At 33.2% G+C, this 59,404-nt stretch overlaps 1 protein-coding gene, 1 long non-coding RNA gene and 1 pseudogene across 3 annotated transcripts; 1 reads left to right on the top strand and 2 right to left on the bottom strand.

Annotated features, from left to right (window-relative positions):
- Positions 1–21,451: 21,451 nt before the first annotated feature.
- On the bottom strand, positions 21,452–26,356 carry LOC120147528 (secoisolariciresinol dehydrogenase-like). Its single transcript, XM_039160877.1, has 4 exons — positions 26,024–26,356; positions 25,831–25,916; positions 23,112–23,183; positions 21,452–22,264 (listed from the first exon to the last, which is right to left on the bottom strand). The coding sequence occupies exons 1-4, from the start codon at positions 26,354–26,356 to the stop codon at positions 21,466–21,468; spliced, it is 1,290 nt and encodes a 429-aa protein (XP_039016808.1). The 3' UTR covers positions 21,452–21,465.
- A 2,550-nt stretch (positions 26,357–28,906) lies between these two features.
- LOC120147530 lies at positions 28,907–52,646 on the bottom strand. 2 transcript variants are annotated; one of them, XR_005518287.1, is made up of 4 exons: positions 52,635–52,646; positions 44,710–44,711; positions 29,556–29,917; positions 28,907–29,016 (listed from the first exon to the last, which is right to left on the bottom strand). It is a non-coding gene; the product is annotated as an uncharacterized LOC120147530 (long non-coding RNA). The 2 variants fall into 2 exon arrangements; XR_005518288.1 differs by lacking the exon at positions 28,907–29,016 and having other exon boundaries at positions 29,590–29,601; positions 29,681–29,917.
- LOC120147529 lies at positions 40,738–44,900 on the top strand (annotated as a pseudogene).
- Positions 52,647–59,404: the final 6,758 nt, after the last annotated feature.

Below are 59,404 nucleotides of genomic sequence, written 5' to 3'. Positions count from 1 at the left end.
GGTACTTGAATTAGGCACTTATTCTCATATTGGTGTTTAAAATTTAAATAGCGATCGGTTATCGTAATAGTAGTCATTATATAAAGATTTTGGTGTCGTTTGAAATCATTATTGCACAATCCCGATACTCACAATGATCGCAATAGTACTCATTTTGTCCTAATCGCAATAAACGCAAAAATACAACAGAAAATACGACCACAATCGTAATTTAAATCCACACTTCCAAGTTGGTACCATATAGACATTTTCTCTTAAGTCGATAACTAAAAAATTCTTACTCTCATATTAATACCTGAACTTAATTTCATCTATCATTTTGGTACTTTCATTAATGCTATTTGTCGTAACCGATTTTCGTCCGGGCATGAAATATTTACTTGGCGGGAAAAAGTGATGTGAATAAATGGTTTTTAAAATAATTTGGGAGTCGCCATCGGCCTTTTGGGTTAGGTAGGTCGAATACCTAAAAAATATCTTTTAAAAGAGTTTTAAGAAAACATCAATTAAAAAATAAAATGATCTGCGTTTATAACCAAAAATTCGTTCTTTTTAATAATAAAAAGGGATTTGTGGTCGGTTACGTTTAGGGAAGGATTAGCACCCATACAACGCCCAAAATTGGTACTTTTTTAATTATAAATTGTCTCTATTATTAAAAATTAAAAATTCAAAATATATTTAATTTATAATCCTATTATTTCAAAATTATATAAAAAATATTTATTTATTTAAAAATATCAGAAAAGGACTTCTAGGTGCCTTAAGACAGCTCTTTTCTTTGATATTAATAAATATTAATTTAAATAAAATTAAATAATAATTTTTTATTAATATTTAATTTTAAAATACCAGAATAGGACATCCAGTTGTATTAAGATTGCCCTATTCTTCGATATTGAAAAATAAAAAATAATTTATTGAAAAATATAAATTATTATTTATTATATATATATATTTATGACTACATAAAAATATTTAAATATATAAACAAGTAAAATTAAAACAATAAGAATACAATTAGAACTATATATTTAAAAGCAGTAAAATAAATGAAAATATTTAAAATTAATGACTAAATTATAGTAAAATTGAAATTAAATACCTAATTCATAATTAATCAAAATTATAGGGATTAAACATGCTATTTTCTTATTTATTAATTTAGTGACTAAAATAAAATTATATAAAATTCAGATATTAGATTAAAATAAATTAAAACATATTATTCAGATTAAAATATTAATTATTTAAAATAACGGACTAAATCTGTTATTTACCCTAAATATATTATTTTAATACAAAGGACTAAAATAAATAAAAATAAAATTAAAGATCTGAATTAAAAGGATTATAAACTTGATTTAGTGACTAAAATGTAAGGATTACAAATTCAAGGGATGGCGGACAGGATTTAACAATTAAAAATTATACAAATAGCCCTCCCCGAAACGACGTCGTTCGGGAAGGGCTATTTAAAGCCAAATCCGGCTGGCCCTTCGGGCCATATCTCATTTCTTTTTTTTTTATTTCTCTCTCTAACTGAGAGAGAATAAAAGCTCTCCCTTCTCTCTAGCTTCCCTCATCGGAGGGAAGCCGGTCACCGGACGGCAGCCGTCTGCCGCCGTGACTCTCACCGCCGGCCACCGCATCCGGTGGCCGGAAAAATTTATTTTTACACCATTATGTAGATCGGACCGTCCTAATGACGGTTCCGATGTTCCTTTCTTTTAAAACGCTCCTAATCGGAGCAAATCTAATAAAGTACCTTCGATTTTCGAAGGTTTTGGTGATGTTTGAAGAGGTCCGGTGATCGTAGCTTCCTCAGTAAGCTTCTCTCCTCCCTTTTCTTTTGTTTTTGGTTGCTGGTTGTTGTGAGTTGGTCTCTATTTTTGTATCTTTGCTCTCGGTTTCTGTCTCTCTCCGTCTGTGTTTTTTTTCTTTGCAGATGGGGTGATGGCTTTATAGCCATCACCGGTGTGGCCATCGGACCGAGTAAAAGAGTACCCTTCGGTGAGTCACCGGACTCCCAGTGGTGACTCACCCCATGGCCATAATGTGGACGGCTGGCGTTGGAACTTCTGGAGCCTTCGGTTGGGGCGTGGCAGCGGCTGGAGCGACGTGGAGCGGCGGCAGCTAGTGTAGTCCCTAGGGTATCATAACCCTAGGGTTTCGTCTGGCACCATCTAGACCGTTGGATCTAAGTTAGATCCAACGGCTGAGAAGCAAAGCGGCGGCTGGCTGAGATATAAACCCTAAATGGGTTTTAGGGTTTTTTTTTGTTTTGTTTGGGCCAGTCTATTGGGCCTCGATTTGGGTTTTGTAATATTAATAAATAATATATATTAATAATAATAATTATAATTATAATTATAATTATAATAAATAATAATAATAATGGGTAAAAAAAAATTTAATATCTTCAGCTGCCCCTCTTTGCTCATTCTTGTGTTGACAAGAATAGGGCAAAGACGAAAAGATAATTTTTTTTTATCCATTTAGCTCCACTTGATTATGATGGAGATGTTGAATAAATTCTTCTCTTTCTTTAGATGAGTTCTTCTCATTATGAACTTTCTGCTGGGGATAATGTGGACCTATTTCCTTCTGTGATAGAGTCATTCAAAATGTTAAATAAGCTCTTCTCATTATGAACTTCTTCTTTCTCCTTCAGATGAGTTCTTCTCATTATGAACACTTCTGGAAAGGTTTATGCTAATCTATCTGCTTCTGTGATAGAATTATGCAAAAGGTTGAACAAGCTCTTCTCATTGTGAACTTCTTCTTCCTCTTCAGATAAGTTCTTCTCATTATGAACTTTCTCTGGAAAAGTTGGTGCCGATCTATCTCATTCTGTGATAGCGTCGAGCAAAAGATTAAACAAGTTCTTCTCATTATGAACTTCTTCTTCCTTCTTCAGATGAGTTCTTCTCATTATGAACACTTCTGGAAAATGTTGATCCATCAAGAGATGAATTCGAGCAAAAAGTTGAACAAGTTCTTCTCATTATGAACTTCTTCTTTATTCTTCAGATGAGTTCTTCTCATTATGAACTTTCTCTGGAAAAGCTAATGCTAATCTATCTGCTTCTGTGATAGAATTATGCAAAAGGTTGAACAAGCTCTTCTTATTGTGAACTTCTTCTTCCTCTTCAGATAAGTTCTTCTTATTATGAACTTTCTCTGGAAATGTCAATCCATCAAATGATGAATTTAACCAAAAGGTTGAACAAGTTCTTCTCATTATGAACTTCTTCTTCCTTCTTCAGATGAGTTCTTCTCATTATGAACTTTCTCTGGAAAAGCTAATGCTAATCTATCTGCTTCTGTGATAGAATTATGCAAAAGGTTGAACAAGCTATTCTTATTATGAACTTCTTCTTCCTCTTCAGATAAGTTCTTCTTATTATGAACTTTCTCTGGAAATGTTAATCCATCAAATGATGAATTTAACCAAAAGGTTGAACAAGTTCTTCTCATTATGAACTTCTTCTTCCTTCTTCAGATGACGAGTTCTTCTCATTATGAACTCGACCTGGCAATGTCAATCCATCAAATGATATATTTGAATCTTTGCTAAAATCTTTGAAATTCCTGTTAAAAATTCAACATGGATGAAAATGAATGAAAATGCACCTATTTTTGCAAACACCTAAATATGATGCATGAATGTTAAGTTATTTGATTTCAGATTGGTGAACTGAGTATTTCTTCAGTTGTAAAAACCCAATAGATCTTTCTTCTTCAAATCAGAGAATCTATCATCTTTGACAAATGTAGATGTAGATATAATGTCACAAAACCTCTTGAGAATAAAACTCAATAGTATAGACTCTTGAAAAGCTTGCATTCATGCAACATGTTGATTCTGATAACAACTCATCTGATTATGAAGTGACCTTTCAAGATGATTTCACAGATATCGATAGTTCTTTTAATACCGAGAAATCTTGATTTCCGATTCTGATAACAACTCATCTGATTATGAAGTGACCTTTCAAGATGATTTCACAGATATCGATAGTTCTTTTAATATCGAGAAATCTTGAATTCTGATTCTGATGAGGAGAATAAACTGTTATACTTGACAAAAATGGGATTCTCAGAGGCTGAAGCTTCAATAGCCATGGAGAGATGTGGTCCAGATTCATCAATTGCAAAATTGACAAATTTTATATGTGCTGCTCAAATGGCTAAGGTTACTGACATATTTCTTCCGGTAAAAGATGGGAAGCCATTATGCAATGATCCCAATTACAAGAAAAGGTGAAACTTGGGCTATGATTTTTTGGAAAGGAATAAACAAAAGAAGCTTGAAAAGAAACTTCTTAATGAAGACGATCATGCAATTCATCTTTTAATTCCAATGATTGGTTCTGGGTTTTATATCAAACCAAATCAGAGAACTCAAAGAACACTTCCAGAAGATGCTATTAGCACATTCCTCTTCCAAATTCAATAACTGGTTCTGTGGTTCATACCAAACCAGATCAGATAACTCAAAGAACACTTCCAGAAGATGCTATGAGCACATTCCTCTTCCAAATTCAATGATTGATTTTACCAAACCAGATCAGATAACTCAAAGAACACTTCCAGAAGATGCTATGAGCACATTCCTCTTCAAAATTAATGACTGATTTTACCAAACCAGATCAGATAACTCAAAGAACACTTCCAGAAGATGCTATGAGCACATTCCTCTTCAAAATTAATGACTGGTTCTACCAAACCAGATCAGATAACTCAAAGAACACTTCCAGAAGATGCTATGAGCACATTCCTCTTCCAAATTCAATGATTGATTTTACCAAACCAGATCAGATAACTCAAAGAACACTTCCAGAAGATGCTATGAGCACATGGCATTTGTTCCAGTTAATGTTTGGACTGGGATATCACAGTACTTATTCGATGTAGAGCCAGAATTTGTAGATTCGAAGCATTTTCATGCTACTACACTGAAAAGGGCTATATTCATAATTCTGCCAATTAAGAACAGATTTTCTCTTATTCTGCTTCCTCCATGTGCTGATGCTTTTCCATTGACAAAAAAAATGATGGCCTTCCTGGGATCCAAGAACAAAGTTGAACTGTTTATAAACATGTACAGGAAGTGCCAAATTGACAGAAATGATCTGTAAGGCTCTTGAAGCTTATGACAATGAGTCACATTCGAGCGTCCAGAAGTATGTTCTTGATGAGTGCTGAAAATGGAATCTAGTATGGGTTGGAAGTAATAAAGTTGCTCCACTTGAACCTGATGAGGCGGAAATGCTTCTAGGTTTCCTTAAAAACCATACACGAGGAGGAGGATCTGCTAGAGATATGTTCCCCAGTGATATCAATGTCCTGTTTCTTTTTGCTGGAATCAGTACTGCAGAGGTCGCCTTCTACTGTCTTAGCATATCTTTGAAAACAGATGTGCAAGAACTGAATGATGATCGGTTGGAGCAATTGATGAGTAGATTTGGCGGATTCGACCTTGTTGTCGGTAGCATCCCGTGTAACAATCTTGATGGAAGCAATAAACATCATCATGATGAACTAGAAGATTTTTGTTGGTGCATTTTCTTGCAATGAATGCTACGACAGCTGTCTCTTCCTCTCTTCCAATATATCCCATTCTTTTCAAATCATGGAACGATTTAGTTAATAGTAAAACTGGTCATCTTCAACTTTTGAAATACTGTAACCAATGTTACCCTATATATCCAGAGTGCAAATAATGATTTGTTCATGGATTTATGATGATTTTTTGCTTACTTTGTATTACATGCCTTTAAAAGTATTAACATAAAGTGATATTCAGAAATCTTTAACTTATTTCAAAATTATGTTAATCCATAAAAGAATAAATTGAATTTTCGAAAATAAATTGAATCTCAAATAAATTGAACTTGAAATAGATAGAATTGTATTCAAAGTTATGGCAAGCATAAGAATGATAAAAATTCAAATGACTCAACAAATTATTAGCATAAGTATTTCTAAATTAATCAAATTGACACAATTTAGAGTAATGATGTAAGCTTTTGTCTGGAAGATCTCAAACGTTGTCAAAATGCTTGTAGATGTGAAGTTTCTCCCAAACTGTCAAAATCTGAAGAGGGTTCAATTGCCAGATGCCTAATATCAACATACATTTGAGCCGCCCTTTCAGGTTTTCAACTCAAATCCTTCCTTTGGTTACAAGATGCCCTTTGCGGGTTTTCATCTTGACCCCCTTTTTTTCTTTTTTTCTTTTTTTTTCTCTTTTTTTTAAGCATAATATTTCTTGACAGAATCCGAGTTTATTGGATTTCTCAAAATTTTTCCATCCATTTCTGCCAAGATCAACGCTCCTCCGGAAAAGGCCTTTTTCACAACGTATGGCCCTTCCCAATTAGGCATCCATTTCCCACGGAAATCTTTATGTATAGGCAAAATCTTTTTTAGTACTAGATCACCCTCTTGGAATTCTCTTGGATGTACTTTTTTGTCATGAGACTTCATCATCCGTTTCTGATACATCTGTCCATGGCAAATAGCTTTCAATCTTTTCTCCTCAATAAGGTTCAATTGATCAAATCTAGCTTGGATCCATTCAGATTCATCCAATTTTGTTTCTCTCAAAATTCGAAGCAATGGAATCTCAACTTCAATTGGTAAGACTGCTTCCATCCCATAGACTAAAGAAAAAGGCGTTGCCCCAGTAGATGTTCGAACAGTAGTTCAGTATGCATATAAAGCAAAAGGTAACTTCTCGTGCCAATCTTTGTAAGTTTCAGTGGTCTTTGTAATGATTCTCTTGATGTTCTTATTTGCTGCTTCAACTGCCCCATTCATCTTTGGACGATATGCCACTGAGTTTCCATGTTTGATCTTAAACTGTGCACAAAGTTCGGTCATCATTTTGTTGTTCAGGTTCAGAGCATTATCTGTAATGATACTTTCTGGTAGGCCATACCGGCAAACTATCTCTTTCTTTATGAATTTGCAGACTGTGGACCTCTTAATATTGGCATATGAAGCAGCTTCAACCCATTTGGTAAAATAATCAATTGCCACAAGAATGAAGCAATGTCCATTCGATGCTTTTGGTGTGATTGCACCGATGACATCTATTCCCCACATAGAAAACGGCCAGGGTGCTGTCATTACATGTAAAGGAGATGGGGGTACATGAATCTTGTCTGTATATATCTGGCATTTATGACATTTCCTTGCATAATCAATGCAATTTGTGTGCATGGTAGCCCAATAGTATCCATATCTCATTATTTTTCTGGCCATGGAAAGACCATTTGCATGTGTTCCACATATTCCACTGTGTACTTCTTCAATGATGCTTCTGGCTTCGCTGGTATTTAAACATCTTAATAGCGTTTGATCATTGCTTCTTCTATACATAATTTCGCCATCAAGAAAATATCCAGCAGTCATTCTTCTCAAGGTTCTTTTATCAATTTCAGATGCATTTTGTGGATAACTTTGATTTTTGATATATTGCAAGATATCATAATACCATGGTTTACCATCTACCTCTTCTTCCACACTATAACAGTGTGCAGGAATTTCATATACTTGCATTTTGATTGGCATCATATCAACTTTCTTAGTTGCCTGAAACGTAGCAGCTAATGTAGCCAAAGCATCTGCCATTTGATTTTCTTCTCGAGGAAGATAATTGAAGGTGACTCTCTCAAATTCCTTCACTAATTCGAGGGTAAAATTTCGGTATTCCAACAATTTGGGATCTTTTGTTTCCCATTCTCCTCGCAATTGATACACCACTAACGATGAATCTCCGTATATCTTGAGAAATTTGATTTTTCTTTCTATAGCTGCTTTCAATCCCATGACACAAGCTTCGTATTCCGCCATGTTATTGGTGCAAAAGAACTCCAGTCTACTTGTAAAGGGATAATAAATATTTTCTGGAGAAATTAACACTGCCTCGATTCCTCGTCCCAAAGCATTGGATGCTCCGTCAAAGTAAAGCTTCCAAAATGCAGATGCATCATTTGTTCTGACTTCTTCATTCATGGATATGCACAACAAATCTTCATCGGGAAAATTGAAACTCAAAGGCTGATAATCATTTGATACACGACTGGCCAGAAAATCAGCTATGACACTTCCTTTTATTGCTTTTTGGTTGACATATACAATATCAAACTCAGATAATAACATTTGCCATCTAGCCATTCTGCCTTCAAAGCTGGTGATTCCATTAAGAATTTCAAAGGATCAAGTTTGGATATCAACCAAGTAGTATGATATAACATATATTGTCTGAGTCTTCGAGTAGCCCACACCAAGGCACAACATAATTTTTGTATTGGTGGATATCGAATTTCACAATCAGTAAATTTCTTGCTCAGATAGTAAATAGCTTTTTCTTTTCTTCCAGATTCATCATGCTGTCCTAGTTCACATCCCATCGAATTTTCGAAGACTGTCAAGTAGAGAATTAACGGTCTATCAGGCATTGGTGATACTAAAATAGGGGCATTGGATAAATATTTCTTAATAATATCCAAAGTTTCTTGACATTCATCATTCCAGACTTCAGGATTGTTCTTTCGAAGTAATTTAAACACTGGATCACATTTTTCAGTTAATTGAGAAATGAACCGAGATATATAATTTAATCTTCCCAAAAAGCCTCAAACTTCTTTTTTTGTATTGGGTGGTGGAAGATCTTGAATTGCTTTTACTTTATCTGGATCAATCTCGATTCCTTTTTTACTGACCACAAATCCCAAAAGTTTCCCGGAAGTTATCCCAAAAGTGCATTTAGCGGGGTTGAGCTTTAATTGATACTTCCTCAATCTCTGGAAAAGCTTTCTCAGATTTTGAATATGTTCTTCTTCAGTTCGGGATTTGGCAATCATGTCATCCACGTATACTTCAATCTCTTTGTGCATCATGTCATGAAACAAAGTTACCATAGCTCTTTGATACGTTGCCCCTGCATTTTTTAATCCAAATGGCATCACTTTATAGCAGAATGTGCCCCACATGGTTACAAATGTTGTTTTTTCCATGTCTTCAGGATTCATTTTTATCTGATTATATCCTGAAAAGCCATCCATGAATGAAAACCATGAGTGTCCTGCAGTATTGTCCACCAAGGTGTCTATGTGGGGTAATGGAAAGCTATCTTTTGGACTAGCTTTGTTGAGATCTCTGTAATCCACACACATTCGAACTTTCCCATTTTTCTTTGGTACGGGAACAATGTTGGCTACCCATTCTGGGTATTTGGCTGCCTGTAGGAAACCTGCATTGATCTGTTTCATCACTTCCTCTTTGATCTGCAACAACATTTCTGGCCTCATTCGCCTGAGCTTTTGTTGGACCGGTTTATATTCTGGATTGATTGGAAGCTTGTGCATCACTATATCTGTACTCAAACCAGGCATATCTTGATAAGACCAGGAGAAGATATCTTTGAATTCTTGAAGAAGATTTATCAATTCTTGTTTTATCTGGATTGTCAGAGTAGTACCAATTTTCACCTCTTTCATTTCTTCATCTGTTCCCAGATTCACAGTTTCAATCTCTTCTTTGTGGGGTAGAATTTGTTTGTCTTCTTTTTCTACCAATCTTAATAATTCAGTAGGAACATCACATTCCAGTTCATCCTTACACCCATTGATTTCTTCCAGACATATGGGTTGCTCTAAATTTATCGCTTGATTAAATTTAGGAATAAACATGCTATTAAAGTTGTGACACCTGCAAATTTAAGTCGGACATATTTCCGAAAGAATATAGTAAATTTATGAAATAAATAAATGTAAAAATGTAAGAGAATGTAAAGAATGATTGCCATCTGAAAATTTTAAAGAAAATTTCTTATATTTAACCTAATTTCCTTTACAAGATAACAAAAAGTTTTCATACTTTTGAGCTAAACATAAAGATTAGTTCTGAATATTACTTTGCGTTAATATTAAAAACTATAGGAAGATCTTCAGTGGTCCAATTGTTGAGTGTTTCTCCAGGAAAACATGGGCGAATCCTATCCAAGTATTTGCCAGTCTTGTTGTCATTCATGATCATGTTGATAAATAATCCATTCATAGCTTCTTCAACTATGTTTTGATCTTTCGTCAACTTTTCTTCTTTAAAGGCTTCAACAAGCTGTTGTTCTACATTAATTGTTCCCCCTGATCTGAATGTGGTCTTCAACTGTGGGAAAAACATGTGTTCCCAAAGGATTTCTTTCCCTTTCAACCTTGCCTTTCTGTCTTCACATCTTCTTTTCATCTCTTTGTTCTTTTACTGAAAATTGGGCTTAAATCCAAGCCCAAAACGATCTTTCTTCATCTTTATACTTACAGGAACTGAAATCCCTTGAAGATTCTTTCCTAAACCTTTCCCAGCTTTAGCTCCGATGCCTAAAGTTTGTCGTACCGTCATCTTGGTGCAATCAGATAATCTGGGATATGGAATTTTGCTTCCTTCTGCAATAAAGGTTGCATTTACAAATTCAAGAGCTCAGAAAGAGCATTCAAGAGCATCATCATTGGTTTCAATATATGGAACATCACTTGTTATAGACGCAATGATTTCTTCTTCAGCTCCTACGCATATTACTTGTCCATCAACAACAAATTTCAATTTTTGATGTAATGAAGAATGAACGGCTCCTGCTGAATGAATCCATGGCCTCCCTAATAAACAATTATATGTAGGGTGGATGTCCATCACCACAAAGTCAATATTGTACACGACTGGTCCAATTAACAACGGTATTTCCATTTTCCCAAGCACCTCTTTTTGAGTACCGTCAAAGGCTCGTACTACATTCTGATAGCTCTTTATGTGTGATTTATCCACATGCATTCTTTGAAGTGTGACTAAAGGCATCAAGTTGAGAGCGGATCCATTGTCAATCAATACTCCTGGCAACATATGACCATGACAGTGTGTCGTGATATTCAAAGCTTTTACTGACCCCATTCCGCCTTCAGGTATTTCATCATCCGTGAACGTTATGTAATTATCAGCGGCTATATGTCCCACAATTCTGTCAAGTTTATTGAGGGATATATCCTCAGGGATAAATATTTGGTTGAGCATTCTCATCAAAGCATTTCTATGTGCTTTTGAATTCATCAATAGATCAATAATAGAAATTCTCACTTGTTGTTTGTGTAGTTGTTCAACCACACTATACTCACTATGTTTCAGGAATTTCAAAAATTCTTGAGCTTGTTTTTATGTCACATGCTCATTGAATGCTGGAGGGGATTCATCATCAAATACCTTCTGGGGTATTACCATGGTTTTTCCTTTTGTTTTCACTTGTTTCGAGGCATTGGATGTTTCGGGAGAGTAACATCTCCCACTTCTTGTAAAGAATCCGACTTCACTCACTGCTTCAGACGTCGATCCCAGACTCTGTACTTTTTCTTCTATTTTTTCTAGAGAAACAGATCCTCCTACCATTGAAACATTGGTAGTATAATTCCAAGGTACTCTGCGAGTATCTTTGTATGGAAATGGTAGAGGAGTGGTGATAACTACTTTCGGCTTTATTGGTGTAGGAATCACCGTAGATGATTTCACATTAATGATCACAGGATCATTTGTTCTTTGACTAGGTTTAGAATCCTCTGAGGAGCAAACATCATCTTCTTTTTTCCCTGGTTTTTCTTCAAAGAATTCTATCTCTCTACTATTCATCAATTTTTGTACCAAATCTCTAAACTCAGGACATAGTTGAATTTCATGCCCTTTCTCTTGATAATATTCACAATAATTCTTGCCTTCATTCTGCTTTGGCCTGAATTGTTGTGGAATTATATCGGCTAAAGAGAGTTGTTGGAATACCCAAACAAAAGGAGATTTAATTTCAGAAATATCAGTTTTTGCTTTCTTTCTGTTCTCTTCCTGAATTGCATTCACATTTTTATCTCCATGATTTGGCAATGGATGATTTGATGTAGATGGTGAATTGAATTCCAACTTTCCAGTGTTGATCAAATTTTAAACCACCCTTTTGAATGCCAAACAGTTTTCAATAGAATGACCCGTAATTCCTTCATGGTAAACACAGTGTGCTTTTACATCAAACCATGGAGGGAATGGTGGTTGCATGGGAACCAAAGGATAAGGCCGTATGACATCTGCTTTTAACAGTGAATCATAAATCTCAGCATATGGTACTGGTAAAGGTGTAAAAGACAACCTTTCATTTTCCTTTCGAGATCCTCTGGACTCTGCTCGATTAGTGTTTGTTTCCTCTTTCTTAACCCTTGGCTGAGTTATTGTAACACTTTTCGATGAATCCTTGTTGTAAGAGTTTGCATTGTTGACTTCATTCTCTTTTTTCCGGTACATAGGTCTTTTGGAACTAGACCCCTCATTTGATTTAATTTTGCCACTTTTCAAGACATTTTCAATGAGTTCTCCAGAAATGACCAAATCTGCAAAATTTCTGGTTGCATTCCCCATTAGATGATTTAAATAAGGAGCTTTCAATGTATGGACAAATATTACTGTGGCCTCTTTTTCTGACAAAGGTGGTTGAACTTGGGATGCTGTGTCACGCCATCTCTGGGCATACTGTCTGAACGTTTCGTTATTCTTTTTCTCCAAATTTTGGAGAGTCCATCTATCAGGGACCATGTCTGTTACGTGGCGGTATTGCTCTAAGAATGCTTTAGCCAGATCTTTCCAGGATCTAATGTTGGCTTTGGTCAATTGAGTATACCATTTTAAAGCTGGTCCTGTCAAACTATCTTAAAAGCAGTGAATTAACAATTTCTCGTCTTTCACATATCCTGCCATTCTGTGACAAAACATAGTAATGTGGGATGAAGGGCATGTGGTACCGTCATATTTATCAAATTCGGGAGCTTTGAACTTGATGGGGAGGATTAGGTCTGGAACCAAACTCAACTCACTAGCGTCAAACCCATAGAATGATTCAGTTATTTCCACGGATTTCATTCGTTCCTCTAAGCTCTTGATCTGTCTGGTCAATTCTTCATTTACTTTTTCTTTTTCATTCAGCTCATTCAAATCTGGGATTAAATGCTCAGTATTAAGATCCCCTATTTTCACATATGATATAAGTGGATTTTTGCTTGAAGATGCAGGATCCACTTGTCGATTTTCATGTGGTTTGGCTTCTTGAAATGCTGATGTGCGAGCATTGATTTGTATAGGTGTATTACCAGAGTGATAAATTGGTTCAGGTGGAAAACCTAAAGGATACATAGGCTCTTGGTCGAAAGATACAGGATTTTCATGCATTTTTCCAATGATAGCCTGCCTTTTAAACATGTCTTCTATTTTCTGCATCATGCTGTCTTGTGAATTTGCAATATTGGCTTCAATTTTCTCCAGCTTCATTCTCATTTCTGCTTGTTCTTTATTATGCTGTTCCTCAATACGTTGTATTTTATCCTCCATAATTCTTTTAGTAGCTTGTCTAGTACCGTAGTGATGTTGTATTTCTCTTTTGGCCAGAATAACTGCGATTGAAAAATCTTCTGATATTATTATATTTTTTCAAATTTTAATTAATGAATTTTATCTTAATAATAAAAATTATACATAAAGAAAATGATGCAATGAATGTATGTATGCGGAATGCATGTATGCAAAAGGTATTGATCCAAAAAGTTAACTGTCATAGAACAACTTTCATCGGCATACAAAAGTTTCTTTATAATAGCTCATAACTACAGATAAGGCGTAGCTTTCCTATTAAGCTCTATAATTTCTTTCATTAGCCATGACACCTTCTTTCCGAACTTAGAAACTGGATCAACGTGATGCTTAATTATTTTAGCTTCAACAGCTAGTTCCCCAACATATCTAGCAACTTCGCTCATTTGTACCATGGCCTCGAATACCTTATTACTTCTTTCTTCACTTCTTTCTACATAGAAATCAGTTGACTTTTTCCATTGTTCATTAGTTCCTTCAAGAGTTTGCTCTAATTCAGTGATTCTGACTTGACAATTGTGCAGAGTTTTTTCAAGATCTCTAATGCATCTTCGTAGTGAAGCACTTTCCTCATTACTTTCTTTGAGATCAATAGGTCCTAGACACTTTTTCTTGAAATAATGATTCTTCAAGTTATAAAATGTAAGCGTTAAACTCTGAGTTTTTGTTTCTAGACTGATCCAGATCTTCTTCAAGTTTTGTTCGTGCTTCTTGCGTTCTTTGATTAATCTTCTGGATCTGAACATTCTTGTTTTTGCATCTTTGCATCCAATTGCTAGCCACTTCTTGCTCTACCTCAAGTTTGGTGTTGAAATTATTTCTTTCCAGCTCCCATTTTTCTTTTTCAATATTGAACTCTTCAATCTTTTGGCCTCTGACTTCAAGTTCGGCAATCAACTGGTTCATTTTAGATTCAAAATCCTTTGAACATGATATTTTTCTCACCTTCAAATTTATCAAAGATGTCATTTTTCATCTCTTCTAAATCTTTGGCTCGATCCCTTTCTCTTTGCATTTCATTCATGATTTCGCGGTGTTCAGCTTTGTGTTTTATAATTCGCTCTCTTCTGTCAACCTCAAAATCTTCTATTTTTTTGCTTTCCTTTCTCAAGGCTTTTGAGTAGACGGCTATTCTTTCCTTTCAGATCTTCAACTCGACTTTTCTCGATGTTCAATTCTCTGCTCATCTGTACTGTTGATTGGCTTGGTCCTGATGCTTTCCGGGATTTATATAACTCTTGGTAATTTTTCTTTAATGCTCTAAATTCACCATCAACTTTTTCTTTGATTTCTCTCAACATTGCACATTGTGATGAATGAAAGTCAATATCAACACCCAACATAGCTTTATCTCATCTCATTTGCTCTAATTCTCTTGACCAGCCTTCTCTTTCTACTTCAAACTCAGCTCTCAGGATTTCAATTTCTGATGGAACCACCTTAATGCGATCTTCCATAGAGATATCCTCATTTTGATCTGGTAGAGGAATATTTTCATTTTTCCTGACAGATCTCCATTCCTCATAATCAGGAGTTAGCATTTCTTTTGCTGCTTTAGCTCGGATACAAAAAGTTGTTTTCCAAGCTGTAACAGCTTCCATGATATTTCTTTTATAATTTTTGCTGTGGAATGCGAACTCAGATAAATGTAATCCAACGGTGACATGTACAAATTGACGACCTTCATACTGTCTTATGACCAGAAGTGGTGCATATCCAATTCCTCCCCATAATTCGAGCAGCATTATCCAATTGTAATCACCACATTTGTAAAAGAATTCCCTTTGGATTTGCCACGGGGCTCGCCAAACAATGTCATTGCTTTGCAGATTTCGAAAAGCATTAATCCACATATCTTTCTTAATTTCTTTCGGCCATTCTTGCTCCAGAAATTCTTTTAATGGTGAATAATCCGTCTTAAAGCGCCGGTATGAAACCTTTTCTGTCCTCCAGAAATGGCTACGGATCCAAACATATAACAACTGGGTACACCCTGAGAATCGTCCACCTCCTAGCTTTCTACAAGCATTTAATGATCTGAAAGTCTCTGCAAGAATTGCAGAGGCAGGATTAATCTTTTTTTGTAGCTGTTCAAACAAATCTACTACTGCAGCTTCAATATATCCCAATACTTTTGGGAAGATAACCATACCATACATACTCAGAGCAAATAGATCGAATCGTACTTTAGTGTCTGGATGACTCTGAATAAGTTCTTTAATGTTGGTCCAAGCAATGCCTTCGCTTTCGCCTTTTTGTTTTGTACGGGATGCCACCCATTCTTCTCGTACCCGGCAATCTTTGCTAATTTAACTCGAAAGAGTTGAGTTTTAATTGACTTTGAATAGATTCGATTCTCCAAAGCCCCTTCTATATGTAGCAAAGTTGTGTACTCTTCAATAGTAGGGACCAAGTCCTCCTTATTGAGAGTGAAGCAATTGTACCCTGGATTCCAGAATTGAATTAGGGCTCTGAGTAATTCATCATCAACTTCGACATAGAGCAAATATGGGATGTCTCCGTAAGTATGATAAAACTGCAATTTTTTGTTTGAATCCCAACTTTCCCAAATGCTTCGCAAATCTTGCATATCATTTCTTTTTAGCGAAACTGGAGCATAACTGGCCAAGTCAGATACATAGTCATCTTGCAGACTGTCTCCTCCTTGTCTTTGTATGTCCTCAGCCCACTGTCTTACTTCTGAGTTTAGAATTATTTGATTTGAACACTTTTTATCCATGGATGAAAGCTTTCCAATGAGACAATTAACACGAGGATCAATGCCTTTTATCCTGTATGATGCTATGAAAACAGAAAAAATAAAGAACACACAAAAAGAAATGAATTAGTTTACATAATAAAGAAATTTAATAATAATATCTAATAAATATTTTTATTTAAACATGCTTTTTCATAATTTAAATAATTTAAATATACATGTAATTTAATCAGTAAGAAAATAAATAAATTAAAAGGAAAACTAGAATTCATTTCTCCTGTGTGTACACCTATTTTGGACAAAATTTCAGCATGGCTTGAGATCAGAAGAGTTTCTAGGGTTTATTATATGTAAGGTTTCAGTTCTAAGAATAAAGGTACCCGAATTGTCCTTGTTAGTGCCCCCTTGGGCTATTAACCCTCAATCCTAATCCATCACAGACTAAAGTGGATCGAGTTCAATTCGAGGGGACACATTTCTCTATGACTGACACGGAGAATAAATTCTCATGAAGACATAGAGCATATAAACCCCGAAAGTTACTTGCTAGGTCTGACACGGAGAATAAATTCTCACGAAGACGTCGCTTTCACTCCCACTTAAAAAGGACAAACTCAATTATAGAGCTTTATGTTATGCAATGCAAGTGTTGTGTGTGAGGAGAAATGTTCAAACAACAAACAGAAAAATAAAATAAAAAATATCTAAATAAAATAAAAAAATAATTTGAAAGAAAATAATTAAAAATTAAATATATGAATTTTAATTTCTAACTGATAGAGACAATTTATAATTGGTTTTAAAGTTTGACCAGTCCCCAGCGGAGTCGCCAAGCTGTCGTAACCGGTTTTCGTCCGGGCACGAAATATTTACTTGGCGGGAAAAGTGATGTGAATAAATGGTTTTTAAAATAATTTGGGAGTCGCCATCGGCCTTTTGGGTTAGGTAGGTCGAATACCTAAAAAATATCTTTTAAAAGAGTTTTAAGAAAACATCAATTAAAAGATAAACTGATCTGCGTTTATAACCAAAAATTCGTTCTTTTTAATAATAAAAAGGGATTCGTGGTCGGTTACGTTTAGGGAAGGATTAGCACCCCTACAACGCCCAAAATTGGTACTTTTTTAATTATAAATTGTCTCTATTATTAAAAATTAAAAATTCAAAATATATTTAATTTATAATCCTATTATTTCAAAATTATATAAAAAATATTTATTTATTTAAAAATATCAGAAAAGGTCTTCTAGGTGCCTTAAGACAGCTCTTTTCTTTGATATTAATAAATATTAATTTAAATAAAATTAAATAATAATTTTTTATTAATATTTAATTTTAAAATACCAGAATAAGACATCTAGTTGTATTAAGACTTCCCTATTCTTCGATATTGAAAAATAAAAAATAGTTTATTGAAAAATATAAATTATTATTTATTATATATATATTTATGACTACATTAAAATATTTAAATATATAAACAAGTAAAATTAAAACAATAAGAATACAATTAGAACTATATATTTAAAAGCAGTAAAATAAATGAAAATATTTAAAATTAATGACTAAATTATAGTAAAATTGAAATTAAATACCTAATTCATAATTAATCAAAATTATAGGGATTAAACATGCTATTTTCTTATTTATTAATTTAGTAACTAAAATAAAATTATATAAAATTCGGATATTAGATTAAAATAAATTAAAACATACTATTCAGATTAAAATATTAATTATTTAAAATAACGGACTAAATCTGTTATTTACCCTAAATATATTATTTTAATACAAAGGACTAAAATAAATAAAAATAAAATTAAAGATCTGAATTAAAAGGATTATAAACTCGATTTAGTGACTAAAATGTAAGGATTACAAATTCAAGGGATGGCGGACGGGATTTAACAATTAAAAATTATACAAATAGCCCTCCCCGAAACGACGTCGTTCGGGAAGGGCTATTTAAAGCCAAATCCGGCTGGCCCTTCGGGCCATATCTCATTTCTTTTTTTTTTCTCTCTCTAACTGAGAGAGAATAAAAGCTCTCCCTTCTCTCTAGCTTCCCTCATCGGAGGGAAGCCGATCACCGGACGGCAGCCGTCTGCCGCCGTGACTCTCACCGCCGGCCACCGCATCAGGTGGCCGGAAAAATTTATTTTTACACCATTATGTAGATCGGACCGTCCTAATGACGGTTCCGGTGTTCCTTTCTTTTAAAACGCTCCTAATCGGAGCAAATCTAATAAAGTACCTTCGATTTTCGAAGGTTTTGGTGATGTTTGAAGAGGTCCGGTGATCGTAGCTTCCTCGGTAAGCTTCTCTCCTCCCTTTTCTTTTGTTTTTGGTTGCTGGTTGTTGTGAGTTGGTCTCTATTTTTGTATCTTTGCTCTCGGTTTCTGTCTCTCTCCGTCTGTGTTTTTTCCTTTGCATATGGGGTGATGGCTTTATAGCCATCACCGGTGTGGCCATCGGACCGGGTAAAAGAGTACCCTTCGGTGAGTCACCAGACTCCCAGTGGTGACTCACCCCATGGCCATAACGTGGACGGCTGGCGTTGGAACTTCTGGAGCCTTCGGTTGGGGCGTGGCAGCGGCTGGAGCGACGTGGAGCGACGACAGCTGGTGTAGTCCCTAGGGTATCATAACCCTAGGGTTTCGTCTGGCACCATCTGGACCGTTGGATCTAAGTTAGATCCAACAGCTGAGAAGCAAAGCGGCGGCTGGCTGAGATATAAACCCTAAATGGGTTTTAGGGTTTTTTTGTTTTGTTTAGGCCAGTCTGTTGGGCCTCAATTTGGGTTTTGTAATATTAATAAATAATATATATTAATAATAATAATAATTATTATTATAATTATAATAAATAATAATAAAAATGGGTAAAACAAATTTAATATCTTCACTATTAATTTTTTATGGCATGATAACATAAAATTAGATCACATATCAATGATGATGCTATCATGTATGTTTTTAAAAATAAAAATATTAAAAATATCAAAATAATGATGAAATTAAAATTTGAATATTAGTTTAAGGGTAAAACTTTTTTAGGTATAAATTTGAGAGAATGTACCTACCATAGATAATAATGAGAGTAAAAGTTTATTATTATTATTATTATTATTATTATTATTATTATTATTGAGTTAAAAGGTAGTAATTGTTCAAAGATAATTTTTAATCATTTAATATCGAACGTTTATATCTTTAATATTCATAGTGTTCGAATCCGGGACCTTAAGAAATTTACCATCGAATTCACTTAATTTATGCATAGTAAAAGTTTTTTAAATATTAATTTAAAAATATGATTAAATCAAATATTAATATATATTTAATTATTCTTATCATTATCGAAAAGAATCATAAATTTTATTTAATAGAATCAATAAAACTAGTATATAAACAAATTCTTCTAATCTATATTATCTTTGAACTTTGAAGTCAGCGTAGTCAAAAATCAAATTACGATGGTTTAAATTTAAAATTTTGCATAAACCAAACGATTTTAATTAGAGATGGTAAACGGGTCATTCTAAATGAGTTTAGGTCGGATTTAGATTTTATTCAGTTTAATTTTATTCGGGCGGTCCGGATTTGGTTAAGATTTAGTTCGGTTGTATAGTAAATCGGGTCAGGTCGGGTATCGGGTCAGCTCAGCTCAGATTATTATCAAATCGATTATTTTTCAGTTCGAATCAATATTGGATCGATTGATTTTTGGGTCGGGTTAATATCGGCTCAATTATATTTCCGTTCGGATCAATATCAGTTCAGTCAATATCGAATCGGGTGATTTTCGGTTTGGGTCAAACTTTAGATCATATTAATTTGGGTTGAATTGATTATGAGTTTAATCATATATATATATATAATTAATAATATATTATTATAAACAAATATGTGTTCTTGTTTGTTAATCTTATCATTTACACAATTAGGCTTTATTCTAATTCGCATTTGTTCAATATTTTGAATTAAACTATCATTTAGATATGATAAATTGATAATTTGACATAAATACGATCCTATAATGCATGTTATAGTTTGTTACCAAAATTTTATATTGATATTGTACGAAAAGTTTATACCTTTATTTGTTATTTTTTAATTATAACATAAGTAAACTTTATATTATTTTTATTATAAATCTAATATTATTTCTTTTGGTTTAGTTATTTTTTATTATTTTTATTATAAATATAATTTTTTTATTATAAGTAACGTAGTAAATTGTTTTCGATTTTACTTTTATTCCTCTGATTATGTAACATAAGTAAACTTTAGTTGTTTGGATTGCTTTCGGTTCGGTTACTTTTGGATCGGGTTAAATTCGGTTCGGTTTATTTTTTGATTTGGGTTAATTTCGGTTCGAGTTATTCTCAGTTCGGGTCAATTGGATATGAGTCCATATTGGTTCAACTAAATTTTAGATTGGGTATGGTTCGGGTCGGGTATGGTTCGAGTTTCGAATCAAATTTAATCATCATATTCGGGTTAATATCGGGTATTGGGTCGGGTAATTGGGTTCGAGTCAAGTTTGCCATGTCTAATTTTAATAGTCAAGAAAATTATTATTTTTCTTAAATGTTATGGATTTGAGCACGAAATTTTTAGGGATGATTGATTGTTTATTATTAAATTTTGAATAAATATTAATTTATAAGCACCCTAAATTAATAAAAAAAAATTAAAACTTAATATAGTATTAGATAATGAATACAACTTCTTTCAAATTCTATTACTTTCTCTTTTCAGTTTCCAAACGGTGCTTGTTAATTCAATTTCCCCTTCTTTCACTTTCTAATATTTAAAACAGCCGGCCCATTTGAATAATTCAAATCTTTAAAAACCAGTGATTTGGAGAGGGGGAGAGTTCAATGAATTTAGAATCACCCATTTGACATTCGAGTAAAAATATAAAGGGAAAAAAAAAGTTAATTATTGTTATTGGAGTATGTTATTCGAATCTCATTGAATCTATTTGAAAAGTTCGTAGTACACTCACTTTGTAAAAAAAATAAGATTAGAATAAAATTAAGAATTTGTGATAGATGTGGAGGTTTTAGGGCTGAACTATGAAAATATATTTCTTTCATCAACATTTGATTAGAAGTAGGAATTTTTCTCCTTAACTTTGTTAACTGAGCACAGTGCTCAAGCCTTTAAATTTAAAGAAGAGGGTAGCTACTTTCTCGACAATATACATGCATTGGACAAGCTGATTTTTATTAGTTTTGATAATAAAAAAGGCGAACGATCGAAAGGGGTGAAACGATAACGAGGTCAGGACGATAGAGAAGGGAGACTAAGAGACTTGAAGCTGGTGAAACCTCCATCAACAACCAAGTTATGACCCGTTATATACTTAGCTTCATCCGACGCCAGGTACAATGCTGCCTTTGCCACGTCTATCTCCTCACATTCTGCTCCTTTTAGCTCCCCCACTCCATTTATCATCTCCACCACCTTTTCTTCTGGAATACCTCCATATATCTCCGCTATTTGACGTACTGCCATCGGTGTCGGTATCGGAACCGGCGATATGCAGTTTATCCTCACCCCTGTCTGACATAATTTGCTAGCTACTGACTTCACGATCCCAGGTATCGCAAATTTGGTTATTGAGTACGGGTGTGATCCAAGGCCACCCATAAGTCCACTTATGCTCGATGTGCAAAGAATGGACCCCGATCCCACCGGAACCATTACTCGAGCCGCATGCTTTATTCCGGCCACAATTCCCCCAACGTTGATCTTCATGACCCTATCGAATTCGTCCAAGTCGAGCTCGGTTATGCTGGGGGGGAATATCTTCCCCGCTATGCCCGCGTTGTTGAACATTATGTCGAGCTTTCCATGATTCTCCATGGCGACTTGTACAGCTTCGGCTACTTGGGACTCGATGGTCACATCGCAATGAACAAATTGGGCTGAATTGCCCAGGCCATTGAACGCTTCTTGACCCACTTTAGGATCAATGTCTGCAATGATGACGTGGGCTCCATTTTTTATGAACTCGAAAGCTGTGGCCCTGCCAATCCCATTTGCTCCTCCTGTGATTAAGGCTACTTTGCCTTGTAACCTGCTTTTTTTTTTATAATAACAAGACAAAAATCTAAGCAGAAAGAGGGGAAATGTGGGACGGAACACGAGAGGGTCGCTGCCTTGTTTGAACAAATAAGCAGAACGAATATGTTGAGAAAAAAAATGTCGATAATGATACAATGGCAATCCATTTATCAAAACGTCCAATCGAATAATTCTCGGTTTGACAAAAAATATATTTGATAATTTGAATGGACCACACTTTCTCTGTTGCCGCGAGTCACACACCAAAAGTATTTCGGACATTATTAACATAATTAAATTTCCAAAGGAAAATGTCTCTGATCTGTTTCATTAAGATGTTAAAGACACCAATGAGGCTTGGCCAAATAACAAACAAAAGAAGCTTAAATTATGGCAAAAATTCAGTTTGATTGTCTTACATTAATTTTCCTCGGGAAATATTGCTTGCTAGATCTGGGAGCGATCCAAATATTATAATCTCCATATCATGTGCGCAAAGTGCTAGTATCACAGAAAAATAATAAGAAAAAGGCAACTTTTAACCTCTTCTCATTAAAAGAACACGAATATGAACACCTAGCGAGAGAAGTTTCAAAACTAAGCAACATAGATGGAAAAATCACCCAAAGTTCAAATGGACAACATGTGATCTGCTATGAATTAGAGTTCAAGATATACATGGAAGGGAAAATCAAGTAACCATGTGTACAACTACTAAAGCTACTCCGAGTAACTGTCATTTCAAATGTTCTTTTTTTTGCGTTAGAAATTCAGAGGGTATGTTTAGTGTTGATAATCAAGAGGTAAATAAAGACAAAAGGAGAAGAACTGAAGTCATCATGGCTTTGTTGATCAATTACCTTGGTGTAGCGGAACCATCTGGTATTGCAGAGTAAAACTTTGATAAACCATTGGTAGCAAACTTGAACTGCCTGGGAAAGAACAAAAACACAGAACGAATTCAGGTTGGTTTAAGGTATAAATTGTAATAAATTAAAGTGTATGTATACCTGGCAATGATCTAAGCACGCTTAGAAATTAAAGGGTTTTCTGGGGAAGATGGGGAGGAGGAGCAGAAAATTATTGGTGGAGGAGGAAAGCGTTGCTGCAGTTGAAGTTGAAAGGGCGCACATTTCCATGCAGGGAGGAGGCTGAACATGCTTTATAGCATTTATGACCTGTCCTCTTTAATGAACCTTTGTAATCGAAACAAAACACGAGTGAGAAACCAACAACTAACTGGTTACTTTGCTTGCTATCTGGTTGTGCTTTTTAAAAAAAAAAACTTTTGATGAAGATATCATGTAGGTCGGTTTAGGGAGATAAACAAATCAAATTGAGCTTGAGTACGTTAAGTTAGATTTTATTTAAAAAGTTTAAAGTTAAGTTTCTCGACTTAAAATTCAGGAATTTAAAATCATTAAACTCGACTCGAATTCGAAATAAAAAATTAAAACTTAATTTGAGCTTGAAAATTTTGAAACATTCTCATACGTAAGCTGATAAAAGCTCGAACTTGATTATTAAGTATATGAAATACACATATTACATTAAAAACAACATATAAATGTTAATATTATTAATAGTTTACTTTAAAAAAAAATTAAAAGTCTAATATATTATTTTGTTCGAATTGCTTGTAAACTTTTCGAATTGAGTATTAAATAGTTTTTTTGACTCATTAAGAAATTGAATCGAACTTAAATTCGAATTAAATCCATTCAATTCAAATATTAATTGAATTTTAATCAAATCAAATAACTCAAATAACTCATTTTGTCATAATTTGGATAGGGATACTTTTAAAGTATTTCTGCCTTTTCCCTCTCCTTTTATTTGTCCCTTTTTGAGAAAAAGAAAAAAAGTATTCATGGTGTCTTAAACTAAAATGTAATATTTTATTTTCTTTTTATTATTGAGCTTATGTATTTGAAATATTTTAATTAATTAAGATTTATAAAAGTCGCATTATTTAAAAAATGTAGTGCGGTGTACAAGTTTAATTATTGTAATTTATTAAGGAAGGCAGTAATTAATTATTATGCATTTGCAATAGAAAAAAAAGCCCTCAGAAGTCAAAAGTTTAATATTTTTTTTAAAAGAATGATGCTTTTGTTGTTATTTACAGTAAAGAACATTACGTGAAGAGATGCATAAAGATGATATAGCAATGTCATACATATATCCGTATAGATTCCGCTCCATGGACTCACCAACAACTTAAAGATGATATTGAACTGTATCGTATAATCCACTATTAATATGAGAGGAGAGTGGGTGGCCAGCTGTAGCACAGTACAAGTGTAATCGATGTAAATAATTAATAAGTGCTAAAGTGGCAAATAATATGATGCAACAAGATTTGGCTTTCACTTGGTCAACGAAGCTAATTTATTAGTTTAATTACACCGACCATTTTGTTTCAAATTACATCTCATTATTTGTTTCCACTTTGCCCTTTGGTATTGGAGTTGAGGCAACGCCTAGATGATCAAAGCCATAATACAGAAGGCCGATGGAGCTTTTAAAAAGCCTATGCCTATTTAACGTACCACTTTTGTTTTCCATGAAAATTAGAAAATATAATTAACTAATTATTATGAAACGTGTATCATAGGGTACATTCTTAATACATGTATTTATACGATGGGAGGATTTTTTTATTTTAAAGTATTCAAATAAAATTAAAGGCAAACTATTTATTTAGTACCTCATCTACTTATTTGTTTTTTTTTTGTCATCTACTTATTTTTTCATAAAATTTTACCTAATATCGTGTTTTGGTTCTATTTTATACTTGCGGTTAAGTTTGAGTATTGATTAAATGAAAGTTATGACGTGACATAGAATAATAATAATTTTCATATAAAACTTACACATTCGGTCAAATTACTCATGATTTAAACTAATTAAATAATTCCCTAATATTTAAAAATCTGATCATTTCGATCGGGCTAATCAAGGTAGTTCCATAATATATACATATAGAAATCCACATATATACGTTAATATAACGATTAAAGATGCAAATTAATAAAAAGAAAAATACTTGAGGGTCTCCCAAGTTCCGGAGTGCATATGCTGTAAAAGCTGTCACCTGTAGGTGTCGAGTGTTAACGGTTCTTACCTTACTAAACAATTAATTGCATAACTAAATTATATGTATATTATATATTAGGATTAGTTACAGTGAGAGAGGCAAATTATTGGGTCATTAAAGGAATAACAAGTTGTCATCTTATTAAAAATTTTTGGTGGAGACAACAGCCGACAACTTCCTCAACTTACAACCTGTGCTGTTCCTTGTCTCTTATATCATCTACTTACACAAGTAAATAATCAGTTTCCTTTATTGGTTATAATTAACAATGCAAAACCCTTGCTTGGTGGCTTAAATCGTTAATTAATTAACAAGCATGCAGCATGGAGAATTGATCGGTTTAATGAGGGTGTTTAGTTAGGCAAAAGTGTTAGATTACTATATTTGTTGTGTATGTTTGGTTTGGTTTTCAATGGAAGCATGTGGTATTGGGCAGAACTTACTAGGACATATCCAATCAATGGCTGCTAAAACGGTACTGTTGCACGTTAAAATATTGTAACTCTGGCATGGTGGCCGGAGACTGTCCAACGACGACAATTGAAGGTGAAAGAGGAACCAACAACTATAATTTTTAAAGAGAACATACAAAGGGAAATAAACTTTTTATTGAATTGGAGAAAAAGAATTACAAAAGTTTAGTCTTGGCTCAACACTTTAATAGGCTTATACCATCCTTAATAATATGCTAACAAACAAACTAACAAAAGTTGGAATTAATACTAGTTGGTGCTTAAGGCGTATCCTAAAACTGAGGACTAAGGCTTTTCCTGTATTGTATGCTGGCGCAATGAAGGCAGGAGAAATTTGGAAGAGATTCGGGTAAAGGATGCCAAAGTTTCTTGGCATAATATGATTTGGTTTCCTCTCCATCCCTAAATGATGCTTTGGAGACAAGGGATCACTTGTTCCTTGAATGTCCTTTGGCTTCTGCAATATGGGAGTATGTGTTGAATCTAAGTGGTTTGAGGAGAAATTCCTCATCTTGGGAGGCTGAGATAGCATGGGCTAGTGGAGCTTGGAAAGGGAAGTCTTTACTCACAACAATCATGAAGCTAGCTTGGTGTGCTCAAATTTATACGCTTTGGGAGGATAGAAACGGGCTGCTCTAGAAATGTTGTTGAGATAATTAAGGTTATTAAGGAAATAGTTGTTATACAATTAGGGGCTAGAAACATAAATAAACTTGATAGTGTTAATATTATTCTTTGTAATCAATGGGGTATAGGTTAATCGTTGCATTATTTTGTAATTGGAGTTTTGTACCGCAGCTCTAGAGACACTATTATTTGTTTAAAAAGTAGTAATTAATTATTGTCGTGCATTTCTATTTTGCCTTTGCCTTTTGATTCTTTTGACATGCTTTAAATAAACTGGGCTTTGTGTTATGGCCTCGGAGCTTTCAGAATTTGGCTCCATATTCTTTGGGCTTCCTTATTGCTGTGGCAGCTTCAGGACCACTCAACTCCCAATCAGTCCAACTAGGAGCCAATTTAAGGCCAGGTTGACATTACTGTGGAGAAGCACTTTTAGTTAAAAATTACTTTTTATGGAGAAGCTATACCAAACATCCTAAAGTTAAAAAGGATAAATACGTTTAAAAAGGTGATTTTAAACAAATCGTAAAAGTTATAAAATCTTTTTTTTTTAATTTTTAAATTGCGTTTGAAAGCATATTAATATTTTTACCCTTATATCAAGTGAACTCCATTCATTTAAAATGTCTAAAATAATTATGTACCTGCTTAAAAATAATTTTTAACACTCAAAATTTTAAATTCAACAAATAAAAGTATTTTTAAAAGTCACTTTTAAAAATATTTTTTACCATACTTTTCAAAAGTTATACTAAATTCACCGTTAGTTGAGTTGAATCACTTTTCACCTAAACAAGTTTTATGGGATCTTTTGGCTCCAGTGTAATTGCTATTCTATGAGGACACTAATGGGAAGCAAAGGAAAGGCAATTCAGGGTACTGAAATGTGTTTTGGTTTCAAAAGTATTTTTAAAAGTCACTTTTAAAAAATATTTTTTACCATACTTTTCAAAAGTTATACTAAATTCACCGTTAGTTGAGTTGAATCACTTTTCACCTAAACAAGTTTTATGGGATCTTTTGGCTCCAGTGTAATTGCTATTCTATGAGGACACTAATGGGAAGCAAAGGAAAGGCAATTCAGGGTACTGAAATGTGTTTTGGTTTCAACAGATGTAACATAAATTGGGCAAAGTGGATCATTAGTTATTACCGGCCCCTATACAAGGTAAATGAGACGAGACAGATCGCGAGCTACTCGAGATCGACTCGATCTTGGCTCGATAAATACTCAGATCAAATGGACTCGACTCGAGCTCGAACTCGACTCGAGTTCTTAACGAGCCGAAACGAGCGAGCTACTCGATACTAAACTCGAAAAGCTCATGAGCAGCTCGAAAAAATGTTATATTATAATTTTAAATTTTTTAAAATTACATTATTAAAAATATATTAAAAATACATTATTGATGAATAAATATTCTTGAATTGAAAATGGTTAAAAATTATTTTTGAATAAATTTTCTTATATTTATTTTAAATTTAAAAAAAAATTATTTACCTAATGACAAATATTTAATATATTTCTAATGATAATATTTGTAATAACTAATTTTTTAAATTATTGTTATATTTTGAGGTTTCGAGTTCAAATATCATAAATATAAAGGTTTAGAGATTAGGGTTTATGGTTTAGGGTTTAGGGTTTATGTGATATGATTTAAGGTTAGTTTAGGGTTTAGGGTGTGGGGTTTAGGTTTAGGGTTTAGGGTTTAAGTTATACACATGAAGGTAACATACAATTATGCAAAATGATGTTATGTGACTCCTAAATAAATCATTCGCATACTTATACATAAACATATCAACATGCAAAATAAATATACACAACCAATTAAAGAAAACAATCCTAAACATGGATTAAAATAAATATACAAAATTGGAATTAAACCAATGACTTAAATACAAAATGTGCATAAACTATAGGGTCTTATATGCAATTGATCCTATTCGATTTAAGCTAAAATAATATGGAAAATAATATAAATGACAGCTGAACATTTAAAACAAATAAGAAAATTTAAACAAATGTGATTGAAATACAAAAATTAAAATATAACATACCAAACTATAAATTTATCAACCAACAACATATTAATTAAATAATTTGCCAAAATTTTCATCAACCAAATGCACTTCAAAGAACATTTATAAAGAAATAGGCACTTTAACGATATGAAAAATGCTACAAGGTACTGTCATCATGATTAAGTACTATAAAACATATGTCAAGAAATCAAGTTAAGCTCATCAATCTGTACAGAGGGACGATTGCTGACAACAAGCAATATATTAAATCAAAAATTCAAATTGCTAACCAGTTTGAGAAAAACAAAATACCATAAGATATTGAAACAGCCCATCCAAATTTTGTGGCTTATGATGTACACCAACAGTTATGTAAGAAGCCTAAAAGTCCCAAGCATCAAAGCGTATCAGTATAACTGAGGGAGGATAACCAATGTCTGTTTGCAGCATAAGGCCAGTAAGAGAGCATTACTAAAGGTGCCATACCTGTTGCAGAAAGGCTGAATTCTGTGCACCGATGTAACAAGAATCTATAGGAACCTACAGAAGGTAGCCAGTTAATTAAGACTGGCGACAAGAACACATTTGAAGCAAGAAAAACTACACATACAAAAGAAAAGAATAAACAAGCCAGTTAGTTGTATCATGCATGTATTCATGTGTATAGGGAGTGAGTAAAATAAAAAACAATTGCAAACTAAAAAATGAAAGATGCCAAATTTCACCGACATAATGCAAACCTTCTACTCAAAAACAAGATGGTAGAATGAAACAATAATATTTCCACTACAAGGTTAAGACCTTTGGCCAACTAGAAGCCGTCATTAGGATACCTACCCTATACATAAATCGCCAAAAAAAATCCAAACAACTGTTACAGATGGTAGAAAGAATAGGATATTTAACTTCGCAACTACATCTAAAGTTTTCAAGTCACTATAAGAAAGAACATAGAGGACTAGGTTGAATTGAGTTGGTAATGAACTGTCGAATTAATGAAACATGAAAATTTTGGAGGAAATTTGACAAATATATATTGAAACAATGAGAAAGAAATAATGGATGTAAAATTTGATTACCTCAGAGCGTTGGGCAGAGAATATTGCATTCATGATTGCAACATATCTGAAAAGAAGAAATCATTCTGGAGTCTAAAAGCCAGAGGTGGAATGTATGAATAACCATAAAAAGAAAAGGAACTTACGGTTCAGGTCCATCTGGTGATCCCTGCAAGCATAAGATCTGCATACAAATGTTGGTAAAATACCATGAAACATAGTAATAAAAACTAAAGAAGAAAATACATAAAAATTCACCACCATAAGCCAATTACAAAATCTGCACGTTTAGTGTTTTTCTTTTTCCAATATGTACCCACAGAAACTCTTCATTTACTTCTCGGTTTGAATATAGCTATTCCAAGTTGTTTGAAATTAAACCACTGTCGTGTCGAGTTAATAATTAAGATATTAAGTAGAATAACATTGATATTTGTTCAAAACACCAAACAATTATGGTGAATGGAATTATGAAGCTTCATCTTCATCGTCATCTTCTTCATGCTGACAGAAAAGTTACGCAATGAGGAGACTGTTATAGACTTATAGTACATGAAAAGCACAAAAGAAAGAAGAAAAGATGGTCAACAAATGTGAGTAACGTTCAAAAAGAGAAGGGAAAAGGACGAAATGGATGAAACTGAAATGCACGAGGTTGGTGTTGGTTGCAGAAAAGGCTTCTTAAATGGTTATTGATTTCTCGAGAAGAAAGTTTAATTATGCAGATTGTTCTTCATTTAATGGTATTTATTGTTTATTTTTTACAAGATTCTGTGTAACATCCTCAATATCGGCTAGTGACTTAAAGGTGAATTTTGAAAGTATTGTGTTTAATTTTGAAATAAGTTAAAAAGTTCAGAATTTTAATTTGAGAATTTTGAGGTTGGATTTAATAGTAAAGTTTGAAAGTAATAAGGGTATTATGGTCTTTTCTAAGAGAAGATTTTTATTTCTCTTTTAAGGGATATAAAAAGTGGGAATGAGGGGAAATGAGTTTCTAGAGTTTTCTTCTTCTCCTTTCTTCTTCACGCATGGAACCCAAGAGCTAAGGTGAAAATTTTTATTAGTTGATTATTATTTGAATTCTAAGTTGGTTTTGATTCTTTGGAAAGTAAGAAAGCTTAAGGAAGTCTAAATATAAGTAAAAACTCAAAGATGAAGATGTTAGAAGAGATTAAAGAATATGGGGTTTTAAGTGAAATTTTGAATAAGAAGGTTTAAACGAAATTGGAGGATGAATTTAACTTGTCATCTAGAAGAATAAGAAGTTAGAAGTGTTATAATTAAGTTTGGATAACATGGAAACTTTGGTATGATTATTGATTTCCATAAGAAAGATGGAATTTTGAGGTTAAAGATGAGATAAATGAATATTAATGAGTTTAAGTATGTATATGTAAGTTAGGAATATGAAAGGGGATGAAAGATGAAGCGTTTGAATTGAATCAAGTGGATTTTCGAGCTCAAAAATAATTTCTGGACTAGGGGGAATCGGTACCCATTCGAAGGGGTACCGATACCCTCTCAAACGAGAAGAATTCCAGAATGTCATGAGGGTATCGATACCTCCAGTAGGGTATCGATACCCCCTAAAGGAAAATGGAAATGTTGATTTCTTAAAGTAGTTTAAGCTATTAGTATCAAGTTATAAGATTAGATTTTGATAGATTGCCTTAAATTGTATATTTGTGTAGATACCGAGCATAAATCAGTTCCGGAACATTTGGAAAATAAGACCGATCAAGGGAAATATGAGAGATCGGTATTAACTTAGTAAGGCCCAGGTGAGTGCATCTTATTTTATAGGATTATAAGGAAATTGGACTTGTGATAAGTTTATTTCTGATAGTTGTTTTATTATGCATGAAGTGTTGATTATAAGTAGGCGAATGACATGAAATGTATGTATGATTGATTATATGAGCTGATATGTTCTTGTATGTGTTATAATTTATGTAAGTATAAAGAATAAGTCATATGATAAGATCTACGTAATATATAGAATGTAAAATATATGTTTATGAAGAGTTATAAGAGAACCTACATAAATCATATGATAAAGGGAGTATATGATTATGAAATAAAATATGCAAAAATAAAAGAATATGATTAAAGTGAATCCACGAGAAACGATAGAAACTAGGTAAGTAAGAAAGCTTAAGGAAGTCTAAAGATAAGTAAAAACTCAAAGATGAAGATGTTATAAGAGATTAAAGAATACGGGGTTTTAAGTGAAATTTTGAATAAGAAGGTTTAAACGAATTTGGAGGATGAATTTGACTTGTCATCTATAAGAATAAGAAGTTAGAAGTGTTATAATTAAGTTTGGATAACATGGAAACTTTGGTATGATTATTGATTTCCATAAGAAAGATGAAATTTTGAGGTTAAAGATGAGATAAATGAATATTAATGAGTTTAAGTATGTATATGTAAGTTAGGAATATGAAAGGGGATGAAAGATGAAGCGTTTGAATTGAATCAAGTGGATTTTCGAGCTCAAAAATGATTTCTGGGCTAGGGGGAATCGGTACCCATTCGAAGGGGTACCGATACCCTCTCAAACGAGAAGAATTCTAGAATGTCATGAGGGTATCGATACCTCCAGTAGGGTATCGATACCCCCCTAAAGGAAAATGGAAATGTTAATTTCTTAAAGTCGTTTAAGCTATTAGTATCAAGTTATAAGGTTAGATTTTGATAGATTGCCTTAAATTGTATATTTGTGTAGATACCGAGCATAAATCAGTTCTGAAACATTTGGAAAATAAGATCGATCAAGGGAAATATGAGAGATCGATATTAACTTAGTGAGGTCCAGGTGAGTGCATCTTATTTTATAGGATTATAAGGAAATTGGACTTGTGATAAGTCTATTTCTGATAGTTGTTTTATTATGCATGAAGTGTTGATTATAAGTAGGCGAATGACATGAAATGTATGTATGATTGATTATATGAGCTGATATGTTCTTGTATGTGTTATAATTTATGTAAGTATAAAGAATAAGTCATATGATAAGATCTACGTAATATATAGAATGGAAAATATATGTTTATGAAGAGTTATAAGAGAACCTACATAAATCATATGATAAAGGGAGTATAGGATTATGAAATAAAATATGCAAAATTAAAAGAATATGATTAAAGTGAATCCACGAGAAACGATAGAAACTAGGTAATTATGTGGAAAAGTTATATGAATAATGGGATTATGAGTGTACATAGTGGTATAATTAATTATGAGAATTTAATATAATAGTTATATGATTTAATGTGAATTGAAAGAAACTAAATAAGATTGAGTTATAGAATGAAATGAGAATAATGTATCAATTAGGAAACTTGAATATGGAGTGATATGAGAAAATTATAGGAGTTATATGAAAACGAATTAAGTAAATTGATTAATTTGTATATAAAAGAAATAATAAAAGTAATATATATGTTTATCAGTATAATATAGGTTATGTAATATAAGTGCATACCAAGAAATAAAGAATAAGATAGATGATGCGATGTAAATTATATTATGAATTAGTGATATATGAATGTGATATAAATATGTAATAAAACTTATGTGTTGTATGATAAATATGAACATATGAGAAGAAGAGATAAGATAAGTAACTTGTGATAGGAACTATATGACCATAAATTATGTAAATAGGAATAATTAAGTGATATGTATCTATGAATATTTGGATATGTATATAAGTGATGTGATATATGAGGTCATATGAAATATTATATTATATGACTATGTGAGTATATGAAAAAGAATATAAGTACATGTGAATTATATAGAAATGATTTATGCAAACATGTTTGATATGTATTACATGTATGTGAATATAAGAGAATATAACATAAACCATATGAAAGATATAAGTCCTATGATATTACCTATGTGAATATATGAGAAAGTATAGAGTTATATGTATTACATGATATGTGATTTCACAAGAAATGACATGAGCTATGTGATTACATGATTATAAGAGATCAGACATGCGATAAGAGATAAGTAATATGAATGTGTGAATATGAAATGAAATAAATGATAATGCCCATGTTATGTGTCATGAGAGCTAGGGTATAGTTGGCATGCCAAGAGTCGAGGGTCTACGCGATCCTTCAGGACATATATGTATTCTTTGGAACATGTATGGGGTCTGTTGAGACACCTATGTGATCCTTGGCATATGTATATGGTTCTTAAGGAATGATATGTGGTCATTATGGACATTATTATATGGCACTACGGTGCAATTCTAGGTGGCACTACGGTGCAATTCTACGCGTACTTCGGTGTATATATACGAGCTGTGGTGACAGCATTTGTGCACAACCTCAATTCACTCAAATATCTTTAGTTCTCACTAGTGTATCATGGGCTAATAAAGAAACAATAACAAATACATATATATATATATATATATATATATATGAATATGTTTTTGATTATACGAAATGTGTTATATGAATTGTATGAGGTTATGGGTGTTTCTAGATGAAATGATATATGTTTTATATGATATGCATAAATGATAAATACAAGATCATGTGATAAATAATTTGATAATAATGATATAAATAATGATAATAATATATATATGATAATGCTAAGAAAGTAGATGATGATATATGTACATGAGTGTATTTGTTATATAAAAAGATGTGTGATTTTGTATGAAATTGTTATATGATTTTGTATGATAAGTTAGTATTAAATGTTCATGTGTTTTTGTTATATGGAATGTTTATGATTTCTATTATATGTTTTATTTGCCTCACTAAGTCATCGACTTAGCGTGTGATTGTTTCACACGTAGGTTCGAAAAGAATATAAAGAGCAATGTGGAGCTAGACATGTCAGTATCTCCTTTACAAAGTTCAGATCAGAAAATATATATAATTGGTATATAGAAGTAGTTGGCATGTAAATAAAGTTTTGGAATTTGATATGCTCTAATTGGTTTGTAAAAGCATATGATACTAATTTATGTAAATTAGTCAATTGTATTTAGTAAAAGTTTTAAAATTATTTACTATTTTGTTCAAGTAAAGGTTTTGAAAAGTCAATGTGACATCTCGGACTCGTAGCCGGATCGGGTACAGGTTGGGGGTGTTACATTTAATGGTATCAGAGCTATAGTTTAACTGATTCTAGGCTTAAATCGAAGTCAGCAGTATTTTTTTTTAAAAAATGTACATGCCAACACGAAGTGAAAAAGTTTATGGTCTGAACGGTAATGAGTGTGTTTCTTGTTAATAGAGTTCAATAGTTATATTATATTAGATGTGTGATATTGAGAGCTTCAAAAGTGAAGCACAAGGTGATAGACCTGAAGATAATAGCATTCACCTGCCCTGGCCAGGCAGGGAGAAGAGCGAAAAACTTTCAGGGAATGCCTGTACAAGATTAGAAAATGTCTTCATGATGTTGAATAATATTTTGATGTGTTTTCAATTTTCCACTTCTTTAACTCATAGAATGAATGTATCGAATTAGTTGAAAGAGTTAAGAGCACCCGAGTTCAAGGGTGTATTTGAGGAAGATTCTATTGTTACAGACCTTTGGGTTAAATGATAGGAAGATAATGATTAGAAGGTTTTCATTTCTGCAAATGGAGAAGTTAAATTGAGTAGTTTCGTTACTAAGTGGACAAGTTAGAATATGGTGAACAAGTGTCACCATAAGAACGTTAAAGGATCGAATGATGTGGTTAGAATTGTAAAAGAGTTCAAGAATAAGTGCATCAGTGATATGTTTATAAGATGAATGAAATCAGAGTTATGGATTTGAATCAAATGGGTAGTATTGTGTATAAGTAAGATTGTGGATATGATAAAGGTTTGTATTCCAGATGGAAAGAGTTAGCGTTGACTAACAAGATTGTGTGATGAAATGTATTGGAGTTATAAGATTTTAAGATATTGTCAGGATATGATAACCAAATATGAAGTGAATCTGGATACAATTGTATACTGTGATCATAGTAAAGTGATATAGTGAAGGAAGTGAGGATTTGTATGTTTGAGTAAAGCTAAGGATTGATAAGAAGAATTTAAGAATGTATACATCATTAATCAGTTTATAAGATAAAGAAGTTAGAATGTTAAGTATGAGAATAAAGGTGGATTTATAAGTTAAGTAAATTATTGTTGAGATAATTTCGAATAGAAATAACGTATATTATTGATTGATTGATTAGGGCTTGTGCCCTAGATTGAACAGTTTCTATTGATGAGTTGTAATAGTAAAAGTGATAAAGTTGTAAGATTTGGAAAAGATGTAAGGTTAAGTCAATCAAGTCTGATGTGGATTTAGATATGATAGTATATTCTGATAATGTAAATGTGGTATAGTTAAGAAGATACGGATTTGTGTATCTAAAGGAAGCTAGAAGAGTATGAGAGTCTGAAGAAAAGATATGACATATGCTATAAGAAGATTTTAAATTAGGGAAAACTAATTGAATAAGGAAATAAAATGATTGAGTTTAAAGGATCAGATATGATAAAGGTTATGTTGAAGTATAAATTATAAGTTGATTAGAAGTAAGAAAGGTTTGTCAGAGGATGTGAAAGATTGTTTGATTCTGCAAGATGTATGTTTTAATTATCTATGATGAAGATTTAAAGTTATGTTTCTTGGTCAAGTAGAAGTAGTCAGAGAAACAAAGAATGATTTATATGATTAAAGAAGTTAAGAGACAGTAAAGTGATGATAGAATGAAGTTGGAGTATGATTGCAAGGCAATTCGAGATTGATGAGTAAATTGATTGATTTATGATTTGAAGTGATAAGAACTGAAGTTGGTGTATACTTGATAAGTGATATGATATGGATGTATAAGGGAAGAAGGTAGATGAAGAACTAAAGGAATGAAAAGTAAGTTTTCTGATGGCGACATGAAAGATTAAGTAAATGAAGCAACATGAAAACATTAGAACATATGTTCTTATCAAGATGTACAGTGAAAATTCGAGGACAAATTTTCTTTAAAGGAGGGGAGATTTGTAACATCCTCAATATCGGGCTAGTGACTTAAAGGTGAATTTTGAAAGTATTGTGTTCAATTTTGAAATAAGTTAAAAAGTTCAGAAATTTAATTGGAGAATTTTGAGGTTGGATTTAATAGTAAAGTTTGAAAGTAATAAGGGTATTATGGTCTTTTCTAAGAGAAGATTTTTATTTCTCTTTTAAGGGATATAAAAAGTGGGAATGAGGGGAAATGAGTTTCCAGAGTTTTCTTCTTCTCCTTTCTTCTTCACGCATGGAAGCCAAGAGCTAAGGTGAGAATTTTTATTAGTTGATTATTATTTGAATTCTAAGTTGGTTTTGATTCTTTGGAAAGTAAGAAAGCTTAAGGAAGTCTAAATATAAGTAAAAACTCAAAGATGAAGATGTTAGAAGAGATTAAAGAATATGTGGTTTTAAGTGAAATTTTGAATAAGAAGGTTTAAACAAATTTGGAGGATGAATTTGACTTGTCATCTATAAGAATAAGAAGTTAGAAGTGTTATAATTAAGTTTGGATAACATGAAAAACTTTGGTATGATTATTGATTTCCATAAGAAAGATGGAATTTTGAGGTTAAAGATGAGATAAATGAATATTAATGAGTTTAAGTATGTATATGTAAGTTAGGAATATGAAAGGGGATGAAAGATGAAGCGTTTGAATTGAATCAAGTGGATTTTCGAGCTCAAAAATGATTTCTGGGCTAGGGGGAATCGGTACCCATTCGAAGGGGTACCGATACCCTCTCAAACGAGCAGAATTCCAGAATGTCATGAGGGTATCGATACCCCCAGGGTATCGATAGTAGGTATCGATACCCCCCTAAAGGAAAATGGAAATGTTGATTTCTTAAAGTCGTTTAAGCTATTAGTATCAAGTTATAAGGTTAGATTTTGATAGATTGCCTTAAATTGTATATTTGTGTAGATACCGAGCATAAATCAGTTCCGGAACATTTGGAAAATAAGATCGATCAAGGGAAATATGAGAGATCGGTATTAACTTAGTGAGGCCCAGGTGAGTGCATCTTATTTAGGATTATAAGGAAATTGGACTTGTGATAAGTCTATTTCTGATAGTTGTTTTATTATGCATGAAGTGTTGATTATAAGTAGGCGAATGACATAAAATGTATGTATGATTGATTATATGAGCTGATATGTTCTTGTATGTGTTATAATTTATGTAAGTATAAGAATAAGTCTTATGATAAGATCTACGTAATATATAGAATGTAAAATATATGTTTATGAAGAGTTATAAGAGAACCTACATAAATCATATGATAAAGGGAGTATAGGATTATGAAATAAAATATGCAAAAATAAAAGAATATGATGAAAGTGAATCCACGAGAAACGATAGAAACTAGGTAATTATGTGGAAAATTTATATGAATAATGGGATTATGAGTGTACATAGTGGTATAATTAATTATGAGAATTTAATATAATAGCGTTATATGATTTAATGTGAATTGAAAGAAACTAAATGAGATTGAGTTATAGAATGAAATGAGAATAATGTATCAATTAGGAAACTTGAATATGGAGTGATATGAGAAAATTATAGGAGTTATATGAAATTGAATTAAGTAAATTGATTAATTTGTATATAAAAGAAATAATAGAAGTAATATATATATGTTTATCAGTATAATATAGGTTATGTATTATAAGTGCATACCAAGAAATAAAGAATAAGATAGATGATGCGATGTAAATTATATTATGAATTAGTGATATATGAATGTGATATAAATATGTAATAAAACTTATGTGTTGTATGATAAATATGAACATATGAGAAGAAGATATAAGATAAGTGACTTGTGATATGAACTATATGACCATAAATTATGTAAATAGGAATAATTAAATGATATGTATCTATGAATATTTGGATATGTATATAAGTGATGTGATATATGAGGTCATATGAAATATTATATTATATGACTATGTGAGTATATGAAAAAGAATATAAGTACATGTGAATTATATAGAAATGATTTATGTAAACATGTTTGATATGTATTACATGTATGTGAATATAAGAGAATAGAACATAAACCATATGAAAAGATATAAGCCCTATGATATTACCTATGTGAATATATGAGAAAGTATAAGAGTTATATGTATGACATGATATGTGTGATTTCACAAGAAATGACATGAGCTATGTGATTACATGATTATATGAGATCAGACATGCGATAAGAGATAAGTAATATGAATGTGTGAATATGAAATGAAATAAATGATAATGCCCATGTTATGTGTCATGAGAGCTAGGGGTATAGTTGGTATGCCAAGAGTCGAGGGTCTACGCGGTTCTTCGGGACATATATGTATTCTTTGGAACATGTATGGGGTCTGTTGAGACATCTATGTGATCATTGGCATATGTATATGGTTCTTAAGGAATGATATGTGGTCCTTATGGACATTATTATATGGCACTATGGTGCAATTCTACGTGGCACTACGGTGCAATTCTACGTGGCACTTCGGTGTATATATACGAGCTATGGTGACAGCATTTGTGCACAACCTCAATGCACTCAAATATCTTTAGTTCTCACTAGTGTATCATGGGCTAATAAAGAAACAATAACATACAAATATATATATATATATATGATGGATATGTTTTTGATTATACGAAATGCGTTATATGAATTGTATGAGGTTATGGGTGTTTCTAGGTGAAATGATATGTTTTATATGATATGCAGAAATGATAAATACAAGATCATGTGATAAATAATTTGATGATAATGATATAAATAATGATAATAATATATATGATAATGCTAAGAAAGTAGAAGATGATATATGTACATGAGTGTATTTGTTATATAAAAAGATGTGTGATTTTGTATGAAATTGTTATATGATTTTGTATGATAAGTTAGTATTAAATGTTCATGTGTTTTGTTATATGAATGTTTTATGATTTCTATTATATGTTTTATTTGCCTCACTAAGTCATCGACTTAGCGTGTGATTGTTTCACACGTAGGTTCGAAAAGAATATAAAGAGCAATGTGGAGCTAGACATGTCGGTATCTCCTTTACAAAGTTCAGATCATAAAATATATGTAATTGGTATATAGAAGTAGTTGGCATGTAAATAAAGTTTTGGAATTTGATATGCTCTAATTGGTTTGTAAAATCATATGATACTAATTTATGTAAATTAGTTAATTGTATTTAATAAAAGTTTTAAAATTATTTACTATTTTGTTCAAGTAAAGGTTTTGAAAAGTCAATGTGACATATCGGACTCGTAGCCAGATCGGGTACGGGTTGGGGGTGTTACATTCTGCTTGCCATTTTGATAAAAACCGATCACTTGATTCCTTTCTATCTACATTGATGCAAAGGGGGTTTTCTGTGCCGTCAATCCACTTTGGAAATACACTGTCCTATGTGAGTTGATATCCCACATCGTTTGTTTTTGGGGAATAAGGGGTAAGTCGAATGTATAAAAGGGGATGGGTTACAGCAAAAGAATATTAACTCATCCACGGGCTTAAGTCGAGCTTGAATCGAGCTCACAATCAAGATTGAATCGAGCTCAAAATCGAGCTTCAATTGAGTCTCGAGCTTCAGTCGAACTTTTGAATTTTTTTCGAGTTCGAGCTTTTTCGAGTTCGAGTCGAGTTTCAATATTATCTTTTGAGTTCGAGTCGAGCTTGAAAATTTTAGGTTCGCGAGTTTTCGAATCGAGCTTACATTAAAAGTTTTCGAGTTCGAGTCGAGCTCGGCAATACTCTAACTCGACTCGGCTCGTTTACACCCCTACCTTAGACTGCCAACCAAAGGAAAACACAAAACCATTAGGCGCCAAAGACAATCCCAAATTACCTTCCTTCCGTGCCCAAGTTTTGTCTATAGCCATTCTTAACTTACTAATGTCGCATCTTCATCACTACCATTACCAGGAACATGCAGCTTCACATAGAGATTAATGAAATTAACATTATATAATAATATATTTTTATAATAATAACGATTAAATGACTTAATTTAATTATATTAAAGTTTTATGATCTAAATAAAATTTAAATTTAAACGACAACAGGCAATAAGTAACATTACCCATCAGCAAAAGACCAAACTCCCAGTCTCATATATCTTGAGTTTCCAGATTTGCTCACGTGATGTTCCAAAATGCAGTGCCTTGACTCCATTAGATCTTCCCTTTTCCTCCCTTAGATCATCTCCAAGCTCCTCCAAAACCAAAAATATGGGTTCCACCTAATCCATACAAGCGGCGGAAGAAGAACACGATGAAAGCCCCGACGATGAGGAACGGGTGGACGACGATGACGACGAAGAGGAAGAAGAAGAAGACAACAATGAATCCAACATAAGGCAACTGGAAAACAATCACCTGGTCAAGAAAGTACTGGAACAGGAGCCCGAAATGTTGTCCTGTTACGCTTCCGCAACCCCTCTCTCTCCGCAGCTATCTTCCTTGGGTACCCCTCGAATGGGTCCTTCAATCAAGGTGTGGGACCCCTATAATGTATTGGCTCCGCCTCCTGTTTTCTCTCGTTCGTTTTCTTTCGACGATGATCGAACGGTGCTTGAGGTTTATTTCATTAGCCACGGTGAGTGTGATTTGAATTTGAGGCCTGATATTGTCGGTGGAAGATGCGACGGAGCCGCCCTGACCTCTAATGGGAAGCGCCAAGCCAGGGATTTGGCTGTCTTCCTAAATTTTCAAGGGATCAGGTTTTGTTAGTAAATGTTCAATCCTACGTAATATTAAAAATACTATTGAGAATAGTATTTAAGGTTTGACTTTCTTATTTTCTTATTGAGTGATAGAGAACAAGTAAGACTCTCGCGCACCGCTGTAACCGTTTTGGCTCGGCTCGAATCGTGGTCGTGGTCTCGACACGTCCACGCGGATACTATCTTTTTAGAGAAAATTATTGAAGAATTTATCTTTGAAAAAAACAAATAGAAAAATGTGAAATATTTCAACTGATATTTATATACTGCTGATGACTGTTTAATTTCATATGATAACAGCTGTTTTATGAGAAATTAAACAGTTTTTCCTAAATTAAATCAAAAACGTTAAGATGTATCTGGACTGATTTCCAGCTTTGTACAAAAGAGACAAGCTATTAATATCATAAGTTATTTGATTTAATTTCATGTGTTACATGATATAATTTCGGGAGTTATAACAGCTGAACAATGATACAATGAACCTGGACTATTTTTGAGCCAGGTTCATGTAGACGTTTCAGCTGTTACAAAAGAAGAGATTTAATCCTGAAATTTTATGGACGATTTTAACCCTATTTCTAGCCTATAAATAGAGGGTTATATTCAGTTTCTCAACTCACTCTCAAACATTCACAATTCACTTACAAAAGTGTGTTTTCTACAATTCTCTCTGTGAGTTCTCTCTGAGTGCTTTTCAATCAGAAGAGCAATACCACCAGCAGTCCACTCCGGTTTCGAGTGTACAGAATTTGGAGCGACCGTGTTAATCTCGGGGGACGGTCCGCCTACTGCAGCGATTACACACATTGGGACGAATTCGTTTCTAAGGCAGTGGTTTTTACCACGACACGGTTTACGAATTTGTTCATTTTAATTACTGTTTATATTTCCAGCCAATACTAACGGTGTAATTTTACAGTTCATATATCCAACAGGTTTAATGCCGTTTATTGCTCTCCGTTGGATCGGGCTAGATCCATTGCTCTTTCCGTTTGTCATGTAAAACTACTCTTTCCAGTTGCTTTGCACCTCTAAGGCTGCATATGGGAAAATATATAGATATCTTTTTCCGAAAAATGCATTTTACTTGCTATGCAACTCTTTGTGCTGAACTGGGGTTGAGGAGCAAGTGACTGTTGATTTAGATTTGTACTGTTATCAGTAAGGACTTGCTGAACAAAGCAGTGTATGATGTGGTACATTTATCAAATATTCTTTCAATGATCGAACAATGGGCTGAGTAGAAATTGCTTAAGAAACAGACTCTGATGTGTCCAAAGTTTTCAATGACATTAAATAAACATAAAATCCTCACAAATGTCATGAAGTCACTTGTCAAATTCCCTTAGGGGGTGTTTAGTTCAAGGATTGTGGGATTCCCATGAGATGAGAATCTCACATTCCCATATTTGGTTGGTCAGGAATCTCATTCCCGATAATGTTTTATTACCAATAGTAGATTTTTTGGGGTATATTATTGGGAATGTCATTACATCCCTTCCCTTAGGTATTGTAACATTACTGGCGTTTTGGACTAAAATGCCTTTAAATTTTTATTTTTTTTTTCAAAAATATCATTCTTCTGTCATTGAATAATAAAAATTCTACGAAGGTTAAATTACAAATTTATCCTTAAATTGTTTTAGATTTACAAAAAAAAAGTATATAATTAAAATTTTATATGAAGTTCAGGGATTAAAATTTTTTTTACCCTTTCATTAAACTTTTTTTTATATTTTTAATTTTTTTAAAAAATTATATAAATATTATGAATTTAATTTTTTAAAGAAAATATATAAATATTTTACAATTTGTAATATTATACAAATATATAATAAGGACAATTTGGTCAAATATAAATTTCAATAATCTTTTATTCCTTTAACCAAACACGGTAATCTTACATTCCTGCTAAACCAACCAAACACAAAATACAACATTCTCAGTAATCCTATTCACTGGTAATCTTTTATTCCCACTGGTAATCTTACATTCCATGAACCAAACGCACCCTTATTGTTAGTTTGCCAAACATATCACGAACTTAGACTGGAGATGCTCTCATATAGAGATGGAAACTGTGCTGAGCTATGTTCTCTTCTCAATTTCTTATCTGAGTGGACTATGAAAAAATTAAAGGAAGTATACTATGTAGATTTAGTAGTGACTACGTAAGATATATATGTGTAGGTGTGTTAAAGCCATCAGTGAAAAACATTCTCTCATTTCTGGAGGGACTTTTACCCCCTATTTTTTTGTCGAGTGAAGTAACCTGTACCACGCTTTCAGATTAGTTCTGAGGCCCGTTAGAAGGCCAGGCTTCATTAACAAGTCAATGGTTACACTAGTGATAAACTTCAACTGCTTACCACGGGTAAGTTCTGTGAATACTTAACATTTCTGAAGGATCTTTGCTTGACCAATGGGTAAATGAATATTAACTTCAGCCGTTATTTCTGAAAGATATGTACCTTATTAAATCCAAATGGTAAGCAAGACATCAAGAATAATCATCCGTAGGAATCAAGACTTTGATCGGTGTCTATTTTCTCCTTTTGTTCTAGCAGTGGTAGCAATAATTGATTCTTGAATGCGATGTTTACTTATACATTGTGCATGGTATCACCTAATTATTGCTTTTGACAGAAACAATTTTAACGATGATATAAGATGTGATTTATGCATTTTCCTGGTTATATTGACTCAACTGTGATGGCTGGCCCTTTTAAATCATCCAGGAGATGGATTTTGAAGTGGCAGAGATACAACCCTCTGATGCACTTATGGATCTGAATATGGGGTATTGGGAGGGGTGCCCTCGATAAAAAATCTATACACCTGAAGTTTTGAGTCTAATGGAAAGATACCAGCCTGATTTTTCTGCACCTTCTGGAGAATCTCTCAGGCAACTTAGATCTGAATTTTCCTTGCACCAGAATGAGAATCAAGGATTTACACACCTTAACAACCATGCTTTAACCAACTCAGTTCATGACAGAGATGTAGCTTCTCTTCAACTACTTATTGGGATATGCTTCAAAGCAGCGACCTGTTTTATCAGGGAAGAAGTCCGGTAAGAGCAGGCTACAATTTGTGTCGAATATTGGTGAACATGATGCTGATGATGAAATGTCTCCTCGGGATACCAGTCATCAGCCTGACCTTCATGATTTAAATGTCAGGAGTTCCTCTCCCCCCTCCACTTCCTTAGGCTCCACTTCTGTTGGTGTTTTTACTCATTCCCTGCCAATTAAATGTCTTGTTACTGGCCTCCTTGAGTGTAGTCCCGTAATGTCACGTAAAGTATGCATAGAAGACTCTTCTGTGACTGTATTACAGCATTCCTGGAAAACAGGTTGGCAGATAAAACGTTTGAATGATACTGCACATCTTAGGCTTCTTTAGTAAGAGTTAGAAACCTACACGTTATCCTACAGCAGAATTAGCGGTGCAAAAGTGAATTGTTGGCTAGAATATGGCATTACTATGATTCATTTGTCCAAGTTGATATTCTGCAATTCATGATCTCCCTTATGTTTCATCTACTACACTATATATATTTTGTAGCATTCAAATTTTGGATATTAATTCAACTTTCATGGTATCCAGAGAGAAAAGAATTCTTTTGGAAGTTGGAGCTTTGTATCGGACGATTCTTTGTGATTTGTAGTGTTTATGACAGTTGATTTTTATATTGAATTTATTTATAAAGTAATTCCTGAAATTGCATGGCATGGGTTAGCAATAACTTTATGTTTTCTTCAAGAAGAATGTAATGAACTTTGCATTTATTTTCAATTGTTTAAGGTAGTTATGCTTAAGGATTGGTTTCACATAGGAACAGTTAGTAAACCAGTCTGACTATTCAAGTATTAATTGTCATGTGATACATATCTGCAAAAAAGCCATGCATGTTCCATTTCCATTTCCATTCCTAACCTTATTATACAGGTAGATTGCCTGTTATTATCAATCTGCTAGTTCTAGTATGCTTCTTGCAGGTCAGTTTTGCTGTATGGTCTCACTTGTGATGTAAGATATTCATTTGAAATCAGAACACTTTTTACTACGTATTTCATTTCACTTGTCATGACCATTGTCGGTATGTTGTTGAACCACCAAGATTGTGGTATTTCCCAGGAAATCTGAAGAAGCCAACATATCGTCGATTGCGCCCAACTCACTGTTCTCATTCCATTATGTTAACCCCGACAAAAGAGGCGAGGCATCATAATGATGTCTTCCAGCCACTACCATGTCGTAATGATTGTCTAGGGTGTGCAGGAACTTACTAGTCGTCTTTCCATCGTTCATTACTTCTTCAATGTACTTGGTGCAATTGTTCCCAGAGATATTTGTTTGAAACTGTGCCAGACTTTCATTGTCAAGTCGAATCTCCTCCATGATTCTATCCAGAAAATATCCGTCGTATTTGATTCGTATAAGTGTCAAATTGATATTTTGACATAGATTCATCCTAACTCCCAAAGCCAATGCCTCCCGATCATCAGCCCCACCCAAGAAGATGACGACGACTTCAGAAGAAGACCAGCATGGCCAAATGGCATGTAGGGTTTTAAGGGTGCCACGGTTAACGAGTACTGCAACCGAAAGGTGCCTGATTGAGGACATTCTGGTTGGCGATCTTTAAGGACTTTTTAGACAAATATTGTAACATCCCAAATCAGGGTCAGTGACTAAATTGCAAATTTTGAAAACTATGTGCTCGATTTTGAAACAAGTTAAAAGTTTAAGGACTTAAATAGGAATAATTCCTTATTGGATTAAATGGTAATTATGGAAAGTTTGAAGGGTATAATGGTAATTTTATAAGAAAGATTTTTATTCCTCCTTTATATAGGATATAAAAATATGGAAAAGGGGGGAACGGAAAGAAAGTTTAAGGAAGTCTAAAGATAAGTAAAAACACAAAAATTGACATGTTAGGAAAGATTAAGTAAATAGAGTTTTTAAGTGAAATTTTGAGTAAGAAAGTTTAAATGAATTTGGAAGTTGAATTTGACTTGTCATAAGTGTGAATAAGAAGTTATAAGTGTTAAAATTGAGTTTGAATTACATGGAAAATTTAGTAAGATTCTTGGTTTTAAGAATTTGGATGAGATATATGAGATAATAAGATGTTGAAATAATGGAAATTAGTTAAAGTGTTTATAGTTGGGTTTGGTAGTATAAAAAGTACTCTATATAATGAAATTTAGTGAAGAGTTGTGAAATTTCCGGGTGAAAAATGTATGTTCTGAGCAGGGTGTATCGATACACTATGAATAGGTACCGATACACTAAGACCAATTTTGAAAAATATCTTCATGGTGTATCGATACATTGAGGAGTGTACCGATACCTGTGAATTTCGAAAGCAATTTGGGTACCGATACACCCGTAGTGTACCAATACCCTCTTAAAGGGAAAAATGATTTTTTTGAAGAATAACTTATGTTAATCGTCTTGAAAATTTTATTTATGTAGATACAGAGCCTAAATGAGTTCCGGAACAATTGAAAGGTACGATTGATCGAGGAAAAGATAAGAGATCCGTATTGAATAGTGAGGCTAGATGAGTGCATGTTTAATGGGAAATAAGACTTGTGATAAGTCTATTTCCAATATTAAAATGCATGAATTCATATATAGAAGTATGTGTATGTTGTGATTTATATGTGTGCATGAGTATATATGATAATATGTTATTATGTATATTACATGATTTGTATAAGTGTATATAGTGTGATAAGTTATATGAAATAGTACAAATGATCTATATGATCATATAAGAATATGAAATAAGCTATGTGATAAAGACATAAAGAATGAAATGAACATGTGACATAGGCTATAAGCTAAAGAATTATTTGATATAAATATATGTTATGTAAATATGATATAAACCATGTGATATTGAATTATGTGACTATGTATGAATGGTATAAGCTATATGATTTTAAGGTATGTGAATATATGACTATGGGAAAACATAAGAATAAGATATAAACAATGTGACAAGAAATGTAAAATGACATGAAAAGTTGATACAAGCTATGCAAAAGTGATCTACGTGACTATAAGTATATGTGATCCAAATTATGTGACATAAGCTATGATGTGAAAGTGAACTACGTGTTTATGTGAATATGTGAAATGATATAAATGATAATGCCCATGTTATGTGTCATGAGAGCTAGGGGTATAGTTGGTATGCCAAGAGTCGAGGGTTCTACGCGGTCATTCAGGACACAGTGGTCCTTCGGGACATATGTGATATGTGGTCCTTCGGGACATAGTGGTCATTATGGACAAATTCTATGCACCCCTAGTGGGAATTATACGAGTTGTGGTGACAGCATAGTGCACAACCTCTATGTACTCACATATCTTTAGCATGGGCTAATAAAGAGATAATAACAAATACATTATATGTGATAAGTATGTTTGATAATATGAAATATGTTATAGAAATTACTTGATGACATGTTTGTTCATTGGTGTAGTGATATACGTGTGATATGATGTGTATATGGTAAGAAAAATGGATTAATGATGATGATAAAAATAATAATAAGGATAATGAAATGATATGTATATGTATGTAGTCATGTAGTTAGGTTTTGATGCATAATGCATTCTATAGTTTATGATGATAACATAAAGTGTGCATAGTAAGAATTAGTAATGATATGTTATAGTCAGTTTATTTATGCCTTTCTAAGTCATCGATTTAGCGTGTGAGTGTTTCACACGTAGGTTCTGGAATCGAGAAGAGAAACTAAGGGGAGCAAGACAGGTCAGCATTCTTTTTCCTAAAGATCAGATCATAAAAGTTTTGAATTATCTGTATTTTATTATATGAAATGTAGTTCGCATGTAAGATAAAAGATTTGTATTGGATACGCTCTGAAAAGTTTTGTAAAACATATGCTTTATACAATAGAAATTATTTGGTTTTATTTGAAATGTCAAACTGAAATTTATTAGACTTTGTCAAAGTAAATGTTTTGAACAGTCAATGTGACACCTCGGACTTGTATCCGGGTCGGGTACGGGTTGGGGGTGTTACATTTAATGGTATTAGAGCTAAGGTTTAGTCGATTATAGGCTTAAACCGAAGGTAAAAGAGTTTTAAAATGTGTACATGCCAACCCATAGTGGAAAATTTCTGATATGATAGTGTAAGGAGTATGTTGTCTTGCTAATAGAATAAGATTAGTTTAATATAGTATAAATTCGATTGTGAAAATTTCTGAAGAAAAATGAGAGGTAAACCTGATGGTGTGTAACATCCTCAATACCGAGTTAATGATTAAAGCATAAGATTTTAAAATTTCAATGACCAAATTAGATAAATTGAAAAGTGAAGGAATTAATTGAAATGTATTGTGTAGGATGATTTAATAAATGAAGCAAAAGTAAAAGGGCAAGAGGGTCATTGAGCAAATAAAATAATAAAATAATAATTGTGGGTATTATAATACCCATGTGGAATATGCTTTGAAGAGATAAGTTTCCAGACTTATCTTCTTCATCTTCTTCTCCCAAACGTGAAGCCTCAAGCTCAATGTGAGTTTGATTTCTTTTGGTTAATCCTTCAAATTAGAGCATGGGTTTGATTCATGAAGCTTTAGGAAACATGATGGAGATGAAAAAGGTCATAAAAACTCAAAGATTTGTAAGTTATGAAGGATTAAAGATAACAAGTGGATAAGTGAAATTTTGAATAAGAAGGTTTAAATGAATTTAGAGGTTGAATTTGACTTTTCATCTATGAAATTAAGAAGTTATAAGTGTTATAATTAAGTTTGGATAACATGGAAAATTGAGTATGATTCTTAACTTTAAGAATTTGAATGAGATATGGGAGATTCTAAAGTGTTGGAATGATAAACGTTAGTTAAAATGGTTGTAGCTGAGTTTAGTGGTATGAAATGAGCTTTGTATGAGGAAATTCAGTGAAGAGTTGATGAATTTTCGAGGTGAAAAAGCATGTTTTGAGCAGAGTGTATCGGTACCATATGTATGTGTATTGATTCCCTCTTGAACAAAAAATTCCAGAATATAATAAGGGCACCGATACCCTAAGGAGGGTATCGATACCCCCTAAAGGAAAAGTTGAAGTTTGGTTCATTAAATTCGTTTAAGCTATTAGTATCAATTTATAAGGTTTAGGCTTTTGATAATTGTCTCATAAATTATGTTTATGTAGATATCGAGCCTAAACAAGTTCCGGAACAAGTGACAAGTAAGATCGTTCGAGGGAAAGGAAAAGAGATATAGGTAAGTGTATATGCATAGCATGAATATAGTATTATAATCAGTCTCGACTTGTGATAAGTCTAGACTTGTGATAAGTCTAGATTCAATATTTTGATACATGATCACATTCCATATTATGATACATGACATGAATTCATATTATATGCATTATGTGACATGAATATGCAGAAAAGTTATATGAGCTATGTGATAAATGTATGGAAAATGATACGTCTATGTGATAAAAGTATGCAAATAATATGTCTACGCGATATAAACTATGTGAATTGTGAAAGCCCATGTTATGTAGATGAGAACTATAGGTATAATTGGCATGCCAGAGTAGAAGGTCTACGCGGTCCTTCGAGACAAATTTTACGTGTTTCTTTGGGACATATATGTATTCTTTGGAATATGTATGAGATCTTTTGAGACACCTACTTGATCTTTGGTATATGTATATGATTCTTAAGGAATTTCTATGTGGTCTTTTAGGGACATACTATATGTCACTACGGTGCAATTCTACGTGGCACTTCGGTGCATTTCTACGCGATCATTCGGGATAAATTCTATGTGGCACTTCGGTGTAAATTTATACGAGCTGTGGTGACAGCATAGTGTACAACCTCACAACACTAACATACCTCGGGTTCTCAGTATTGTATCATGGGCTATTGAATCTATTGAACTTATTAATATAAATTCATGATAGTTAATTTGATGAGATTATTGGTAAGATACATTGTTATGCAGCTTACATGGATTGTATAGATGATTTCATTACATTTCATCTTATTATGATATCATCATTATATTTCATTGTTATCATTATTATGCCTCACTAAGTCGATGACTTAGCGTGTGAGTGTTTCACACGTAGAATCAGAGAAGATAGACAAGAAAGGTTAGACAACTGGGACAACATTACTCTTACAACTATCAGATCAGAAGAAACTTAAACAATATGTATTATTATGTGATAAATAAGTTGGCATGTAAGCAAAGTCGTTAAATTAAATATGTATGCTCTGATCGAGTTTTGGAATGTTTTAAATGTATTTATGTAAATGGTAAATGTATAGTGATGAAAGGTTAAATTTTAAGAGTTTATGTATGTTTTATGGAAGTACTGTAGCAGTACTGTAGCAGGGTAGCAGTACTGTAGCAGGATAGCAGTACTGTAGCAGGGTATCGGTACCTGTAGCAAGGTATCGGTACCTGTAATAGGGGTATTGATACCCCTATAACATTCTAGAAAATTTTTAGCATTTGGTATATTGTAGTAGGGTATTGTTCATCACTGTTCATTACTGTTCATGGTACTGTTTATACCATATTTTTACTGTTCATAAAATGTATATTTTATTAAATTGGTTATAACGAACATAATTTAATAATATATTATCATATTTTCTTAATATATTATCATATTTTCTTAATATGAGTTCAAATGTTTTGTTATTTTGTAAGAATATTGCTTTAAAAAGTCAATGTGACGTCTCAGACTCGTATCCCTATCGGGTACGGGTTGGGGTGTTATATTTAATGGTATCAGAGCTACAATTTAGTTGATTCTCGGTATAAACTGAAGTCTAGAGTGTCTTATAATTTATACATGCCAACAAAATAGTGAAAACTTCTGATCTGGTGTAGTATAGAGTATGATGTTTTGCTAATAGAATGATATGTTTATTCTTATTAGATGTCCGGACATGATAGTTCTCGAAGTGAAGCGGGAGATGATCGGCCCGCTGAAAGCAGTAATTTACCTGCCCTGGCCAGGCAAGGTGAAGAACAGAGTAAATGTAGCAAAGGAGTTGAGAGGATTAGGAGCTCTCAAATTTAAGGGAGAAGCCGAAGAATGTCCGGTTGCGGCGGATCTTTGGTTAAATGATTTGAAAATTATGCTAGATGATCTCCACTTCTCTGAAGTGGAGAAAATGGATGAAGTTGTGTCTTTACTTAGAGGACAAACTAGAATATGGTGGACGAATGTCACCATGAGTATGTCAAGTGATCAAGTAACTTGGTCTCTGTTCTTGGAAGAGTTTAAACACAAATACATTGGAGATCAATTCATCATGCAAATGAATCAGGAGTTTATGAAATTGAAACAGATGAATCGCTCCGTATACGAATATGAATGTGAATTTAATAAGCTGAGTCGATTTGCAGCTGAGCTTGTTACTACAGAGAAAGATGCTTCTGAATGGTTTGTGGAGGGATTGCGCCCTAGATTGAAAGAGATGCTGATAGTACTGAATTTTTCCTCGTTCCAGGAGGTGATTAATTGTGCTAAAGCTCTTGAAAGAGCTCAGAATGAGAGATTTAGGGACTCAAGAGTTTAGACATCCAAGAGGACTGATGCTTCTTCAAGCACAACACCACCTAAAAGAGGAAGAGATTCAAGATTTCAACCTCAAGCTAGATCAGAATCAATTGCATCCTTTGCAAGAGGAACAAGTCAGATGAGAGCTCGACAGACGCAATCAGTGGAATCTGGTATTATGAGATCCACTCCGGGTCAAATAAGACAATGTCAGCATTGTGGGAAAAATCATTTTGGAAACTGTCGAATGGCTTCTGGAGTCTATTTTCAATGTGGAGATGCCGAACATTTTATTCGGGATTGCCCATTAATGGTTGGTGAGTCTGCACCATCTGAAAGAAATATCTTCACCTCACAACGAGGACGAGGAAGAGGTAGAGGGAGGAATCAATCTGAATCCTCTGCACAACCTAAATTTCGCTCCACTCCACGAGTATACAATTTAAAGACAAGTGACAACCGTGATGATCTCGATATTATAGCAAGTACTTTCCAGCTGTATGATAAATTAGTATTGGTGCTGATTGATCCGGGTTCTAATTATTCTTATATTACTAGTAAATTAGTAAAGGAATTGAGAATCCCATTAAAAGCTACGAGTAATGAGGTAATAGTAACTAATCCTTTAGGGCATAATGCTCGGGTAAATAAGGTTTGTAAAGGGTGTCCCCTAAAGATTCAGGGAATTAAATTTCCTGTTAATCTAATGGAACTACCTTTTGATGAATTCGAAGTGATTCTGGGAATGGATTGGTTGTTTTATTATTATGGGAACGTGGATTATAGATTGAAAAAGGTAACCCTAAAGAGTCTAAAAGGGATAGAAGTAAATGTGATTATTGAAAGGTTTAATCCTTTAGCAAATGTAATATCGGCAATGTCTGCAAAGAAGTTGATGCTACAAGGATGTCAGGGTTTGTTGGGTTAATCGATCGATGTAATCGGCCAAGAGGGGGGTGAATTGGTAATTAAAATTTTTGTGGAAGCTTTTGCAGAAAATTGAAAGTAATTACACATCGATTTAGAGTAGTTTGACTTTCTCAATCAAAGTCTACGTCCACTACCTTAGCTATCCACACTAAGGATTTTCCAACAAATTCACTAATTTGTTCTTTCTTTTGAGGCCAAAGAGATAACCTTACAACTCCCTCAAGAATATTCCCCAATTCTTGAGAACACTATTTCTCAAAGAGAAGATTACAAATTTGCAAACTTACAAGGAAATCCTCACAAGGTATAATATTTGCACAATTCTAGAACAAAGAAAATAACACTAAAAAATGAATACAATTGAGTACAAGTAGTGTTCTTGAAAGTAAAGTGAATATTGAATGAAAAATAGGCTTGAAATGCTAAAATTTAAGGTTTGATGCTTTCTCTTTGATTCTCTCTTGATTCTAGTTGATTGTTATTTCTTGTTTTTGATCAATGGCTTCTAAACTTGTTTAAATACACCTTCAAATGATTCTGAATGTTGGGGATGCTTAGTGGAGTCAATGGAGTCGTTTAAATGTGAAAACAATTAATAAATTCAGTTGGGAGCGTCAGTGCATCGATGCATACCCTAGGTGCATTGGTGCATCAGTGTAAAATTCAAATATTTTGACCGTTGGACCCTTAGTGCATCGGTGCACTAAGAGTGCATCGATGCATCAAGTGCATTCGATGTTTCAAAATAGCCAGAGTGCATCGATACATGGCTGGTGCATCGATGCATCAAATGCATTCGATGTTTTCATAAAATCCGTAGTGCATCGATGCATGGTATGTGCATCGATGCATGAAATGCATTCGATGTTCAATTTAATCCATGGTGCATCGATGCATGGATTGGTGCGTCGGTGCATCACTCTGAAAATTGATTTTAGGCTTGATTTTGGTTCAAAATACTTTGTGAAAATTGTTTCAAAAATATATTAAGTATAAAACACAATTTTACACATTTAGTAAGGTTTGAATTTGAAGTTGAAAGACTTGGAGTAATAATTTGATATTCGATTAATTAAATCGAATATACTTAGAAAATCATTTGTAAAATCTTAAAATTCATTTAAACTTAATTTGTTATATCGAAATACAAAAATGTTTTCAACAATCTCCCCCTTTTTGATATAACAAAACATTTGTGTTATTTTAAGATTTTCTAAAAATTTGAAATCAATTTTGAAAAAAAAATTACTCCCCCTTACTATAACACTTCTCCCTTTTAAAAACATTTTAACACTTAACATTTCTCCCCCTTTTTGTTAAATCAAAAAGATATTTAAAACGTTTGTAAACAAGGTTTTGAAAAAACATAGCCAATTGATTAAATATATATATATATATATATATATATAGCTTAAGCTGCTAAGATCACAATCAAAAGAGAGATTAGCCATTAGTTCCATAAACAATATTAATAATTAAATGTGAAATGACATAATTGGTCATATATATCTAATGATGCAAAAAATAAGAAAATTCAACCAAACCAAATATATATATATATTAAGTTCAAAATTCAATCATCCAAACCATAAGAGGATGAGGAGGAAATCGGGCTTGCATCTCAAGAGAGAGAGTATCCATGCATGCAAGCATATCCCTTTAAAACTCCATCTGACGAGTTTACAAAGTGTCTAAGTGTTGATTTACTGCTTAGTGAGTAACAGTCAAGTAGGATTCGATGGAAGCATACCGTAGATCAAATGTCTCAAAAAACAAACGAAAATATAGAGGCATTTGATCCTCTTGTGGAGCAGGTCCGGTGCAGGTTCGTCATCAGGTACGTGATCATCGATGTCCTGCATAAGCTGTTGAAATTCAGGATCATCGTCAGTAGCCGGAGCCGAAGGAGGAGCACGAGAGGAGTTAGGAGCAGCTCGTGAGGAACTAGCTCCCGGAGTTTGCTTACCGGGTCTAAAAACCCATTGACCGATTACCTCGTCTTGTTTTCAATATGCTTTCTTCAAGGATGTGAGATTGATTGGGTTTTGGAGAGGAATAGGATTGTCAAGAGAGACATCCAGATCGAGTTTGATAAAGAGATTGCTAAGAAGACAACCATAAACTAATGTTTCAACATGTTTAGACGGGATAATGTTTATGGTATCGACTAGCACACTAAAGATAATCCGTGGAAGATTTATTTTGATCTTATTCTTAATACAATACATCCACCATAAATCCCTAGCACGAAGAGTGGAGTACCTACCCGCAGATGGTCGAAACCACCACGAGATCATTAAATGAAGAAAACGATCGTGATGAGATCGAAGGGTACTAACACTAGCGTTTGGGAGATATGGATATTCCACAGTTTCTTTTTCGTCATATACACCATTATCATCTAACCCAAATTTTGAAGCTATAGTTGCGGAATCAATAAGAATATATTGTCCTAAAAGGTAGGATCTAATTCCTATAGTTCCACATTGAGTTTTGTTTTGAATACATACCGCATTAGAATAGAAAATGCGGACTAATTGATGAAAGACGATAGGTCTAAGAGAAAACATTTTATCAAACTTCCATGTTCTAAGAATCGGGAGGTATTCAAATTTAAAGTCTATCATGGCTTGTAGAGATGGAATACGTTCTTCCCTAATTCTATAAGATTGGAAAGAATCCATGTACCTATGGTACAATTCTTCTCTCCGACATTCAGGCATATTAAAACATGTACTAATTATGGTCTTTTGAGGATTGTTTGGATTTTGTGGTGGAGGAATAGGAGGACGATTTTGGTTTGATCGACTCGAAGAGGACCTAGGACGTTTGGGATTTGACATGATTTAAAGATCGGAAAAAGGAAAGAAATAGATAACCTGCAAATTGAAAAACATGTATGCACAATAATCAATCCCAAAACTCAATTGAGTCCGCAATAATCAAGGTTCTCTAAAACAATCATAATGGACAAAGTTTTGAAAACTATTTGAAAATATCATTGGAAATATTGCAATACATATAGTTTTCATAAAAACAATATAATGAAGTCAAAAACATCAATGATTTTCGAAAATAATTTTTTTAATCTTGAATTTTAAAGAAAATTTTAAAAAATTTTGTGTTTTTGATGAAATTTGTTGTAAAATCTAGTTTAGAATCATCATAAAACCAATGCTCGATATAATGTTCATCCTAGAACTAATCAAAACTAGCCCTAAGATCGAAAATTGATAAAATGAGTTTTTAGAAAAGTTTACCTTGAAATTTCGGATTGAGAGGGATGTATTGATGTTTTTCACGAATTAATGATTGAAGCATGATTAGGAGTTGAAAAGCTCAAAGATTCTGATCAAAAACTAGGGATTTGGAGCAATTTTGAGAGTAGGAAAGAGAGAGGAGTTGAACGGCTAAGAGAGTTTAGTTTTAGGTTTTGAAACAAATGAGGAAATAAGCCTTTTTAACCTAAAACCCAACGGATGCATCGATGCATGACTCTGTGCATCAATGCACATTCAAGACATGCATCGGTGCATCAACAAGATGAATCGATACACATTCAAAGGGATGCATCGATGCATTGTTAAGTGAATCGATGCATTAAGCACAAAAATGTCAAAAATCCGTTTTAAACACTCAAAATGCTAAATTAATTAGCTCTAGTGGCTTTGGTAACTCATCTATTGAAAATTAATCATGTTCAATCAATCAAATTATTCCTTAAACTACATTTGAACATAAAATTAATTTTCACCAAATAACATAAACTCCCCCTAACTAATAGCATAGAATGCAATCAAAAATTATTATTATAAGCATTTTTCATTTATTCTTAAAAGTGCTAAAATTATTTTAAACACTAAGTGAAGATAGGTTGGTTAAACCTAATTCTCTCCTAAGTGTCCAAAATTTTTCCTTGGCTAAAGGCTTTGTAAAAATATCCGTTAATTGGTGCAAAGTATCAACAAATTCTAGAACTACATCTTCCTTAGTGACATGGTCTCTAATGAAGTGATGTCTTATTTCAATGTGCTTAGTTCTAGAGTGCTGGATGGGATTTTTAGTGAGACAAATAGCACTAGTATTGTCACACTTGATAGGAATGGTACCTACTTCAATTCCATAATAAAAAAGTTATTGTTTCATCCATAAAACTTGTGCACAACAACTACCGGTTGAAATATATTTCGCTTCAGTGGTAGATAATGCAACACAATTTTGTTTCTTTGAAAACCAAGAAATCATCATATTTCCAAGAAATTGGCAAGTACCGGAGGTGCTTTTCCTATCTAATTTGCATCTTCCATAATCCGCATCAGAAAAGGCATGCAAGCTAAAGCTAAAGTCTCTAGGATACCAAAGTCCTAAACTAGGAGTGTCCTTAAAGTATCTAAAGATTCTCTTAATAGCTAGTAAATGTGATTCCTTAGGGCATGATTGAAATCTATCACATAAACAAACACTAAACATAATGTCTGGTCTACTTGCAGTTAGATAGAGCAAAGAACCAATCATTGACCTATATAATTTAACATCCACATATTTACCTCCTTCATACAAGTCAAGCTTTGTAGAAGAGCTCATTGGAGTGTCATGAGGTTTCCCATTTTCCAGTCCAAACTTCTTGAGTATATCTTTGATGTACTTAGCTTGATTGATGAAGATGCCATCTTTTCTTTGCTTGATTTGGAGTCCCAAGAAAAATGAGAGCTCCCCCATCATGCTCATCTCAAATTCACTTTGCATTAGCATAGAAAATTATTGGCAAAAAACATCATTAATAGAACCAAATATTATATCATCAACATAAATTTGAACTACTAATAAATCTTTTCCTTTATGCTTTAAAAACAATGTAGTGTCAACCTTCCCTTTTGAAAAACCTTTTTCAATTAAAAATTTTGACAATCTTTCATACCAAGCTCTAGGAGCTTGTTTTAAACCATAAAGTGCTTTTGTCAATTTAAGAACATGGTCCGGAAATTTTGAATCTTCAAAACCTGGAGGTTGTTCCATATACACTTCTTCTTTTATAAAACCATTTAAAAATGCACTTTTAACATCCATTTGATATAATTTAAATTCATGAAAACATGCAAATGCTAATAACATTCTAATTACTTCCATCCTAGCTACGGGAGCGTATGTTTCATCATAGTCTATGCCCTCTTCTTGAGTATACCCTTGAGCAAAAAGTCTAGTCTTGTTTCTCACTATATTACCACTCTCATCAAGCTTATTCCTAAATACCCCATCTAGTACCTACAATAGATTTATTACTAGGCCTTTCAACTAGTGTCCAAACTTTACTTCTCTCAAATTGATTTAACTCTTCTTGCATAGCCATAATCCAATGTTCATCATTTAATGCTTCTTTAATATTCTTAGGCTCTATGCATGAGATAAATGCAACATAATTACAAATATTTCTAAGAGAAGATCGAGTTGTTACCCCTTTGGATGGATCACCTATAATCTCACCATCCTTGACATAGTTGTGTTTCCTTGGGTAAGAGACTTCCCTTTCTTCAATGGTTGGATTCTCGAGAGGATCATGAGTTTCCTCATTTTTCGTTTCCTCATTTTTTGTTTCTTCCTTTGATGATGGTTCTCCAACGTCATGTCTAACGTCATTTGTATTTATAACACCTACATCATCATTCACACAAGAATCCTTCCTCGGAAGGAGATTATCATCGAAAACAACATGTATAGACTCTTCTACAACTAAAGTTCTTTTATTAAATACTCGATAAGCTTTAGAACTTAAGGAATAACCCAAAAAAATTTCTTCATCACTTTTAGCATCAAATTTGCCAAGACTGTCTTTACCGTTGTTTAAAACAAAACATTTACATCCAAAAAGAAGAAAATAACTAATGTTAGGCTTTTTATTTTTGATAATTTCATATGGAGTTTTTCTTTAAAATAGGCCTAATCATTACTCGATTTATAACATAACAAGCGGTATTTGTAGCTTCCGCCTAAAAATATTTTGGAAAATTGTTTTCACAAAGCACGGTTCTATCCATTTCTTCTAAAGTTCGATTTTTCCTCTCAAAAACTCCATTTTGTTGAGGGGTTCTAGGTGCTGAAAAATTATGGCGAATACCATTAGAATTACAAAACTCAGTAAATCTAAGATTTTCAAATTCAGTTCCATGATCACTCCTAACACTAGTTATAGAGTAACCTTTTTCGTTTTGGATTACTTTTGAAAACGTGATGAATTTTTCTAATGCTTCATCTTTAGTACTTAAGAATAGAACCTAAGTATATCTAAAATAGTCATCTACCAAGACAAATGCATATTGCTTTCCACCCAAGCTAGTAGTCCTAGTTGACCTAAAAAGATCTATATGGATCAATTGTAATGCTCTACTAGTTGATACATCATTAATGGATTTAAAAGAAACTCGCTTTTTTTTTTCCTTTAGCACAAGCATCACAAATTTTATCATTATCAAATTTCAGTTTAGGCAGCCCTCTTACTAAGTCTTCTTGAATTAACCGTTGCAAAACACTCATACTAGCATGTCCTAGTCTCCTATGCCAT

The sequence above is a fragment of the Hibiscus syriacus genome, unplaced genomic scaffold (assembly GCF_006381635.1).
Source record: "Hibiscus syriacus cultivar Baekdansim isolate YM2019G1 unplaced genomic scaffold, ASM638163v2 tig00110940_pilon, whole genome shotgun sequence".
In the NCBI taxonomy this organism is placed as follows: Eukaryota; Viridiplantae; Streptophyta; class Magnoliopsida; order Malvales; family Malvaceae; genus Hibiscus; species Hibiscus syriacus.
The sequence above is the reverse complement of the archived record's forward strand: the minus strand, read 5'-3'. Positions and strand labels throughout refer to the sequence as shown.

Excerpts from the sequence above, each read along its gene's own strand:
- LOC120147528 (XM_039160877.1), bottom strand. The coding sequence starts at position 26,356 with ATGCTATCTCAGCCTCCCAAGATGAGGAATTTCTCCTCAAACCACTTA. Across the intron at positions 23,184-25,830 it reads CAATATTTTAACGTGCAACA|GCAGTTCAAGTTTGCTACCA; the intron begins GTACCGTTTTAG and ends GTTCTTTCCCAG. Across the intron at positions 22,265-23,111 it reads GATGGTTCCGCTACACCAAG|GTTACAAGGCAAAGTAGCCT; the intron begins GTAATTGATCAA and ends AAAAAAAAGCAG.